Source organism: Coenobita brevimanus, chromosome 110, assembly GCF_032717465.1.
Source record: "Coenobita brevimanus isolate Jiangsu-jjx chromosome 110, ASM3271746v2, whole genome shotgun sequence".
In the NCBI taxonomy this organism is placed as follows: domain Eukaryota; kingdom Metazoa; phylum Arthropoda; class Malacostraca; order Decapoda; family Coenobitidae; genus Coenobita; species Coenobita brevimanus.
The window spans coordinates 3,459,296-3,531,384 of record NC_137063.1 but is presented as its reverse complement, the minus strand read 5'-3'; the positions used below and the strand labels follow the sequence as shown (position 1 = coordinate 3,531,384).

Here is a 72,089-nt window from a genome sequence, read left to right as displayed (position 1 = left end):
TTTTATATGAAATATGCTGACTGGAGCTTAAATACTGTTTGTGGAGATCAATGTACTGGACTGCTGACACAAATTTTTTTGACTAGCATCAAGGCACAGAGTTTGCTACCACCCCATAGTGATGCTTGCATCAGCAGTAACAATGTCATATCCTCTCCTTACTTATGGTCTGGGCCTAAGCGTCACAAATCATTCACATGTGAAACACTTCCCTGATATATCAACCTGATGCCAGATTTATTACTTCAAATATTCCATGCCACTCAGTAGACATCATTAGACGTTTGAAAATATTTGTGCACTGTTTTATATCTCAACCATTTTGCACCAATGTTTTCCACATGGACTACACACAGATGGCCAGTTACTGGTGGAGGCAGTTACTTTTAGATATGTGGGAAACATTTACATGGAAGATAAAATTGAGTGCAAAGTGTAAATGTGGTCACTTCTGGGTAGGATATTTTTATAAGTTAGTACTGTACAATAGTACAGTATTGTGAAGGAGAGGATGAACAATCTGGAGATGAAAATACTACATGAATGTACTCCTCTGACAATCATATAAGAGTGCAGCCTGTATTGTGAATGACAGAAAACTTTGTAGGCTTCAGCCTTTTGAAATGCTTCCTCAGTACAGTAGCAGACATAAGTTGGCTGCATCATGAGAATTAATAAAAAAATTTACAAGGACTTTGGAATTGGATAAAATGTGGCATTGTTGAATGGATAACAATAAATACATTGAAATGGTATGGAAAAGAATAGACACTGACACTAACAGAGTCTATGGAAATAAAAATAAAGGTTATGTTGGAAGAAGATAAAATTTGGTATGGAGAAATGGGTGGAAAAGCATTAGTAGTGAGATAGAGAAGGAAGACAAAGACGGATAACTATGAAACTAAGTGAAGAAGATAATAAAATTTGGTGTGGAGAAATGAGTGGAAAAGCATTAGTAGTGAGATAAAGAAGGAAGACGAAGATGGATAACTATGAAAGTAAGTGAAACATATTTAAGTTTCTGTCACTGACACTGTCAGGGGATACTAAAAAGGAAGAATGGCATCAAAAATGCTGCTGCTGCTAAAACATTTTTATCTATATAAACAGTGTCTGACACTAAACTGTAATGATGCTGTGATTAGGGAACTACCCCTATTATAAAGTTTTGTTGGAGCATGTAGCACGTTTTGCATGGTGTCAGCCAATAACACACTGGTGGGATTCATACTAAACCCCCCATCCCAGTGTGTGCACTTTAACCAGCTAAACTATGGCAGCCACCTTATTTCAAATATTTTTAATCAATGGGGTGGTTTTGGGAGGCAAAGATTTGTGGATGAAATACCTAGCAGTTCAGATACATACGAACTGAGGAAGTGAACATAGTACTTAAGGTACTGCTGTACAGTACTTGGAAACATATGACAAAGTGAAGAGGGAAATGATAAAAAAGGATTTATGTATGTTGTATATGGTGCTATATGGGTGTGAGACTTCGATACAGCAAGACAATAAAAACAGTAAAAGCAGGATATATGAGATTACTGAGAAATGTAAGTTGAATGTGCTGAGTAAACAGACTAAGAAATACACGTTATACAATTAGTGAAAGTAGTTAGATGATGATGTTACTGAGGAGCCTGAGTAAGTGGTATGATCATATGAAGAGAACAGATGTACATAAGGTGATGTAAACTGTGAAATGGGTAGATGTGGGTGAGTTTGAAAGTGGGAGGAGGAATGGTAAGGCAAGATGTATGAACAGGGTAATGACCATGTAAGAGACTCAAAGGGCAAGGTACGGTAGCTGATGAGGCTAGAGAACTGACAGGATTGAAATGGTTAGATGAATTTTGTTCACAGGATCATGTGACAAAGGTTCTGGAGGAGAGGTGGCTGATGCTATGAAGACCTTCAAACAAAATCTAGGACTGAGCATGGAGGCTGCAAGAGTATTGCATTCAGGTCTGTTGATGCCCATATTGGTAGGAAACTTCAGTTGCAACATCAGCATGAAAGTGTAAATAAATGAAAAAAATGGGTTTGTTAAGGAATGTCTGTGGGCTGAGTACGTGAAAAGCAACAGTATGATTCATGAAAGATGTCTATGGACAAAACAGTATATAAATGTGTGCCTATAAGGCATGGTCAAATAGAGAACTGATACAAATATGCTGGTGAAAGGGGTATATGTGATACAAGCATAATGGTGGGAGAAGGAATTACAGGCCAAAAAGGTGGATGGAGCCTGATGAAGCTGAGGAACTGCCAAGTGATGAATTATGTACATAAATTCAAAACAAGGATGTGGTACAGTACCTGCTTTTAACTTAGTGGTTGACAAAATGACTCAGCCCAACAATTACATGCAAAGTATATTTATGAAAAAATCAAATAATAGTACATAAAAGGTGCAAAGGGAAATTGTTTATGAGGTAAGGTCCTATACTTTGAAAGTTGGATGATGCATGAATGATTATGGACCTAATTCTCTGAGAATACTGTTGACAGTTCTTCCACTTTTATGCTTTTCACATTTCCCAGAGGGAAAATATTTTGCTTTGTTTTTCTTATTCTTGGTAAAGGTTGTTTTCACATTTATTACCAGTGATTGTGGTCAGTTCCTCACGCCTTTATTTCTGGGATGATTGGACTGAAAACTAACATGCAAGTACTTGATTCCTTTCCCAGATTTTTCATCAAGGCCTTTAAAATTATTTCAAAGCCCAAAGGAAGTAAAAAGAATAGCGAGGAACCACCAAAAGACGGGCAGCAAACCACCACCTAAATACAAACAACTGTTCTATTTGATTCTGAATGCTGTTACAGTCTTTAATTTGATTTGAATGGACCCACTAACTCATTTTTTATGATTTGTTTATATAATAGTTTCGAAAAATAAGCAAATTTAATTATGTATTTACATATCAGAACCAAACATGTCCTTGCTCAGAAATGATACCTCAAGTATTTTTTCTGGTTCCTACCTCACCCCATCTTTCAGATGGGAATTTCAGCTGGGATGATGATGATGATGATGACATAAAATAGTTTAATTTCAGCCATTTCAGATACAGTATTTAAGCCTGTGTGCAGGTGCATGCATACGTGCATGCATGTGTGCCATGCTTTACCAAACGAAAGAGGAATTATGAAGCCAAGATCAGGATTGGTGACTTTTTCACTGAAAAGAATAAAAAATTGCTTCTATTTAATAATTTATTTGATTTAATTTCCTTTTCCCATGTTCCAGCTTTGCTGGAAAATTTTCACAGTACCAGGTATGATAAACAGTATAATGGTCGCCTGGGGACACAATGTCACACAATCAGTGCATGAATTATATCTAGTTCTATTCTGACACTGTCTGCTGTTATTCATTATATAACATAGTGTTATAAATGGAGTTAAAGTTGGAAACAACCAGGTGGAACATACACTATATAATAAACTTTACAAAGTGAACAGCTGCTCGATGAAATATTTTTACTTTTTCTGCCTTAACAAGTTGAAACGAACAAAGGGTGAAATCTTTGAAAACATTCTTCAGTAAAATCTCATGCCTGTTATTTTCAGTAATACAGCTATGACACTGGAACTTTGAACAATATATGAAATACACTATCCATTCACAAATATTTGGATCTGGGAAAAAACACGAACAGCAACATTGCTCACTGTAAAATGATCAATCACCTGGGCGAAGATACTTTTCTGACCGAATGTACTGTGCGCCTGTATAACATCTTCACTCTGATATTTTATATTTTTTCTGCTGTTACTTGACAATTTTATTCATAATTTTATTCATATTAAGTATGGTCTCTAGCAGTGTTGGCATTAATGAGACTACAGCACGCCCTCATTAACAAATGGGATGAGTTTCCAAAAATTGATCATATAATGACTTTTAGCACTGCTGCGACTGTATTAGAGAAAACGTTTGTATAATAAGAAACTGGGCACTGCAGCGATCATATCAGCAAAAAAACAATCATAACACAAAAAAAGCGTCCTTAATTCTTACTGACTGTACAAGTGAATGATCAAATACCAAGTGATCATATAATAAAGGTATGCTTGTATATCTATTCCCTCTAAATTAAAAAGTCTATCCTTTGATACATAAAACTGTCTGGGGATAGCAATAAAAACAAATTTCACCATGTTGACTGAGTTACAGTTAACTCTCAATTATCCGTCACTGCAATATCTGGCCCAATACAATATCTGACGCTGCTGGCTCGGCTCTATTAAAGCAATATCCAGTGCCAAAACGGGACATAGCCAGTGGTTCAATGCAATATCTGGCATTGAGGTGTATCAACCAGCTCGTAAACGATAGTCAACTGGTACTGTATCGCCGTAATGTATCATTACTTTATTGTATTTTCTGCTAAATTTCATCGTTTACTCATGGGAAAGTTTTTAGGATAGAGGTTTGAGACGGACAGTAATACAGTATCTGGCTCGACACCAAATACTGAGCTGATGGGGGGTACTATGCAATATCCAGCATTTTACTTTAACCGGTGTAAGGGTTGGCTGAATTACACTGGATAATTGAGAATTTACTCTAATGCTGTACAAATAAACAAAATATTCTGTACCAATCACTCATAAACTCCAAATATCCACAGTTACATAACTAATCAGATCCATGTTCACACAGTATTTATGACTGGGAATGATCTAAGCACCATGATTCCTGATACACAGTACATATATTATTAATTCTAGTATAAGATGTGGAACAATACTTCACTTCCAGGAAATATGAGTTATAAAAGTGATATTCTTGGACTCAACTGCTGCATTTGGATTTCTTGTCCTTTACATGGCATGCAAGATTATTTCATGTGTTTCATTTATACAGGCTCTAATATCCATTGGCTTTGGTCAAGTTATGGCAGCTCTTCATACTGCTTGATCTCTAGCAGCTACTCTATTCAATCACTTATCTCTAAGGTCACAGACTATGACCTCATCTCAAGTATTTTTCAGTCTGCCTCTCGCATCTCTATCCTCAATGTTCAGACCTCTCACATCAGTTTTCTAATGCTATCAAATACAGTGAGACCTCACTGAAAGGACCCATTTATACTGAACTTCAAATATAACAGGCCACCTGACCCTACTGGACGATTTTTTTTTATATATCGAAGATGGCAAATAGGAACAATAATATCTGGTGGTGTCTGGCATGACTGGTCCCCCTAGATGTTTTTGTTCATTTTATGTTTCAATATACAGTATGTATAAATATTTCTCTTACAGAATTATTTTCTTATGTGGTGATTTGATATATCTTTATCTTGCATGCAAAGGTAATTTTTTTCCCCCATTTTTTTTTTGCACACCCATACAGCTTGTTTCATGCCTGGGCACATGTTTCATATTGATTTGAGTGATTTTTATAAGGTTATGAGGCAAAAAATGGGTATATGCCAAAATTTTCCTGTTTTAGTTTAGATGTGATGGGTAACTATTGTAATATTTGACGGTATTCTGCAGTAACCATTAGGCCTATGGGATTGAGACTGGCATTTTCTGGTGTGTAAATACAAGCTCTTCAAAACAGTAAGAGAAAATTCTACCATGGTGAAAGCTGAAAAATCGATACCTTTTGTGGCTGGGGTGACAATTGGATCTGGAGATTTGCAGACTCTAAGGGTTAAACCTCTCATCTTATTACGTTCCCGCCTTAATTGGCCTCATCCGCCTCTGCCAAGCCTCTTTCCAAGGATATTAGGAAAGGACTCAGTGATAATGCCATTGGGCATGATGTTGACACCAGTGTCTAGTTTACCTAGTAATAGCTAGTAATAGAGAAGTTACCACGTTGTGAGCAAGCCAAAATTGGGGACACGCACATATGCATGAATGCATCTGGCTTCCCGGGCCAAAAATTACTCCTCTTCATCACATCCTTTCTCATCAACACAATGACCTACAGACATGGGGATACAGGCATACCCCAGTTTAACGATCCAATTGGTTATGTAAAAACCCATCACTAGGCGGGGTATCATATCTCGGGGTAGATTTAACATGTAAGCTATATGGATGCAGTTTTGAGCCTTAGATTCCCCCCTCCCCAAACCAAGTCCTAAACCCATTCAAATGAGCCCCCCAAAAAGTTTAAAGCCAATCTAAATGGTCTAACAGCTGTAAAAGAAGCTAACATATGCCTAAAATCACTGCCTGTCTTGCTTGTACCCAGTCAAAGTCACTGAAGAATGCGATCTCCGACTCGTACCTAAACTCAGTAGAGAAGAAGCAGCAGCACTGTATACTATCCCACTATCAGACGGTACCGGGACAATTAAATAAACATCTGTTATGCATAATAATAAAGTATGAATGACGCAGAATTGTCCAAGGTGGGAATTGTTGTGACGGAGAATTGCTGATGTTCTGATGGGGAATTCTCTTGATGGGGAATGAAATCAATGATGAAATCAGGAAAGCCTTTTCAACGGCCCCTCTTTATGTCGTTTTTGCGGCTGTTCTGTTTGCTGAGCTCCTTTATTTTCTTCTCTCTTATTTTCCAACATTTATTTAGAATTTCCTTTTTTATTTTCAAAGTGTTTTCCCTTGAACAACCTAAATGTAAACAAATGGTTTACCAATCAATGATGCGATCAGGATAGCCTGTTCAAAGGCCCCTTTTTATGACATTTTATTTACTGTTCTGGTTGCTAAGCTCCTTTATTTTCTTCTCTCTTATTTTCAAACATTCATTTAGAAATTCCTTTGTATTTTCAAAGTATTTTCCTTGTACAACCAGAACGTAAACACTTGATTTATTGATCGATGATGCGATAGTGATAGCCTTTTCAACAGACCCTCTTTATGTCATTTTAGCTATTGTTCTGGTTGTTGAGCTCCTTTATTTTTTCTCTCCTATTTTCCAACATTTATTTAGAAATTCCTTTGTATTTTCAAAGCCTTTTTCCTTGAGCAGCCCGAATGTAAACACACGATTTATCGATGTCACAGTTTTCATTAATGTATGAAATATTTACTCTGAGGTTTTCATAATTATTAATATTTAAAATTATTATCATGTATTCCATGATGGGTTAGATGACAATTCAATGGTCAAACATGAAATATTCTTTGTTGAGTCGCCTAGTTGTCCAGACTATTTTGTACCTTGTCTGGTGGGCGAGAATCCGTATCCTAAATGACTGTTCACTCCACTTACGACAAAAACACTTTAATCTAACAGATTAATCTAAGTCTAAAAACAGTTTATAAATCAACCTAAACACAAAATTTAAGTGTACTGTAAAATATAATCAAAATTGGAAAAAAAAAATAAAAAAAAAAATAAATAAAAACCTATTGCAAAACCGAGGGTAGGCCTACCATAGGTGGGGTAGGGTGGAATTTCCACCACCATCACTATTCTGGGGCATCGCATCTAGGGGTATTGCATATCAGGGTTTGCCTGTGCTTTCTTTCGCAAGTAGAAGAACTGCTGAGCAATATGGTCTTGTTTCCCTTACTGCTATAGTTTCTGAGATATTAAGGTTTGAAAAAAAGACTATTTTCAGAAAAATACCTGTAGTGAAAGAATGACCGTGCTATACACAGCCCAACGTGAAGGAGTTAATAAGATGAGACAAAAGATCATAGTTTACATAATACAGTGGGGGCTCCCAATATGCGAGAATATGGGAGATAAAATGCGCTGCATATTTAAAATTTTGCATGTCAGAAACCAATGGCAATACTGTAAATGTACTATATATGGTTGAGACATCACCCTATCTTTGTCATCCGCAGTACTTCCCCATTACTAACATATTAAGAAAGACTTTGGCTCAAAGAAAGACAACAGAACTATGAATGTAGTGTGGTAGGTTGTAATCCATTTGTATTATTCTGGGATTACCAACCTTCCTGCGCTCACTGCTGGCTTCCGTAAGTCTCAACAGTTAGGAAAATATGTTCCTTGTTCTTGAGAATGTTCCTCACTGTCAATTCACCTAAGCTAAGTTCACACCCAATGTCTGAGTTCCTTGTACCTTGCTTATTCAACTCCATAACTTTCATTTTTAGCTCCAAAATGATCTTCTTGTTCTTGGACTGACGCAGTGGGGCCATGATGTAACAGATGAGCAAGAGCGGGTCTTGTACAATGCTAAAAACATCACAATATGAGAGAACAGCACAACCAGACACAGACTGAGTCTAGAGACTTGACTTAAGAGATGCCGTGAGGGAGGGAAAGGGCAGGAAACTGATCAGCCATCTGGTGGTGGCTTCAGATACTACCATTCTGTGCGGGAATAGTTTCTTCCCTTGGTTTCAGACAATGGTTTTGTATTTTTGAATCACACTTCACGAGTCGAAATCACACATTAGGTGTTTTGCATATTAAGATCCGCATATTGGGAGACCCCACTGTATGCCAGTTTTCAGATCAACTACATTATAGTCAGAGAAAGTGCTCTGAATGTCAAATTTTTTGGGAGACAGCATAAAAATATATAACACGAGTAGGTGGAAAGCAATGAGCACAAAGAGTGACCAAAAAAAGCACAATGCCATCACATGCTTTTACCCGAGGTCATGAGCCACCTATCTGCATCACAGCAAAGCACAGAAACTTACATTTTAAACATACTTTAGTAATGCATATCACAGTCTTCCACTAAGCCTCAAAAGATGTAAGTTGCAATTCTCAGATTACAAGGATTTTCACAATGAATTTTAATTTGAATGAATAAAATGCGTAGGAGGAATTAGTTTTCTGAATGATCTACCATCATACTTCCAATCATATTTCCAATATTCATATAAGGCTGGGATCTCTAAAGCATGAGTGACGGGAAAAATCAAAGTGAAAGAGCACCCCAGTCATAGTCACGGTGCACGACTCTGAGGTTGTCATTACTGCATCCTGGCAACCTACCATTCAAAAAAGTGTCTGATTTCCTATCATATTATACACAAATCATATTGTTATGCAAGAATATATTATACACGAATACTACTATACACGAACATATTATACGTGAATCACATACGTCTCATACACGAAATCAGACACACTTTTGAATGGTAGGTTGCCAGGGAACGATAATAACAACCTCAGAGTTGCATGCCGTGGCTATAGGAGTACATTACCAATCTGACTGCTGGTACATTCATGATAAAATACTGTAAATTCAATTCTTAGGATATCTGGGTTTTACAGAACCTCCATTAAGGGGGCCAATTGAAAGATATTTTATGAATACATCAGAAAAATATCAAAATATTAGAAAAAATCATATATATTTATTAGTTATATTGTCATCATACCCTGAAGTGCTTTTGTGATTATACGCATATTTATAAAATGGCGATGCTTTATATGCCCTGTGTGTCCATGTGACGCAGCCCAGTCAGCTGAGATGGGTGACACGTCAGAGTACACCACGAAAAATAAATATTTTTGAGAAATATTGAACAAAAATGTTGTACAGTGATATCTGGTACGTTCTCTCAGGTGTGTGTGGATGGGCGCACACAGCAGCCACCTGAGCCAGTGGGACTCAATTTTCAGCAAGAACTTTTTAACCCCTTCAATCTCCTTTATTTTAATGGCATCTCTTACAGGTTTACTCTTGTTACTTCCAGATGATGTCATTCGGCTTGGGGTATATTTGTTGTGAAATTATATACTGTATAAAGAATATACCGTACCAAACCTCTCCAGCATGAAGTCCCCATTAAACTGAATAAAATCCACTGGAGTTAGAAATAAAACAAATATCATGAGAGTGAAGTGGTTCATAACAATGCATTTCTATGAGCAGCCTTCACCTTTATATCAAAGGCCCAATATGTTACTGCTCGATACAAAAAGTCTGAATTTATCTTGGTATTATAGAAAACTATACCTCTAGGATGCAAATTCACTGTAAAAAACTAACTAAACTCCATGCTAGTATAATTTGTGCTAATACTGTATATGCATATCACATGCCAAAGTGAATTATGCCGCACATCACGAAACATCCTTACATTCACACTGTGAAACTCTACTGAAGGCTGACCTCACTTATGCAGAGGCAGTCCATTAATTTTCAGACACTACAGTCTACTAATCTATTAATTATAAATACTGTACAATCCACTCTGTACTGGTGAATGAACTGCAACAGTTGGAGGCGGGAGGGGGGGTTACCAGGATCCTCAGTTCTGAATACCTTTTACTTCACGTAATGGTAAAAACACATCTGCACCTGATAATATATATAATATACAATCTGCAATCACTTTCATCTGAAAGTACTTTGTCAGAGTGAATTCAAAATTCAAAACACACCATATACCCAATTCATTAATATATGTTGAAACAATGTTTGGATATCCAATTCCATAATCTGTATTACAATCAATGTTTGGTTGTAATACTCCCTCAACATCTTAACCCTTAAATGGAAGTAAATACTGTATTACTGCCATACTGTTGACGATTCTCAATAACAAAGTGACACACTTGCATACTTTCCTACTTATGAACATTCAAGCAACAACTTCTGAATACAGTAAAACCTCAATATAACGGACTTCAACTGACCGGAATTAGCTTTCATCAGAACAGAGGAGTTACCAGACTAAATTCCCATACATCGGAAAAAGTCCGATAATGCCATAAGCAGTCAGGACTGCCTGACCACTTCAGCTATGTTCACCATAATAAGGTAAATAAAACATATGGTTATCAGTGTACAGTACAGTATTATTATAGATATTATACATTTGATTCTTCTACAGTCGTTCTATTTTATGAAGGCAGTTTGGGTGGGGCGCTCTGGGACCTCACTCTGTTAGCTCTGTTGCCACATCGTCGCCACACACGTGCTCTCTCTCTCTCTCTCATATTTATATTAACTACTACTAATTGTATTTTCTTTATTTTATCTCTTTTCGACTTTTTTTTCCACACCACCCCTGAGGTAAAAGTCTATAGGTGCTTTTTTTTTTTTTTTTTTTTTTTTTAATAGCTTCCATGGCGGGAGACTGACCGAGTATGACTCGCTCACGCAGGGCTGTCCCTCGTGTCACCACCTGACAACGTCACAAAAGCAACGCTGACAAGTTTTATGAGATTTATACTATACTATAGCTCTTTATTGAATTACATCTATACAGAGTGTTTAAAATTCATTTATAAGTAGTTACTAGCTTAAAATAGGAGAGTGAGAGACAGAGGTGAGCACAAATAATTACACGTGTGTCGGCAGCGATGTGACAACAGAGCTAACAGTGTGAGGTCCCAGATCGCCCCACCCAAACTGCCTTCATAAAATAGAATGACTGTAGTGAATGTATAATACAGTACAGTACCGCAATGGTAGTGAATACAGTTTAAAAACCGTTGGTGCGATCCTGACTAATGTCTGCTATACAGTATCGGAAAAAGCCTAGATTAGCAGGGGGAAGTCCAGATATCGCTTTTATTGGAATGGCTTGGGCCCCAATTAGTCTGTTACAGTGAGGTCTTACTGTACAAACTTTCTAAAGAAGGATGTAATCTGATTTTTCAATAACATCCACAAAATACTGTAAACAGAAATTATGAACACTTAATGGCAACCCTACAAATAATCAAATTTACATCCACAACTGATAATACACGGTAATTCAGCTTCTGTTTCTGACTACGATGGTGAACATCGATCTGTACACGTTTATGGTCAGGTACGAGTATTTGTGAATTTAGAATTTTCAGCTTTTCGAGTTTCAAACTAACTCTCCGTCTCAATTAAGTTTAGAGGGAGGGAATCAACTGAACAACAACTGCAATGAAAGACAACGATTAATACTGAAAGCCCTAAAAGTTTCCAATAGGTAAGATTCCTCTTTATGATGGGCAGGTGGAATGGCCTATGTGGCTAATACTGTATTAATTCAAATAGATGAGGTGCTCCTCATTTGGATCATCATTACACATTTTGTTGCTATACAATATGAGTACATTCCCTTTAGGACTATTATATTCCAGCTTGAACATGTACATGTACAGCAGAAGCTGCCCACCCATGTCCAGTGCGGGCAAGCTGGTCCTGACAATGCAATGCATTCATACAAGTGTAAATATCAAAGATCACATGATCACAGTATATCCCATACTAAGTTCTACATGCCTTCAGCAAACATACTCATCAGTGTTACATCATCCAACACTATCAATCAAAAAGCAGTGGTGTGGTGAACAGTTGTTCTTCAGGGCACAGGATGGCTTGTTGTAGACATTTTAATTCATCTTGCATGTTCTGATGTGGTGACTCTTGAAATCATTAAGTTGACTTGAAAACAACCTTGGAACACATTAAGCTCTTCCATATAGCTCCTCTGCAGCTTTATTAATTCTCACACACAGCACTAACATAACACATACAGCACATACCCACTGGCCACTTGGATTTATCAAAACACCAGTGATTTTTCAAATGTTACATTAGTACACACTTTAGAAGCCACTTATTAATTTTTCTATAAATAGCTGAAACATTGCAATCCTTGGTGTTCCACTCTAGTTGAAAAATGGCACTAGCAAGTTCAAAATAAACATCTGCATAAATAACTGTATGTTGATAAACTTTGCACTTTAAATACCGAAGTATTCTGACACATAAAACTGTAAAGAATCTCCCTTTTATCAATAAGGCAACTTTGTGCTTGTAAAAGTTTTCAATTCCTGCTTAAAAAGGAAACTTAAAAAGCCTGAAATTGAAAGGCTTAGGCATTTGCATATTAAAATATGAATGTAAACAGAAATTATGTACAAGAAACGGAGCACACTAACAGTGAAGCATAGAAAAACTTATCTACAGCTACGTCTTTGGTCATGCATCCCTTCCCTTTCCCTGAATAAATCTTTGGTAATATTATTAAAGCTACTGAATATCACAGTAAGGTCATTTAAATTACTTAATATCACAGATTATTATCACAGAACTGAAACGTATCTATCACAGACTTTTTTAACCCCTTAACCGCGGGGCAACATTGGGTCTGGTTAGTACTTGGATGGGTGACCGCCTGGGAACACCAGATGCTGTTGGCATCCCTACGTGTCAAGTGGGGTTGGTGGAGGATTAGTGCCCCTCCCTGTAAAAACAATTAACTCTAAGCCCTTGGCCACCCCGTTTGGGATACATGGCGTCTGGCAATGGATGAATGAATGAAACCGCGGGGCATCACTTTCGTGACGCTTGGGAGCAAGGGATCATACCGTGGGGCGTCACTTTTGTGATTCTGTGTTATTTTGAATTCGCCCAGGCTTTCAAGTGGTGGCTTGTATCATCTATCAGTACTGCCAATGTCCAACACTAGTCAGCACTCCTAATCTCATCTGTACTCCCATCTATTGTTGATAATTTAGCCATTTCTCCCCGTTCTTGACTCCCCTCCCTACCTCCCCTCCATTACCCTCTCCTCTCGCCTGCCCGGCCATGCTGAGCTAAGTAAATCTTCCCTGGAATTTTCCACTGATTTCATCCATTGAAATAAGCCCTATGCCCTATTCTTATACCAAATAATATATACAAAAAAGAAATAAGGTAAGTGATAGTGCCATACACCTGGAATTGGCTTAATTATCACCTGACAACACCTCACGTGCACTCATTCGCTAATTTTCGCTGTTTATTTCCCCTTGAAATATGCCGTATAATCTATTCTTGTAATAAAAATATATATAAGGAGGGAAGGGAGAAGCGAAAGTGATATTTACATTCAAATGGAACTAATTTATTATGTATAGTCTAGATTTCCTGCCAATCATTTCATAGCGTATATATTAGCAGCTGTCACCAGGCTGAGATTAGCAGCACTGCACTTCCCCTAGGCAGGCCACCACACATTGTATTCAGTTTACTGTCGTCTTTCAAGGTGAAAGCACGTCGGATTCGCGCCTGTCAAATTCCGCCCCTTTTTAGCCCGATGCAAAGGGCTCTGTGACCTCTACCCCCTACTAAACCTCGTGTGGAAAAAGGTAAAGGGATAAGTGAGTGGTGTGGAACGTGAACTGGCTAATTTGTCAATGAAAATGATAGAGAGTGACAACGATCTTTCTGGTGAGTAAAACAGTGCAAGTGGAAATGTAAATAATGTGTAAACAGCAAGTGAAAGCAATGAATGTAAATATAACTGAACAGTGGAAAATAGTTTTATAAGTTACTGCAAGTGACAGTGCATAAAAGTGTAAGTAAAATAGAAATGTAATAATGTAAATAAAATAAAGAATGTGAATAGAAATGTAAATAAGTAGTAATATAAGAATACGAGTATATATACTAGGAGTAATGAAAGTGAAAGTGAAAGTAATGAAAATGAAAGTGACAGCTTCGCTCTCTATGCTAGTATACACGAGAAAGTGAATGCCTGGAGTGAAAATAAACTACTAGTACTGAAAGAAACTTATAGATAAATATTATAAAGTAGTAATATAAGAATACGAGTATATATACTAGGAGTAATGAAAGTGAAAGTGAATGTGAAAGTAATGAAAATGAAAGTGACAGCTTCGCTCTCTACGCTAGTATACACGAGAAAGTGAATGCCTAGAGTGAAAATAAACTACTAGTACTGAAAGAAACTTATAGATAAATATTGTATATATAAATAAGTGTAATAAAGTACTGTACTACAAATATAAAGTGTGAGTGTGTTTATAAATAATAAATGACAGCTCCGCCTCAGAATACCATCAGGGAACCAGCACAGGAGGAAAGCTCGTATGTGCTCGTAATTTACATTGCTTTCACAGTGGGTTTTTTTTTGGAGTATGGATTCCAAACAACTTGAAATTCATAGAATAGTGTTTGTAGTTATATCAGGCAGTGGTAACAATATTACGGAGTGTCGGGACGTGTAAAGTGGAGACTTCGTTACCCAACTTCAGAAGTCTCCACAAGTCCTACAGTAGTCGACGAAGGCTCAACAAACATCCCAGGGAAAAGATGAAGGTATGTGCCATACGCATATGTAATTATAATATTCTAGGACTAATAATTGATTTTTGGCAAATATTTTTAAAAAGTCAGTCGGAACGTGAATATCCCCGCATGAGGTGCACGGACCGCCTCCGACATGCCCGCGCTTAAGGGGTTAAAGACAATCTACTTGATCTAAATTTGAAATACTGTACTGTTTAAGGTTTAGAACTAGCCAAGAAATCAGACAGCTACTGGCAAGTTATTATTTGTCCCTACTTGTGGTAACCTACTCTACATACATATTTTTTCAACCTATATCATCTTCACCTTTGAGTGCTCTCCTTCCCATGGAATTTCTTTCATCTACCATCTTTCCCTGAGTGTGTGTGTGTGTGTGTGTATGTGTGTGTTCACACAAGAGTTACAGCTGAGCTGACCTAAGCATTGGTAGTGGGAACCCTGGACAAGAGGTACCGCTGCAAGAATTTTTCCGAGACGTTACCTGTCCTCATCGCCTCATCTTCGCCCTCCCGCTGCCTCCCCCGCTGCCTCCACCACCCCTGCCACTGTGTCGGCCTTTGGACTTATCACGTTGCTTCCGCCTCCCTCCACTGCTGCCACCACCACTTCTGTGAGATCTGCCTGACTTTCCACCTTCCCACGAAGTTTTAGCAGGACCCAGGCGAAGATAGACAGACAGACGTTGTGAATTATTTCCATCATCATCTGTCCAGGATTGATATGGAGAATGTTGAGATAGCTTCACGGAGGAAAAAGGATAGTCTTATGGTGCTGTCACAGATGCTCTCTCTCTCACTCTCTCTCTCGACAAATATTTCCCACTGAGATGCAGCAATGCACTGTCGATTGTCAACACTCACAGCAGGCAGAACCTGCATGAAAACCACTGCTCAATATGGTATTACTGTACATGAAAGTCACATCACTGTCCATCCAATAAAAAATGATCTAGTCTATCACACAATGTACCATTTGTGTATTTCTTTGTTACATAGCATGAGGCCCTGTCATGTCCATGGATTTGACTCCAAGAGGTGAGTACAGGTTTTTCTATCATGTAAAGCCATCATGAGGAACAAGCTCGTCATCCCCTTAAGATGCACCAGATTTGAAGGTAACTCACCCACCTAGTTACTACACATCAAAGGGATAATACAATATGAAGGAGGCTGGGTTTTCTTTTTTTCTATTTCATTCATCATCCAATCCCCTCTGTCCAAACCTTCATTCATCATCTTTCTGAACCTCGATCTTTCTTTTCCTATAATATCTACACAGGGTAAAATCTACATACACTCTTTAACAGCCCCATTTCCACTGTTGACACTCTTAAGACTTTTCAGACTCATGCCAAAGTCTGTCATCCATACATATATGCAGGCACTAACACAACTTCACACAATTGTCTTGCAGCCACTGTAACTTAAAGTAACTTCGTGACTATTAAAAAATCTGTTGCTACCAAACCAACTATCTATCACTCAATCCATTTTTGTTCCATTAGAAGCAGCGAGGTCTGAAGTTGAACTTAACAGTCCTGACATTTAAGGCAAGGGTGCCCAGCCACTCAATGTAATAAACTAACCCATCATCTGGATGTAATCCCCTAATGGGCCACATCCAGCTGGAGTTCCTCAACCTACTAGATCACAAGGCATCCTTTTACTCAGTCTTCCCCCCCCCCCCCAACCTGCATATATCCACCTTGAATGGATTTGACATGTGCAGCAACCAAAACTGTGATCCCAATCCATCTTGCATTAATACTGTCCCAATTTGTGCAGGCTAAGCATGGCTGAAAACTCTGGAGATCTCCAAAACCTTCGATGCAAGACTAATTATTGCCCTTTTCTCTAACATCTATAACAAATTACTACCTATATTTAAGAAATAACACTAAGCCAATGACCGTAAAACATTTACAGATAATGATGATAAAATGAGAGAGAGAGACAGAGAGAGAGAGAGAGAGAGAGAGACTCCCTAGCCAATATACATGGTGTCCAGATTTTGAGAAAGGCCATAACTTTGTGAAAGGATGGACGAGGGTCCAAATCTCACCTGTTATGGAGGTATAATTACTAATGGACATTAAAGGTCAAAATGATCTCCCTCTTAATTCTTCCATAAGGTTATCTAAAACTGTACCTCCATAATGGCTGAGATTACTCTTATGTTGATATAACATTTTTTTTACCAAGAATTCACTCTTCTGTTATTTCCCATAGTTATGACCTTTCCTCCCAGGATATCCCTGAATCAGAAATAGGATACAGAGAGCATGTAATTGGGAAAATTATCAAACATCCAAGTTCATCATTCAAGCCTTCAAATTCTTCATTCCATGACCCACAGAAAAACTGTTTGATTAAAAATTTATCTAATACATTAAGAATACCTGTTCTTACTGACCCACAAAGTAGCGTATATCTTTGCTGCTAATTCAGGTAATGTGTAAGAAGTTAGGCAAGGACTGTTGTAATCAGTTATGGATCGTAATTTATGAAAAAAAGCGTGTTACTTTAAAAGTGTCAACTTCTGAAGTGTGGTGAGTTGCATACCAATGGGCAGAGGTAAGTGTAGTGTGCTGCATAACAATGGGCAGAGGTAAGTGTGGTGTGTTGCATACCAATGGGCAGAGGTAAGTGTGGTGAGTTGCATACCAATGGGCAGAGGTAAGTGTGGTGTGTCGCATACCAATGGACAGAGGTAAGTGTGGTGTGTTGCATATCAATGGGCAGAGCTAAGTGTGGTGAGTTGCATACCAATGGGCAGAGGTAAGTATGGTGTGCTGCATACCAATGGGCAAAGATAAGTGTGGTGTGTTGCATACCAATGGGCAGAGGAAAGTATGGTGTGCTGCATACCAATGGGCAGAGGTAAGTATGGTGTGCTGCATACCAATGGGCAAAGATAAGTGTGGTGTGTTGCATACCAATGGGCAGAGGAAAGTATGGTGTGCTGCATACCAATGGGCTGAGGTAAGTTTGGTGTGCTGCATACCAATGGGTAAAGGTGAATACTGACCATGAGAGTCCAGGGTATTGCCTGAGGTCACTTGCCGGTCCTCTCCTGTCCCTACAGTCACCAGCAGTGGGTTTCCGTCTGGTAATGAACACCACTGTTAGCTGCTCTGTTCTATGCTCTGAACACCATGTACAGTATTACACCAAACCTACCATCCCTCTTTTCTCCATAAGTAAACAGTTCTCACACTTCTTTTTTACATGACTGGATGGTTCACAGAGTATGTTCTGTAAACTGCACATTGGTTTAGTGTTACATAAAATATAACCATACTGTTTACAAATATAACGTTTATTGCAAGGATAAAAAAATTCGGCTTAATTTGGACCTGAAGAGGGTCCATGTCTATTTGAAACTGTAGTATCCTCACAATCAGCTCAACTTCTGTATGTATGTATAATTCATGTAATCACCATCATCATCATCATCCCAAATCTCTTTTACACAAGCAAGGATAGGGTGTGGTAGAATTCAGTGAGCAAGAATAAAAGATGGAGAACTAATCAACAACATACCCAATTAAATGTGAGAGACTCATTCACATACAGTTCAAACACTCCAAAATCCTGACTTTATCTTAAAGGTGATTAATCAACAAGAGTCAACCTAACAAATTTTCTGCCACCAAGTAGAAACAGGGGAGTTAAATATCTGTCACACACTGCTCCATACTAAATTATTCCAACCAACTTGATCCACAATCAGTTCCCTAGCCTCAACTACCTCCATACCTCCCATCCCTACACACTCATTTACCATATCTATCCACATTCTTCTTGGCCTACAATACCTCCTTCCACAGTCAAACCCAGATACACCCTTTTTACCATCCTATTTACACCCATTACCTCCAATTGACCATAAAATCTTATTACACTATTGTCAACTTTCATGTCCACAGGCCTACTTACTTCACATCTTTAATGTATCAAATTATTCCTTATCATATCCACTCTCTGCACTCCAAACACATTCTTGAATAACCCACTTCCACGGCTCTCACACGACTTCCATTTTCAAGCCACACCAAACTTTCGTATTATATGTTAGTAAGGACACTAAAATTCCTTCATGCAAGCCTCTCCCTGCTGTCACATTCATACCATTGTTCCATGTCAAGGCCATCAAGGCACCACCCACTTCCTTCCCTCCTGTGCTACTCTACTTGAACTTCCTTTGTACGCTTATCTCTCTTCTCCATCACTGCAACAACAGTATTAAATTCAAGGTTAAATATTTTCTTTTCAACATAATCGCTCCACCAAAAAGAATCCTCTGTTAATCATATCTGTTTATCTATCTTGCCAAATGCCTAAATCTTGTAAGGGGTGACCACCAATAAAATGTTTCCACACTGCCCTGTCCTCTGTCATCTGACTGCCCTCCCTTCAATTCACACCCCTCTCTCTCATGTATCTCCCCACTCCATCCTATCATATGTCTCTCCACTGCATCCCTCCATCTCATCCTTGGTCTCTCTCTCCTCCTCTCCCCCTCTACCTCACTCATATACACTCTTCCAGTCATTTTCTCATTCTCCATCCTCTCCACATGGTCAAACCATCTCAAAGTATTTTTCTTAACATTTTTTATTGTATCCACATCAACACCACAACACTCTTTCCATCCTCTTTGTTTGTCTCTCTATGGAACTCCACGTTCATCTCAAAGAACTCAGTTCCTCTGTACTTACTATTCAATACGGTGTAATTTCAATAGTTTGAACCTCAAAATTTGAGAAACATCTAAAGTTCAAATAACATAATTTATGAAATCACTATCATTTTCATTTCCCAAAAGTAGCACTCAAATTAAAATTACCACATAAACAAACTTCGTTGGTATGCTCCACAGGAACGGATTTTTCATGTTACCTATCAGTCTTTCGCAGGTTACTTGTCATGCCTCAGAGATTGCCATAGATACAGGGCATTTTTTAAATTTTACCTGTAAAATACATAATGACTTACTTATATCACATATACCATCCCCCAACAAAGTTACCACTAAGAGCAAAACTACATACTATATCATACATACCTTCTTAATGATAAAGTTAACACCAAGAGCAAAACTTTTTGCCAAACTCTCCAAATACATGTCTTACTTCTGATATAGTTTTACATACTTTACTGACAGGTTAGGTCTTGATAATTTCAACTGATTAAATTAAGGGGAAGAGCTATGATAGGACAGGTTAGAAATGGTTAAATCATGATAGACTGGGTTTAGTAAGTTAGGACTTACACTGGGATTTGACTTGATAGGCGGTTGGGGCTCTCTAGGTTAAGTGGCAATCATAGGTGGTTATAATCAGGGTGGTCTGCAGGGCTTTAACTTCCAGTTAGGATAGGTCAGGTTAGGCTAGGTCACTAGGTTTCCTATAATCTAAATGTTTGATGAACTATGCGTCCTGTCAGCAAGATCATCGATAATCAAAGTGTCTAATTGGTTCCAGGCTGCAATCAGCGAAGTGACAGCTTCCTTAAATACCCAAAAATACATACAGGTATATTTCATTGTTCCTCTACAATTTTTGTAGTCTAAAATAATCAGTATCTGTTGAATACTGTACTAAAGTTATCCTGGAACTTTCCTGAAGATCATAACATTGTAAGGCGACAGATGCAATTGCCATGCCTGTGTGACAAAGTTTTTCCCAAACTTCTAAAACTGACTGGTGCTGACTGACCTTACTAACATATGTCTGGTCACCCACAATAAACATTTCTTTTTCTCCTTGTGGTCAAGAAACTCTTAATTCTGTGATTTACATAACTTATTTCACTTCAATTACAATTAAGATTTTGAAAGTGTTCTAGTTATCCTAATTACTACCATGCTGTGAAGAAAGTATGGTACATAACATAACAATCCTGCAAGCAGGCAGTGTGTACACTTGTCCTGTAACAGTTACAGAGTTAGAAACACAATCATATACAGCATAAAAATGTCATACTATTCTGAAGTAATATATGTATGGAAACTAACTGTGTTTGCTCGTTCTCAGAGATGGTAATGGTGTTGGAAACACGACCATACATGATAGATTTTGAAGTTCCGTGAAGAAAGTACTACCGTAATACTGCAACTGTCCCTTATACGCCACTATTGTCAGATGTCATTAGTTTACTACTTTTTACTCGTATTTAACAACATAACTGATGGTAGGAAGCAGCCTATTTTTCTTTTTTCTTTCAGACAATTTGTGCCAATGCTGAAGCACTGCATAACTGATATATGAGTAAATTATAATGTAGCTTCACAGTAAATATGAAACTCTAACATCTTTTTACACACACACACACACACACACACTACTTGCTGGCTCAGTGGTAACGCTCTCGGCTAGCATCTACTAAGACAAGGGTTCACGCCTTGCTTGGGATGCGAAAAGTTTCACTGACGAAGCGGGTGCGTACTGTCCCCCTAGAGAAAGGGAATGGGTGTGTGTGTGTGTGTGTGTGTGTGTGTGTGTGTGTGTGTGTGTGTGTGTGTGTGTGTGTGAAGGTCAAGGCTTTGCCTTTATATCGGACCATATGAGCTCTCAGCTCTCTTCTGGGAGTACATTTCAAAGAAGAAGCACTTAAAAAAAAAAAAAAAAAAAAAAAAAAAAAAAAAAAAAATGTCTGGAGATAATGACGATGAAATTATGATCAAAACTGAAAGGAAAGAGCCACAGAAAAAAAGGCCAGGGAATTGAAACAGGAAATAAATACTGATTATAATGGTTAAGAAAAAAATCAAGAGAGTATGGAGATTAGGACACTATCAAAAGGGTGAGAAGAAGCCATTTAAGATATAATTCAATTTGACCACAGCTGCTGAAGAAGTAATAAGATCCACATGGAGATTGAAGGATACCGCAAGATTCAGAGGGATAGTTGTAAGAAAGGACCTAAACCAGCAATAAAGAGAGAACCAGCAATAATGAGAGAAAATAGGAAACTTCATAGCACAAACAAAGAAGAAAAATGATGAAAGAATAGACAATGAATTATAAGTTATTTCTGGAGAGTGATAAGATATAAATGTAAAGTGATATATTGGTGAGGACAGAAAAAATAAAATAAAATAAAAAAGGATATATTAGAGGTGTGGGAAGCAAAGTAAAAGTAGGGGAGAGCAGTACCATCCATCCATCCATCATCCAATCCTATGTTGCCCCATGAGGAGTGGTGGAGCTCAGGGTTAGGCAAATAGGTCCTGACATTTAAGATGAGAGAGTGACCAGCCTTTCATCCCTGAGTCGTATTATTTGAGCAATAAACCCCAACCATCCACTGGATATAAACCTACACAGGCTCAATCCGATTGGGGCGCCTCAATTACCCACTAAACCACTAGGCATCATAATCTGGTTATATGGTAAATGTCCAGTGCTGTAATTTGGTTTGTCACTCAGTGTAGAGTCACCCATAAGCAGAAGGAAGAGGAAAGAATGAAGGAAAGAAAGACAGAAGAGGGAATGTAAAGTCACCCGTAGGCAGAAGGAAGAGGAAAGAATGAAAGAAAGAAAGACAGATGAGGGAGGAAGGAAGAGAGGAAACGGCAGACACCCGAGAGCAGCACTACATCGAGTGAGGCAGTACAGTACCATATTCGCTATTTATAGTAATGTAGACAGATTAATCTCCAGGAAATCAGAGTTAAAAGAGTATATTGTATAACCATGGAAAAACCAGCAGTCGTATGTTTAAGTGAACACATCTATTTAAAGACATAAAACTAGAGGTGTTGGACTGGATATGGAGAAAACACTGAAAAGGCAGATCTGGTCAAGGAGTTTTAATACTGTAATAAGATAGCAATTTAAAGGCAAGTGAGGTGGAAAGGAGCAACAACAAGGCAGAAGCCTTAATAATAGAAATACAAAATGATTAGAGAAGAAAGATGGATATAGGAGTGGCTTATATGCCACCTCAAACAAGAATATGGAATGATGTGTATATGAGGATATGGAATACTTGCACAAAGGTGAAACTGACTAGACCTAATGCAGACTTTAATTGCAAAGAGGTAATTGGAGGAAGGTGCAGGTAATGATACAAGCACATAAGGTCAGAAAGTACATGAACTGGTAACAGATGATTTGCTGGTTCAGAACATCAAGGAGAACACGAATGAAAGGTGGTGATGAACCATCTGGGTTAGATCTTGTGTTTACCAAAGATTAAAATGAAGTCCAAAATACAATGTACTATTGTCCCTTTGGAGGGAGTGATCATTTAATAAAAAAACTTGAAGTCATGAGCTAGGAGAAGAAAGAGAGGAAAAAACACGTGGAAGATAAGTATAATTACAGCAATGCTGATTTCGTGGCACTGAGCAATTATTTCAAGGAAAATAATTGGAGAGAATTTCAAGAAGCTACAGATGTGCAAAATAAACACTCATTTTAAGCATATATATAATGTAGGTATCAGAGAGAGACAGGATTCCAGGGACTTGAATGATGAGTGAATGGAAGCACGGCCCACTGGATTGGGCAAACATGGGCTGTCTGGATGCTGCTACTCCTCACCCTGCCCTAGGGTGGGAAAGGAGGTCCAGATGATGATGATGATATAATGTAGATGTTATTATAATAAATTCATCTGCAAACATGGAATAAAACATAAAATGATAAAGAAATGGTTCAATGACAAATGTAGAATAGCAATGGAGAAAAGAAGTAAAGCACAGAACACAGCAAGAAAAGATATAAGCACATTTGCATGGGAGAGATACTAGAGATAAAGAAATTATTATGTGGAAGGTATTAAGAATATATGGAGTGGAGGGGAAATTGTTGAGTGCTGTGAAGAGTATGTACGAAGGAGCTAGGGCTATGGTGCGAGTGGATGGTGAGCTGAGTGAGTTCTTTGATCTCAATGTGGGACTGAAACAGGGTTGTGTGATGTCCCCATGGCTGTTTAATATATACATGGATGGGGTTGTAAAGGAGAAGCAAGGTAGGGCAGTGGATATGGGGGTGGCTCTGATGAATGAGGGTGAGATTTGGAAGATTCCAGTGTTGCTGTTTGCTGATGATACAGTATTGCTGAGTGAAGATGAATGGGAGTTGCAAGGTTTGGTGAATGAATTTGGGACAGTGTGTAGGAGGAGGAATCTGAAAGTTAATGTAAACAAGAGTAAAGTTATGGTGTTTGAGAGGAATGAAGTCACAGAATGTACAGTAAGGTTGGATGGTGAGGATATGGAGAATGTGAGTGCATTCAAGTACTTGGGTAGTGTGATGAGTAAGGATGGAACTTTAGGGGATGAAGTGCATGAAAGGGTACAGCAGGGAAGGAAGGTTGTTGGTTCACTGAAAGCAGTGATTAGGAATAGGGAGGTGAGTATGGAAGTTAAGAAGTCACTGCATGATAGTATTGTGATCCCTACCCTGACGTATGGAAGCGAGGCATGGACCCTGCAAGAGGGGAACAAGTCAAGAGTGAGAGCAGTAGAAATGAGTTACTTGAGAGGAGCATGTGGAGTGACACTGAGGGACAGGTTGACGAATGAAGAAGTGAAGGAACGTTGTGGGGTGGATGTGGATGTGGTTGAGAAGATTAATAGAAATACACTGAAGTGGTTCGGACATATGGAGAGAATGGAGAATGAAAGACTGACTAAGAGGGTATATGTAGGTGAGGTGGAGGGAGGGAGAGGGAGGGGTAGACCGAGGATGAGGTGGAGGGATGGAGTTGAGAGGTATATGAGGGAGGGGGGGGGTGAGTTGGGGGGAGGGTAGTCAAATGGTGGGTGACAGAGCGACTTGGAGGCGTTTTGTCTGCGGCCACCCTTTGCGGGATTAGGGCGTCGGGCTATAGATAGATAAATAGATTATGTGAATATTAGAAGACAAGAAGCAACCAATTACTGCATGAGAAAAACATAGGGGATACAAGTGCCCACGGGCCCTTCGGACCCCTCGCACTTGCTCCTGCAGAGGTCCCTCACGCTGCTATATTTTAGTTATACAGTAGAAGTCCGATTTTTCGGCATCTATGGGACCAGGCAAGTGCCGAAATATCAAAATTGCCGAATTATCGAAAACCCTACCCACTCAGTACCTTATATGTTTCAGTGAACACTATCATCATTACTCATATCATTACAAATGTGTTTGGAGAGAGTACTGTATACTGTCTGATACTGTACAATACTGTAATGAATACAGCACTATACATGAATATGAAAAATAAAGAAATTAGTGAACATACTGTACAGGTAACTCGCACGGAACACGATCTCACGGAACGCGCTCGCAATTATACACGGTAAGGGCTGGGATACATATAAGACAACGTAAGATTAAAAAACCATTATGAAAACTACAAATTAACGCAGGAGAGGCCTTTGAAAGATCAAATCCTCGAACGTCACCGCAGCGCGCGGTTTGTTTTGATTACGTGATGATCTAGGCGGGAAATTATTCAGTGAGTGAGACATTCCCGAGTACAGTAGAACAGTATTTGTAAGTTAAATATTTACAGTACTGTACTGTTCTGGTAAGTTTATGTGGAACTTAAAGTACTATTAAATAACGTTAAAGCAAGAAATAAAGTCTTATAACCAGTTTACCTGATAGGCGTCAGAATATTGCCTTTTTTATTTGTTCGTTTTTTCCACAGTACTGTACAGTATGTGTAAGTTAAATATTTACTGTTCTCGTATGTACTGTACTTGTAGGCACTTAAATAAAGTTAAATCATTAAATAAAGCCTTGTAACCAGTTAACCCGAATTATATGATTGCCCATGATCGGCGTCGGAATATTGCCTTGTTGTTTGTTCGTTAAACTCTTACTGTACTGTTTTTCTACAGTGCAAACTGTATTTGTAAGTTAAATATTTACTGTTCTGGTATGTACTTGTAAGCAATTAAAGCATTAAATAAAGCCTTGTAACCAGTTAACCTGATTTATATGATTACCCATGATCGGCGTCGGAATATTGCCTTTTTTGTTTGTTTGTTAAAGACTTATAATAAGAGAAAAATACATTTTTGTCTTGGTATCTTTACCTATTTGCTCAGGTTTGCTGTAATGGTTTGGATCATTCGATGCAATGCAACTTGTAGAAAACTGTGAAAACTTTCGGGAAGGGAACGAAAATCTGGGACATGAGACTGACCTTGACTTCACTCTCTCATGTATCATCTGTCAGTTCACCACCTGCTATCGTGATGAGTGGATGTACGATTTTTTCGCTCGTGGCCATGCCTAACCACACATTGTTACACCCATTATCTCGACCCAGACAGAAAATACAATCTTTTTCCTCCCTTGCAAAACACAAACAACCACCCTGTTTACGAGACAGCAATATATATTGCGAAAATAACAAGGTAAAATGATAAAGATGAACGTAAAATGATAAAGATGAACATGTTATGACGGAAGGAGTACGTTTTCCCCGTCTGTAAACGTATTTATTTCTGCTCTGTATCTGTATTCGTAATAATTAGACTTATTGTTGGTTCTGAAACTGCATTACGATTCTATTTTTAGCCATTCTCGTGGTGTGGGAGCTGGAAGTTGTGACACAACTTCCTTATTGCTAATCGGACTGACCCTCCACTTTATTCTCCCGTGGCAGAGTCTAGCCTTGGAGGACGTGCAGTTTTCTCATTTAGGACTGAAAATTCAACTCTTTCGCTTCCTTTTCCAAGCATGGGTACAACGATAACGTAAAAAATAACTCGAAACTACCATAAACATATATCAAAAAGGTGAAAATGTATTCATAACATTTTTTTTTTCCAGCCATTCCTAACAGTACTAAAATCATTCAATATCACAGTACTGCATTTCTAAGTTAAATATGTACTGTTCTGGTATGTACTTGTAAGTTAAAGCACTGGTACCAGTTAACCTGATTTATATGATTACCTATGATCGGCGTCGGAATGTTTCCTTGTGTTTACGTACAGTATTTGTGTGTTGAAGTTTTGCTGTGGAGTACTGTATTTGTGAGTTATAACATTAAATAAACCTTCTAACCACTTAAAGTGCTTTCTAGTGATTACCAGTGACAGATAACAGCAAAACAACACATTTGGGGGGTCTAGGGAGCAAAATACGGAGTAGTTTAAATATACACGATTTCGCACCTAACGCTGCACCGTAGGAACGAAACCCACGTGTTCCGTGCGAGTTACCTGTATATAAATGTAATGGTACAGTAGGCCTACAAGTTCACATGCACTTACCTAAACTTATAGTAGGTTCCTTATTTGCATATGTACAATAGAAGGGGTTGATTAGAGTCTGCTACTGCTGGAAGAAGTCCCCAGCACACTCGAATAGTAATTTCAGAGGTATTTCGGTACGAAGTTCACAAAGCACACAGAAGAATCAAGAGAAGTCGGCAGCAGCACGGCAACAACTCGGAAGAATGGCGGAAGAATGGCGAAACAGATTCTCTTTCCCATGCTAGACTCACTACATGTTTGTCCTCTCTTTATGCTATAGGAGAAAGAGCTAGCCTCTGAGCTTCATGGCAGTGGTAGACTCGTTCCATCACTTTCACTATCTCACTCACTAAGGCGGGTAAAGGCGGGTAGCTAGCTGGCGAGCCTCATGGAGAATTTCAAGACTGACGAAAAAAATCGGAGAATCCGCCGAACGATCGGAGATTTTCGTAAATGGGACTATTTCTCAAAACTGCCGAAATGTCAGATTTGCTGGGGAATTGGATGCCGAAATATTGGACTTTTACTGTACCTGTGAGCAAAAAATTCTACGGAGATCCTGTGCCAAGCGCCTGGAGCAGTGTTTCTGGGTCAAAATGTGATCACTCATTAAATATAGTAAAGTTTTTCAATCATGATGGGATCAAGCTTTTTCACATCAGCGAATTTTTTGCGATTTTTGTGCCAATTTTGGTGCAATTTGAATGTATGGTTTCGGCTGCCCAAAACACACACACACACGGCTAGTGTTATAGTATATTAGAAGTGTGGAAGTGATCCAAAATTATTTTACTGACATATAAATAGTAAAATGAAAAGAAAAACACAGATTGAATGACAAAAGTTGGAAAATCATGAACACAAGGAGGACATGTCTGAGACTATGAATGAAAAATTCCAGTTACTGTAAAGGAAAAGAATTTTCTGAGACCTGAAATAAATCAGAACATGACAATATGATAATTCTGACAGAACTTGAAGCTAAGGAGCTGCTGGAGCTAATGAAAAATGTGAATGCAAGAAAAGCCATGAGGCCAGATAATATATCTGGTCGGCTAAGAAGGGAATTTGCAAACCAGTAAGTTAACTCAATACTGAGATAATAAGATTTTCTTTAAAAGAGGGAGATCTGATGAAAGACTGGAAGACAGCAAAATATAGTAGCAATATATAAGAATGGAAACAGACAAGATCCATTAAACAACAGACTAGTGATGGTCTGAAAATTTGTCTTTGCATTTGCAAACATTTGCATATTTTTTCGATATTCACATTCACATTTGCATTACATGTGAGTAGTTTGCAAACATTAAAAATGTAATAAAGAGTGAAAAGCATGAGTTGAAAAAGTGTTCTAGGCTAGTGTTGCCAACCAGCACCTGTGCTTAGCTAGCTTGGGCTGCCTGCTGCATCATGCAGTGTTGCCATTTTCCCAGAACAGTCTGGATTTCTCCAGATTTTTTGGTTAATGACAGATTTTCAGAATTTCTCATTAAAAAGTGGATAATCTCCAGATTTTTTGCTTGTAACTAGAAAAAGTACTCTAAATCTCAGGAACTTCTGAGAGAGAGAGAGAGAGAGAGAGAGAGAGAGAGAGCAATGCCTGTCTGACATTATCTGTTTTGGGTCCATTCAAAGTTCATCCAGGATGCATCTGATATCCTGGGGAGATGCATGTAAGAGTTGGGTCCTCATCCTGCATCCTGGTAACATAGAAAATTGATAGAAATTTGTTCACCCAATTTTTGTGGCTGAAACTGTTGCAGTGAAATTAATTCATACAAAAAAATATGAATAACTCATGTTTCTATGTCAACAAACAGAATATTCTCATTTGCATTTGTATTTGCAAATATTAAAAATTCCTATTCCTATTCGCTAATGTTGAAAAACATACATTCAGACCATCACTACTATAGACCAATGCCACTCACTAGCATCACTTGTAAATTGTATGAAAAAATCATCAGGAAAAGATGGGTTGCATACTTAGAGGACAATTAGGTAACTGCCTCAAGAAACTTTGGTTTTAGAGAAGGCACTTCAAGTGGCACAAATTTATTGAGTTTTTATGACAGAGTTGTCAATGTGCTGTAGGAGAGAGATGGGTGGGTAAGTTGCATCTATTTGGATTTCAGGGGGGGATTTAACCAGCCGCGTGCCGGCTATTTTTAGCCCTATGAGTCACCCCAGTGCCAGTCATTTTTCTACCCTTTTTTTTGGGCTAAAATGATAGATTTTGATGTGGAAACAACGAATTTCGCCATTAAAATGCTCACCGAGGCTTGGAAATGGGTTTAATTGAGTCCTGCATTCTCGTGTACAGGTATAGCCACTCTCTCACGCTCACCACGTCCATGAGAGCAAGCTGCTTTCTATGTAAGGTATACTCAGGTATTTATGCTGGGAAGGTATAGCAATGTTCAGTACACTTTTCTGATTACTTATTACTTCAGCATCTATCACAATTTGTGTGTCTTTCTCGCTGTGAATGCATTATCTTACACTTACTTGAAGATAGGTACAGCCTGACTTCATTACGTACAGTCCTGGCACTTACAAGAAGGTATTTACAACTTGATTTCACTATACAGTCCTAACAGTTACAAGAAAATATTTACAACTTACACTTACATGAAAATATTTACAAAATGCCTTCACTATGTACAGTACTGGGTGAGGGACACAGGCAGAGTGAGGCAGAGCGAGTGTGAGGGGGGAAGTGAGTGAGTGTATGGCCTTGACAGCCTGGGGGACGGTAGAGGAACAGTTACCATACATGCCTGCCGATTTTTATCCTTGAATCTTGAAAAATGCGGTCACAGTGAATATTTTTATTTTAAACCATTTTAAAATGGCACTGGCACTGGCCGCGGAATTATGTCAGACCGTTTTAAAACGGCACTGGCATGCGGCGGGTTAACTGAGTACCACGTAAGAGGTTGATCTGGAAATTTAGAGATACTGGTGGTAGAGAGGGTGATTTATTGAGATGGATCAGAAGTTACTTACTAGCAAACAAATGAGAACTATGATTAGAGATAAGTTTTCATCATGGAATGGAGTAATAAGTGGTGTGCCCTAGGGAGCAGTTTTGGCATCCATAATGTTCCTAATATGGGTAAATGATATGCCAAATGAAGTTTAATCATATATGAATATTTTTGCTAATGATACAAAAATTATTAAAGAAACTGTAGATGAAACAAGCAGTGGGGAGCTGCAAGATGACCTGGATCAACTATACAGATGAAGCAAGGAATGGAAGACTGAATTTAATGTAGCAAGTGTCATGTGACTAAGATAGATGTAAGCATGAGCAGACCATCTGGAACTATAAAATGGGGATGAAACATGTTACCATGATAACACATGAAGGATTTGGGTCTAATAACTGAATAGAGATTACCACCAAAAAAGGCATGAAAATAAGATAACCAGCAAAGAAATTTAATAATATGAGTGAAGATATGTTAAGTAAACTGATAATGACAATGGTAATATCTACAGTAGATTACAATAAGCTGCAGTTGTGTGATCTCTCCAATTTAAAAAATAAAACAATATAAAAAAATATATAAAATAATTAGAGAAAGCACACAGACAGGCTACCAACATCAGGCCGATAGCTAGACTTATCGAATGGGGTGGGGGGTGGGGGGGGTCTGCTCAATCTGGACTTGTACAGCTGCCGGCTGGTCAGAGGTCTGCTGAATACTTGATATGGGTGTCTGGGTGTATGAACAGGCGACGCTGAGAAGCAGCACAAAACTTATGAACAAATGAGAGACTCTTTTTGCACTGATATAAAGAAACAGACCACGAGAAAGTGAACCGTTAGGCAGGTGGAGGAGGGGGGTCATCCGACCCTCTCGACCCCCTTGGCTTCGGGTCTGAAGACGATACCAAACTTGAGAGAACTACAGTATGGAGAGAGGTTACAAAGGTTGAAATTACCTATGTTGCATGAGAAAAGAGGAGACAGTAATGATGTGTAAGTGTACACATGGTACTGAAAACTTTTTATAGAGATGAATATATCAAACGGAATGATGGAAGAACAAGAGGACATACAGCAGACCCTCGCTCTAATGAATTAATTGGGGGGAAGCTAGGTTCGTTAAAGCCGATAGTTTGTTCTATCCGAGAGTTCCCCCCACTCCTTCAGGTGGGAATTCAAGCAGGTTTGAAAATAAATGAGTATAGTATCATATTCTAAAAAAGTATAATATCATATTTAAACTAACCTGGCCCAAAATTTCACCATTCTGCAGCTTATTTCACATCCTTGTCTTTGCACTTCTCCATGCTAATACAGCATTACAATAATCTATTATTACAACTCAGCAATCACCACAGGAAGAGGGAAATTTCAGGCCAGGTTGCAGTAAAAAGGGTAGGAATCATGTATTGCACCCCATTTAACAACAATTGTTTGTTATTGTCGAAGAATGTTCAGTGAAGTTTGAGGCGCTCATTATATACTAAAGCTGCCGGGTGCTTGGGTGATGCAAGGAAATGGTTTTCCACACATAAGTACAGCTACATGGAACTAATTACATGAAATGGTGTTAAGTGTTAAGAACATCCATAACTTCAAGGAAAACTTGGATAGTTGTAATGCTGGAGACAGGACAATATGAGTACAGAAATCAAATCCTGTAAAATACAAACAGGTGAATACAAATAGGTGCATGCACATGCACATGTGCAAGTGTGTGCGTGTGTGCACAGGTGCACACACACACACAAACTTGTAATGTATCATTATGTGGGACTTCAATATTTCTACTAGATTAACAATGCCAACTTGTATAAGTGTGTTATTATAAAACAGATTACAGCCAGAGGTAATTATTCACTTTGTTGCTTGGGTATGCAAGTCATACATAAAATGAGGTGGCAGTAGTGTGTGAGAAACAGCACCCTTTGTTGACACTAAGAACATCATTGGGTGGTAAACAAAGGTCAGCTGATCGCCTGCTAGCTGACACAAGGCACGGCAGTAAGAGATATTCATACAGTATATAAATTTTTACTTTAAACTGATAACTGATTGCAAAATTATTTTCCTTTACAACTTACTGGTGGAACTAAATATGAATACAACCGACATTTAGGAACCAAAGTGGGCATACAGAAGGTAAGATAAGTGATGGCGAAAAATACTTCATGGTTAACAGCAGGTGTTATACAGGTGCTGTACTGACAATTATCATTAGCTTGAGCTTATTGCAGAATAATGATAATGGCCATGTTATAAAAACACTGGATAATAGGATCACTGCAGATGGTTGATTCGCCCGTACTACACAGCTTTTATCAAAGATACAGTACTGTATATCTAAACTACGAGAATAAAATTAGGAAAGCCAAGTAACAAACTATCTAAAGTTTGAATTTCTGAAAAGTTCAAACAGTGTGTGGACACAAGCACTTCAAATTTTGGAGCCTAAACTGTACACTTATTTTTTGATTACCTGACAGGCAAAACTCCCAAAGTATGAATCTTCCATCACCAATCACATATGAATCTGTATTGAAAACACATACTGACAATCGGAAGAAAAGGGACTAACCGTGCTTCTTCCTACTGGCGTCTTGTTCTCGGGTATTTCCACTGGCTGCCGCGGGTCTGTACGTCTCCATGTCCTCCCGTCGCCTTCGTTTCTCCTCCCTGCCTCCACTTGGCTCCACTCTGCCTGTATCTCCACGCCCCGTTTCTGTCCTGCCTCCACCTCCTCGGCCACTGTCGGATCTGTTTCCCTCTCCTCGTCCACTGTCAGTTCTATTTCCCTCTCTTCGGCCGCTGTCTGCTCTGCTTCCCTCTCCTCGGCCACCATCTGATCTACCTCCCTCTCCTCGACCACTATCTGTTCTGCTTCCCTCTCCTCGGCCACTGACTGATCTGCTTCCCTCTCCTCGACTACTCTCTGATCTGCTTCCCTCTCCTCGGCCGCTGTCTGCTCTGCTTCCCTCTCTTCGGCCACTCTCTGTTCTGTCTCCTCGGCTAACATTTGATCTGCTTCCCTCTCCTCTACCTGACTGTCTTTCGCCTTCTCGTCTGTCTCTGTCTGATTCTGATCTGCTCATTCCACCCCTGCTCACATCTGCCTTACTGCGATCACGTCTGTCATGCGAGGAGTCACTGGTTTTACGTTTCAACATGTGGCGCAGGTCTGTTGAATCCATGTCACCCCGCCTCCCTCCTGAGAACACAATATAGTAAAATATTATACTGGAAGGGTAAAATACAATTCTCCACAATGCTGAAATATGTGCAAAACAGCAAGTCTGAGATTATTAATACTGAGATGATATATTCAATAAGCAAACACTTTTCAGTACCTTGTAAGGTTGAAAACTTCCATATACTGTAATTATCAATCAATAAAAGTTATTCTAAATTAAAAAGAATAAATTTATATGTAATATACAGCTTGTCTGAAACATATAAGACTACAACCAAGACTTTGGTAATGATACTCCTTTATGTACTACATAGTACAAATTTTCCTGAATCAATCGTTGTCTGTTATATTAATGCTGTTAATGTCAAGCATTAAGAACATTAACAATATCTTAAAATCATTTAAACATGTTTTTCAGATGAATTACCCATTACATCTACCCTCATCATAAACCTCCACATGACATTTCTCATAAACCTATTCATCTGTTTACCTATCCTTCAGTGTTACTTTCTGAGCAGACTATTGTGCCATGATTTTAATAACATAAGTTTTCACCATTGCCTTACCTCCTGACTTGTGTTCCTCAAGCAACATCCAAGTTAATTCCTGCATTGTACATCGCACTCTCTTGTAATGCTTTAATGCTTCTTCTCTTTCTTTGTATTTTCCTGTTACTAATTTCAGTGTCCAATATACCTTCTCTGCTCCCTGCTACTTTCAATTAACTCTCAAGGCTGTCATCATGTTCACTACAATGCCTAGGTTCGGTTCAAGTACCCTCACTTTCCCTACTCCCATACCCTATAAGAGACTAGTTCACACATTAAACTTCCCTCTACAAGACCTACAACAGAGGGCAGAGCAGAGCACAATGCATGATAAACTGAGGCTCATGGGATGCAAGTATTGTGTATTACATACGGTAGTCTTCGTATCATCAGTAGGCATTTCATTTTGAAGAAGAAGATAGGGAACAGTAATTTTACAATATTTTTGCTGCTTTTAAGCTACTGTACTTATCATAAGGCATCTGATCAACTGACTACAGTCAAGATACAATTAAGAACTGGTAAAAGAGCAAATGAAATTACTATGCTTGCAATGCCTTGGATGACTGCAGTAAAATTACATGAAATGAAGTTCTTGGGTAGTTAGGCATTCCATTTTCCTTCATCATCATCATCTGGACCTCCATTCCCACCTTCAGGCAGAGTGAGGAGTAGCTATGTCCAGACAGCCCAAATCAGCCCAATCCAATAAGCCACACTTCCATTCATTCACCATTCAAGCCTCCGGAATCCTGGCTCTATCTGATACACCTAAAACATTCAACACGTACTGTAGCTTCACATAAACATATCCAATAGCGTCAATCCAGATGCTGTCACATTAAAAAGGGGTGCCAAATCCCCGATCATGCACTTCACCTCACAATATTCATCCAGCCAGTTCGATCTCCTGTCAGTCCCCTAGCCCCACCGACTTCCAAACCTCTCTTCCTCATGCAATCATCCACCATATCTCTCCACCTTCTCCTTGGCCTACCTAGCCTCCTCCCACCTTCAAATTCACTCAGATATACCTTTTTCACTATTCTATTGTTATCCATTCTCTCCACATGACCATACCACCTCAGCACACTCTCCAATTCTGATGTCCAAAGACTTCCTCACTCCACATCTTTCATGAATCACATTACTGTGTTTCATATCGGATCCACTCCCTGCACTCCACATACATTCCTCTGCAGTCCCATCTCCACTGCTCTCACTCTTGACTTTCCATTTTCATCCCACACCATAGTCTCACATCCATATGTTAAAGTTGGCACTAACACTCCTTCATGCAAGCCTTGCACAGCTGCAACACTCAAGCCTCTGTTTCTTATCAAGGCCTTCATTGCACCGGCTACCTTCCTTCCTTGTGTCACTCCACCTTCCACTTCTTCTGCACATTTTCCTCTCTTTTCTATCACTGTACCAAGGTATTTGAACTCTCTCACCAATACCAGTCTCTCCATTCACTATAACATTACACTGGGAGTCACCTTCTCTCTTAATAACCATCACTTTACTCTTTTCTACATTTACTCTCAAGGCATGACGCTCACAGACATCAGCAAAACTCTGCACTTGTCTACCAAGTTCTTGTCCGGTACTTGCAAGTAGTACTGCATCATCAGCATACAACAAATTTGGGATATTCCATCCAACACCATTCATTACCAACGCCATCCCCCTCTCCATTACTCGTGTTTTTACTTTTCTCATCACCCTATCCATATATATATATTGAACAACCATGGGGACATTGCACAACCTTGTCGCACGCCCACAATGATCGTGAACCATTCACTTGGATGCCCATTAACTCTTACACATGCTTCACTACCATCATAAAAACTCTTGACGGCACCTAGCAGCTTACATCTACACTGTACATGCGCAAAACCTTACACAATCCTTCTCTGTCAACTTTGTTGTATGCTTTTTCCAGGTCCATGAAAGCCATAAACACCTTATGGTCCTTCTCACTCCTACAGCCACCCTGTTCATCACTCACTAGGACTTCTGATATGTCTCATACTTTCTCTATAATAATTCTTCCATATACGTTCCCTACCACACTCAATAAACTACTGCCACGATAATTCTTGCACTCACTTTGCTCACCTTTATTTTTGTACAGGGGTACAATCACAGCCTTTTTCCACTCTCCTGGCACAGTTTCACTCATCCTTGCCTTCTTTCATATCTCCAACAAGCACCTCATTCAGCTCTCTCCAGTACACTTTATCATCTCTGCATACATCTCATCAACCCCAGCTGCTTTCATATTTTCAGAAGCTTCACAGCACTCTTCACCTGTGCAAGGGTCAAGTTTCCTGGCACTGCATTCCTTCTCTGCACACCCCCAAAACCAATCATGTTTACAATGACTCTGCTCTCTCTATTCCCATTCATCAGGGTTTCAAAATATTCTTTCCATCTGGTCCTTACTTCAACTCCATGGGTTAATAATCTACCACCTGCATCCTTCACACTTTCATATTTCTTTCCGCTTTCACTTCTACATTTCCGCATGTCTTTCCAGAATAAATTCCTATTTTCATAGCAGTTTGCATTCATTTTCTTCCTAGATCATCATTTACCTCCTCCTTTTTCCTCTTCACTAGTCTCTTTACATGCGTCTCGCATTCACTGAAACCCTGTCCTATAACCACTCTAGTCACTTCTTCCTCTTTTCCTCCACTGCTATCTTACCCTCTTCATCCTGCTATGCTGTACCTTTCTTCTTTGTTGTTACTCTTGCCACACCACATACCGCTTTAACATTCCTAACTAAGCAATCCCTATGTGCATTCCACAGGCTGTCCAGATCCATTTCATTCCAATTCACTTATTCTAAATCCTCCCCTATTTTGGTCCTGTATTCATCTGCCATTTCTTTGATCCTCAGCTTCTCAACTACCACTCCAGCATTGACCTCTCTACGAGCACATAATCAGGCTCCTTTCAACATGATTCCCATTCCCTCTATACCATGTATATTCATGTGCATCTTTGTGTTTGAAATACGAGGAACAAATGCACAACCTCCTTTCCTGACACATATCCTTCAGTCACTTCCCATTATCATTTACTCCAGGTACTCCATTACAACCCATTATTTTATCCTCAGGACCAGTGCCTACTCTTCCATTCATATCACCCATTACGATCACTTTATAGCTCCTGGGCATTTCTCCCACTGCTTCATCCAGCTCATCCCAAACCCTGCCTTTCTCTCTCTCACTCTTGTCCTCACACGGTGCATATGCTACAATCACCGCCACCTTCACCTTCTAAAACTTGAACTTGACATGTATGCACCTCAAGCAGACACATTTGTAATCTCTCATTCCACTCTGTCACACCTCATCCATCAACAAAGCAACTCCTTCCTTGCCCATTCATGCCCAATCTTACCCATTTCACACCCTCCCACTCCTCCACTTCACACCCTTTCATCTTAGTTTCACACAATGTCATCACGACATATCTCGCACTCTTGAACACATTCACTACTTCCACCCTCTTGCTCTCCTCAATCACATCTCTTACATTCCACAAGGCCATGTGAATCAGCCTTGGCTGGGACCCTGAGCAAGTATTGGGTCCTTCAAAGCTCTCTGAAACAATTGCCATGATTAAGTGATTTTAGATGGGGTAATCTGGGGGACACTTAACCCAGTCAAAACCCCTGGTTATATGGTTACCACCCAGTGTAGTAAATGGTTTCCTGGGTACACAAAACCATTGGCTTGTCACTCAGTGCAGAGACCATAAGGCATCCCTGCACTGAGTGAGTGGATGATGGGTGCCCCATTCACTAAAAGATGAAATAACTATAAGAATGTGTTACGATATACAAAAAATGCAACTTGGGTTCATTCACAATCTAAGATGCACATAATGCACCCTTGCTGTTACCCGCTCCAGCTGTATGGCCCGCCAAAACAAGAGAAAATTAACCTCATTTACCCGCATTGTCTCTCTGCTGTCACAAAGTAATCATAAATCAACCACAATCAGGCCCCTCTGATTTACAGTTCACCCTTGACACTTCACTTCCTATCTGTCATAGAACACTGACAGCAAGTCAATCCTCCTTAAATAATTTACTTGCTGTTCTATACACACACACTTCTTGCCCTCCTGAATGTTTAGACCTCTGTGATTTAGAACATCACTCATTGTATTTTCAACCCTGTGGTTTACATGACAACCTCAACCTATTCCATAAATGAGCCATATATCCTGGCTTTGAATGAACTGGCTGTCTGGACGTTGCTACTCCTCACCCAGCCCCAGGGTGGGAAAGGAGGTCCGAATGATGATGATGATGAATGAACTGGCTACTTCCAAGAATATGCATCTGTTTCTGCCCATATGTTTGATAAGCTAAATGAAATACGGCCTGCTTACCTTTGAAATACGTTTCATAACACGCACAGTACATCTGCGTCTCGTGTGATTATCATCACTTTCCTCTAGCAGTGTTAACTTTTAAATTTTTGACAAGTATTTCCCTACTACTCTCTGCACTTTAATTCCTCATCAAATGACAGCTGCCATATCCACAAACAGTTACACATACACCTTCCATATAACACATCCTTTCTCCTAAATCACTATCACCTTCATTCTCCTCTCTGGCACCCCAATCACATATTGTACGCAATAAACAGTCAAAGCAAAATTATACTGTACAACTGCTTCTAGCTAGTATTTGATGTGGATTTCTCATTACCCCTTCCATCTGGTGGTCTTTTTTTCATTACTCTTACTACCTTCAGATGATATTCAACTGAAGACAGCTCTTCAAACTTAAAGGGTTACAGCAGATGCTGCCTTCATTAACCTCTTCACTACTAGAAGTCCTTCCAAAGATCAACAAAATCATCTGGTAGATGCAAGCATACAGTATTGTATTACCACCAACACCATCTCGCCCATTCACATGTGGGGTGGGGTCAGGTTCAGAAAACAAAGAGAAAGAAGGAACACAATAGTTAACATAATGCGCGCTGAACTGGGCCACACACTCATTCTCTCATCATTGAAATCCCTGGATCCTGACTCAACCTTGCAGGTACACTTCCACACAAATGTATTTCAGAAACAGTCAAACCAACTATTTTACTATCAACTTAAGGGGATTACCAACTCTCCTCATTCACTCCTCAGTACCAAATTCATACAACCAGTTCAATCCACTGTCAATTCCCCACCCTCATCAACCTCCATATCTTGCTTTCTCCCACACTACCAACTCTCCTCATTCACTCCTCAGTCCCAAATTCATTCAACCAGTTCAATCCACTGTCAGTTCCCTACCCTCATCAATCTTCATATCTTGCTGTCTCCTACACTATCTTATCACACTTTATCTGTCCCCCCCTCTTATTGGCTTACCAAGTCTCCTCCATCCTTCTAATTCACTCACATATACGCTTTTCCCTTTTTCACAACCATCACTACATGCGTCCATTTTCTCCATACGACCTTACAACCTAACCTCAGCCACAGAGATGGGCTGAACAATAACAAAAACAACAATATGTCAATGTGGGCATTAAAACCCCTTCAAGCAATTTTTTTGCAGCTGCCATACTCCAACCTGTTTTGTATCAATGTCTTTATAGTAATAGCCACTTTCACTCTCTGTCACTGCTTTAAATTTTCTTTGCATATTTATGTCTCCTGACGAAGGGGTTGAGGCCATTCATGCTAATGGCACTCTGCTGTCCATATTAATCCCTCTACTAAGGTTTCCAGTCCATTTCATCAACCTTCTTCATTTACTTCACCAATACTTCATTCTTACTTGCCTCCTGAACTCTGCATTTATTTTACCTGGATTGCCCTCTGTTCTTCATGAACATTTCACCTGTTGCTCCTCCTCATTACTATTATTCCCAACTATTAACATTCCAATGATTATTACTACATTCTGGCTAATGTGAGAGAAAGAACTGCTTACCATCTTTATTTGACTTGGAGGTACTTGGTTGCTTCTCTTCTTCCTCACTGTCTGTATCTGCCCTTTTGCGTTTTTTCTTTTTCTTTTTACTGTCTTTCTTTTTCTTCTTTTCCTTTTTCTTCTTTTTGCTAGATTTACTTTTGACTGACTCTTCTTCCTCCTCATCCTCATCCTTTGCTTTCTTCTTCTTCTTCTTTTTCTTTTTATCATCTTGTTCCTCCTTTGGCACTTCTTCTTTCCTGTTCTTTTCACTTCTGTCCAACTCCCCTGCCTTGTGGATGGTCTTACTTGGTTCTTGTGGTGACACTGACCAGTTGCTCTCTACCTTCCTTTTCCGAGTTTCCAGTCTGTCTTCATCCTCTGCCTGTTTCTTCCCATCCAGTTTGGCTTGGGATGATTGGGCATCCTTAGTCAAGGGCTCATCTCGAGGTCTCTTTTCCAAATGAGGCTCTCCACGAGCCACTGTCTCCTCTACATCAATTTTTTGCTTCTCTTGCATCTCATTGTCTTGATTGGTGCTTGAGGAGGTTGGGAAACGGTCGGCAGGGGTTGAATCTTGTTTTTCTGGAGTGACAGGTTCAAGCCAAGGACTTCCATTTCGGCCTTGCCTCTCTGATGAATGATCCCCTGTCACTCTTGTGTCTGCTCTCCTTTCCTGTCTGTCTAAACTAGTGGTATCCTTAGTTTCCCTCCTCTCTGGATTAGAAGTGGCAGCAGAGTTCTTCTCTAGCCTGGGGCTCTTGGGACGCTGGTGCCTCGAAGACTGTTCAGATTTGGGAGCTGCCTGCTGCTTCCGACTCCTAGCTTGGGGACTCTGATGCCTTCCTGTCCTGTTTGACGTTCTGTTATCGCTGTTGCCCCTTTGTCTCAGTGTCTGTCCTGGGGACCTACCCTGTGCTGGAGACTTCTGACTATTATCCATTCTGCGTGGTGAACCCACTCTCTTGTCTCTTTTTTCCTGAGTACCTTGTTTATTTGTTTCTTCATGTGTCTTAACTCTCATTTCCTCTACATGCCTATCATCCTTTCTACGGTTATTCTGGGAGGGAGAATGGTTGTGTACTGTTTTACCCCTCTGTTTTTGCAGTGCTACATCCTGGGCAGGCACTTGAGCCTGCACCTGCACTTGTTCATGCATCCTAACAGCAGTAGAACCAGGGCAGTCCCCTAAGAGGGGAGGACGCCTCTGAGGAGGTTGATGTCCACCCCGCTGCAGCTGCTGTTGTGGCAGGTTTAGCAATGGTTGAGAGGTTTGCTGCTGTATCGGCATGGGTGGCCTATTTTCTTGGTATGACGGATGTGGACCTTTTGGTGACCTGAGTCCTTCTTTGGGTCCAAGCCGAGGTGAAGGCTTCCTATTGGTAGGCATAGGAGGAGTTCTTGGGCCTCGTCTTCCTGGTGGCATATTGGTCATTCGTCCTCGAGGTGACATCTGTCCTCTTCCACCTGGAGGGAATAACGGCTGTCTACCTGAGAATGGAGAACTGGATCGAGGTCTCTCCATGTTCTGGGCCACTTGTCTGCCTGGGGACAAAGGTCGCCTTCTATCAGGTGGTCCTTGTGATGGCAAGTCTCTGATGAATCTTCCATTAGGATCCATTCTTAAGGGGGACCTTCCACGTCGAACCATTGGAGGTGGAGACCCATGTCTAGGACCATGTACAGCCCGCCCACGCCCTCCAGGACCAAGTCGCCCCAGTGCATTAAAAGGCTGGCCACGTCCCATATCAAAGTGATGTTCAGGTCTGTCTCTTGGATGGAAATGACCTGGCCATGGACCCTCACCATGCTGTGGTGGTGAGAATTGCTCTCTCCCATCTCGTCTACCTGGCTGGTGCCAAACTGGGCCAGCAGGAGGTCCAGCATCATTGAATCTAAAGTGCTGGTGACCATTCACAGGCATCGGGGGAGGTCTGTTAGGAGGATACCGATCAAAATCTGGCCGATACTCGTGAGGCCTGCCTACATGTATAGCTGAGTTTCCTGGGGGAGAAAATCTGTCAGGATGCATTCCACTGTCACCAGGTCTCCCAAAGGCAGGTCTGTGAAACCCGCCTCTCCCAGGGTGTTCCAAAATCGGACGTTCCATCAGGGCTGGCACTCTACCCTCCAGTCTTCCATGAGGTGATAAGCTTCTGGCAGGTCGTCCATACGGGCTGGAAGATCTTCTGAAGGCACCAGGAGGAGTCCTGGAGCGGCCTCGTGGTGGCCACTCTCTCCTCATTCCCGGTCCAGGATGTCTGGGACTTTGTGGTCTGCCAGGTGGTGGTTCTCGCATGGATTCAGCACTAGGTTCACCCTTCAGTGGCGATCCACGAGGGGGAAGTTCTCTCTCCAAGCCAGGACTTCTAGAATATCTCTGGAGTCTGTGCTTGGGGCTGTGAGATCTATGTGACACTGGGGAGGCCCTGTGACCTCTAACAGGGGACTGACTAAGAGGTCTTCTCTGAGGGGACACATTCCTTCCCCTCCCAGGACTTTTAGAGAAACGCCTTGGGCCTGGGCTCTTGGGTATACGTCCAGGACTCTTCGACACAGGCCTATGAAGAGGACTCCTAGAAAAGTGTCGTGGAGGTGGACTTCTTGATCTGCGCAATGGTGAGCTTCGGACGTGTCTGTGGGGACTTAGGCTCCTAGATAATCGACGGGGTGGGGGAGTCCTAGAAAATCGGCGAGGAGGAGGACTCCTGGAGTACTGTCTTGGGGGAGGACTTCTTGTTCCTCTGTGACGAACTGGACTGTGTGAGAGACGGCGGGAGTGTGGACTCCTGGAGTATGCACGGCGACCTGGACTTCTTGAAAGATGATGTGGTGGGGGACTACGGGATGATCTACGAGGTAGGGAACCTCGAGACAATCTGCGCGGCACTGGACTCCTGGAGTGATTGTGTGGTGGGGATCTTGAATGTCTGTGAAATGGAGGACTCCTTGAATGTCGTCTAGGTGGTGGTGTCCGAGAAGATTTACGAGGTAAAGGACTTCGGGATCCACGGCGCAAAAGAGGACTTCGAGAGCCTCTGCGTGGAGGGAGGGGACTTCTAGAGGACCTCCTGAGTAGGGGACTCCTTCGATGTCCTGGAGTCCTCGACCGAGACCCAGGGCTTCTACTACTGGGTCCTCTGATGGGACTCTTCAACCTACTTCGGCCAGGGCTTCTTGATAATCGGTGGGAGGATCCTCGACCAGGCCCTCGCTCTTGAGGACTTCGGGAGCCAGGGCGAGGAAATGGACTTCTAGAGGCTCTCCTCCCTAAAGGACTCCTAGAACCCTTTCGAGGGAGGGGACTACGAGAAATCCTTTTGGGAAGAGGACTCCTGGAACGTCTTGGAAGAGGACTCCTGGTACCACGCCTTATGGGACTTCTAGAACTGCGTCTTGGAAGAGGGCTTCGTGAACCACGTCTAGGAAGAGGACTCCTGGAACTCCGTCGAAGTGAACTTCTGGAGCTGCGTCGAGGAGGAGTTCTAGAGCCATGTCTTAGGTGAGGACTTCTGGAACTATGCCTAAGGGGAGAACTTCTGGAGCTGCGCCTAGGTGGAGTTCTAGAGCCACGATGGATAGGACTTCTTGAGCCATGTCTCATGGGTGGACTCCTGGAAATGCGTCTGAGAGGACTCCGTGACCCCCGACGCAAAAGTGGACTTCGAGAACTTCTCCTTGGGAATGGGCTCCTTGATCTTCTGTGTATTGGACTCCTGGACCCTCTTCTAGGACGAGGACTCCTACTTCCCAATCTGGAATATGGACTTCGAGAACTCCGCCGTGGAAGAGGACTCCTTGAACTCCTCCTAAGTAAAGGGCTTCTCGACCCTCTTCTTGACGGAGGACTTCTGCTTCCTCTTCTTGGAGGGGGACTTCTTGATCGCAATCTCGATGCAGGACTTCGAGATCCTCTTAGTGGACTCCTGGACTTGGGCCAGGGGAGTGGACTTCTAGAACGTCTCCTGACAGGTGTTCTTGATCGGGAGCGTGGGGGGCCACGGGGACCACCAGGTGACCCAGGACTTTTTAGACCAGGCCGAGGTGGTGGACTCCTGGACCTGTAGGGGCTACGAGTTCGGGCCCCTGGTGAAGCCCAACCACGATTACTGGGTGGGCTATTTGATCCACGTCTCTTAACTGGACCTCCACTACTATACTTCTTTGCTGGTGGACTGGGAGATTTTCGTCTTAATGGTGGAGGACCTTTATGTGGCGAAGGAGGAAGGCGGGTAGCTGAATCTTGATTGGGGGGAGGGGACTTGGACACCACACCTTTACTAGATCCTTGCCTCTGTCGAACAGGAGGCAGTCCACTTTTCCTTTCCATACCTCCTCCCTCTCTTTTCACATCTTTAGTAGACTTTCGTTTATCCATAGAGCTACTGTCTGAGTCAGAGTCTGAGCCACTAGAGCTACCACTGCTGCTGCCACTGCTGCTACCACTACTCCCACTACTACTATCGCTGCTGTCAGACTCACTGTCCTCACTGTCACTCTCACTGTCAGAGCCCTGCATGCGTCGCCACCGGGCACTCATTTTCTCCTTTGTTTTGTTATGTTCAGGAGAGGGCTTCTTGATATATTTATCTTGTGGAAGAACCAGCTGGGTCCCAGAAGACTTTTCAAGAGGTGGTGGAGGCCCAGAATGAAATCCACCTCTTCCTCGGTTCCCCCTGCCTCGTGTCCGATTCCAATAATGACCTCCTCTACCCCCTCCCCCATGGTTTTCAGGATAAAAATTCCTTCCGTCATAGAGATTGGAGTTCTGCTGGTTTTGGTAGTTTGGATGGAAGTTCATGTTGTAGTTTGGGGCACCAACAACAGGGATGGTAGTGATGTTGTTGCCCACTTGCTGGTTCATCGCCATACCCTGCACAAAAACAGACATGTTCATTACCTTACAAATTCTTCACAACACAAAATAAGATGGAGTTATGAAGGTCTATCTATCTATCTATAGCCCGACGCCCTAATCCCGCAAAGGGTGGCCGCAGACAAAACGCCTCCAAGTCGCTCTGTCACCCACCATTTGACTACCCTCCCCACAACTCACTCCCCCCTCCCTCATATACCTCTCAACTCCATCCCTCCACCTCATCCTTGGTCTACCCCTCCCTCTCCCTCCCTCCACCTCACCTACATACACCCTTTTAGTCAGTCTTTCATTCTCCATTCTCTTCACATGTCCAAACCACCTCACTGTATTTCTCCTAATCTTCTCAACCACATCCACATCCACCCCACAACGTTCCTTCACTTCTTCATTCGTCAACCTGTCCCTCCACGTCACTCCACATACTCCTCTCAAGTAACTCATTTCCACTGCTCTCACTCTTGACTTGTTCCCCTCTTGCAAGGTCCACACCTCGCTTCCATACGTCAGGGTAGGGATCACAATACTATCATGCAGTGACTTCTTAACTTCCATACTCACCTCCTTATTTCTCACCACTGCTTTCAGTGTACCTACAACCATCCTACCCTGCTGTACCCTTTCAAGCACTTCATCCCCCAAAGCTCCATCCTTACTCATCACACTACCCAAGTACTTGAATGCACTCACATTCTCCATATCCTCACCATCCAACCTCACTGCACACTCTGTGACTGCATTCCTCTCAAACACCATAACTTTACTTTTGTTTACTTTAACTTTCAGATTCCTCCTCCTACACACTGTCCCAAATTCATTCACCAAACCTTGCAACTCCCATTCATCTTCACTCAACAATACTGTATCATCAGCAAACAGCAACACCGAAATCTTCCAAATCTCACCCTCATTCATTAGAGACATTCCCACATCCACTGCCCTACCTTGCACCTCCTTTACAACCCCATCCATGTATATATTAAACAGCCATGGAGACATCACACAACCCTGTTTCAGTCCCACATTGAGATCAAAGAACTCACTCAGCTCACCATCCACTCGCACTGTAGCCCTAGCTCCCTCGTACATACTCTTCACAGCACTCAACAATTTCCCCTCCACTCCATATATTCTTAATACCTTCCACATACCTTGCCTATCTATTCTGTCATAAGCTTTCTCCAAGTCCATGAAGGCAGCATACACTTTCCTTCCTTTCTCTAGATACTTCTCCACTAAACATCTTAGAACAAATATCTAATCTACACAGTCTTTCATTCTCCATTCTCTTCACATGTCCAAACCACCTCACTGTATTTCTCCTAATCTTCTCAACCACATCCACATCCACCCCACAACGTTCCTTCACTTCTTCATTCGTCAACCTGTCCCTCCACGTCACTCCACATACTCCTCTCAAGTAACTCATTTCCACTGCTCTCACTCTTGACTTGTTCCCCTCTTGCAAGGTCCACACCTCGCTTCCATACGTCAGGGTAGGGATCACAATACTATCATGCAGTGACTTCTTAACTTCCATACTCACCTCCTTATTTCTCACCACTGCTTTCAGTGTACCTACAACCATCCTACCCTGCTGTACCCTTTCAAGCACTTCATCCCCCAAAGCTCCATCCTTACTCATCACACTACCCAAGTACTTGAATGCACTCACATTCTCCATATCCTCACCATCCAACCTCACTGCACACTCTGTGACTGCATTCCTCTCAAACACCATAACTTTACTTTTGTTTACTTTAACTTTCAGATTCCTCCTCCTACACACTGTCCCAAATTCATTCACCAAACCTTGCAACTCCCATTCATCTTCACTCAACAATACTGTATCATCAGCAAACAGCAACACCGAAATCTTCCAAATCTCACCCTCATTCATTAGAGACATTCCCACATCCACTGCCCTACCTTGCACCTCCTTTACAACCCCATCCATGTATATATTAAACAGCCATGGAGACATCACACAACCCTGTTTCAGTCCCACATTGAGATCAAAGAACTCACTCAGCTCACCATCCACTCGCACTGTAGCCCTAGCTCCCTCGTACATACTCTTCACAGCACTCAACAATTTCCCCTCCACTCCATATATTCTTAATACCTTCCACATACCTTGCCTATCTATTCTGTCATAAGCTTTCTCCAAGTCCATGAAGGCAGCATACACTTTCCTTCCTTTCTCTAGATACTTCTCCACTAAACATCTTAGAACAAATATCTAATCTACACACCCTTTTCCCTTCCTAAATCCCCCTTGTTCTTCTCCAACTAGTTATGAAGGTGCTGAGGGAAAACTACAATGCTTTTGGCATAAATTAGCAAAATTTCTCAAACATTATCCTAACAAGAAACAAGAAAGCACTACCCTACATAGATACAAGGAAGAAAGCATATCATCTAATAATTACCTTCATGACTTAGAAAGTCATTACTATAAAAGAAGTGGCACACTGGATTTTGTGTGTATGTGTGTGTGTGTGTGTGTGTGTGTGTGTGTGTGTGTGTGTGTGTGTGTGTGTAAAGACATGGATACACCACCATCTAGTACTTGCATTACAGCACTCTTATATCAAGGGCCATTTTAACAACTGACTAGGATGTATTGTAATGCATCAGTCTCAGTAATTTACTTTGCATATCATATCTCAGTAATCCCCTCATATATTACTAACACAAACTATACCTATTTTCAACTGATATACAAAATAAAGCAGGGTGTAAGATGAAAAATATAACACAAAGGAAGAGACACTGCAAAGTCTCCTATGCCAATGAACATACGGGCACTAATACAATGTGGCAATGAAGGTGCAGGTGACCATCTCTGAGTTTTTTTTTTTTTTTTTTTTTTCTCAATACCCTTAAAAAACCAAAGAATCTTGCTATGAATTTTCCAAATGCACATAAAGACAACCCTCTGAGTTAGGATAATTACTTTAAATGTTAAAAACAATTTACAGTACTTGGTAATTTACACTGCTTTGTGCAGTGGCAGTATCATAACCATTGAAGTCTTTCCTAAGTGACGTACAGGCCGTCCTAGTTATAACGATGGGATGCATTTGGGAAAATCCATCGTTAAGCCGGGTATCGTTAATCAGAGACATTATAACATAGAAAGTATAGGGAAGCGATGGAGAGCCTTGGGATCCCTGCACCACCCAACCAAGTCCAAAACTCACCCAAATGAGTCCAAAAACAAGTTTCTAATTCACCTAAATCCCCAAATGGCTTTAAAACAAGCCAAACTAGGCCTAAAAGCAGTTTATAGACCATCTTAACCCAAAAATAACACAGGCATACCCCAGTTCAACAATGCAATTGGTTAAGTAAAAACCCATCGTTAGGTGGTGTATCATATCTCGGGGTAGATTTAACATGTTAAGTACAGTATAGGAATGTGTTTTTGAGCCTTGGGTTCCCCCCCCCCCAACTAAGTCCTAAACCCACCCATATGAGTCCAAAAAAAGTTTAAAGCCAATTTAAATGGCCTAACAGCTGTAAAAGAAACTAACCTACACCTAAAACCAGTACCTGTCTCACTTGTACTCAGTCAAGGTCACTGGAGAATGCAATTTCCGACTCGTATTCAAACTCGGTAGAGAAGCTGCAGCAGCATTGTATACAATCCCACCAACAGACGGTCCCGGGAAAATTAAATAAACATTTGTTATGCATATTAATGTACGAATGACACAGAATCGTCCAAGGTGTGAATTGCTGTGACGGAGTTGACATTTTGACGAGGAATGCAATCAATGATGTGATCAGGACAGCCTTTTCAACAGCCCATCTTTATGTTGTTTTTGTTATTTTGGTTGCTGAGCTCCTTTATTTTCTTCTTGTTTATTTTCCCACATTTATTTAGAAATTCCTCTGTTGTCCCTCATTTATCCAGATGCACAGTATCTGGACATGTTCATTATCCGGATGCTGGACTTGGTTCTATTTAACCATTATCCAAATTTACCAGCTATTATCCAGACGTCAAAGTCCCCGAGAACCTCAGCCTGCCAGCTGACATGTTCAAACATTCGGTATCGTGGCTGCTGAGCTCGAGCCATGAGCGGGAAGTACAGTAGTTAGTACCCACAACCAAAGCTAAAATGTCCGTCTGCCCCTGTACTGAATGGTCAAAGCTGCGCATTTGTTCGATCACTCCCAACGAACCTCCAGAACCTGAGTACTATGACTTTAGCCCGCAGGCAGTTTCAAAACATCCATACACATCCCCACTGAATGTCCAATATCGCACGGCTACTGGACTAAGTCTTTCCCAACCGCCACCTTCATCAAGCACAGACAACAAGCCACAAGTACATGTTCAATGATAGTGGCCGTCAGCCTCTCTACCAAATGTCGAATATCCCCCGGTCACTGTGAGTTGCATTTCTACATGGCCCTTGGCGTCTAACAGACCACAAGCCACAAGTAAATGTACCTGTATGGTAAACGTGCCTGTCCACCTGTTGACAGAAGGAGGAGAATCCTCCCCACAGCCTTGCTTCTCCCCCCCCATCCCTCTTCCATACCCTCAGAGCTCCCCCTTCACTCTCTCGGTCCCTACCCTCCTCCGTGGTGATAACACTGACTTGTGAGTGTTCAAAGTTTTTCTGCAATTTATTCAGCTACTACTGGTTGTATTGAAATTCCGCAAAATCCACAAGAAAGCTCATGAAATTCTGCATCTAGACATATGCTTATCCCTTGGAAGGTGCTGGCAAAATTATGTACTAGGATGGTGGGTAATTACATGAAGGTAAGTTTTATTCCTGAACAATTAGTTCTCACTACATTTCTGTAATTTTATTTACTAGATTTGTGTTTTTATTAGCTTATTTTATAGTATAAAAACCACTGAAGGTGATGGTATACCATTTATACCAATATACAATATCCAATTTCTGTTGACAAGTTTGGATGTGGATTTTTTTTTTGAGCCCCGAGAGCAATCACTCGTCACAGATAACGGATTTTCAAACCGTCTTCAGGTTTTTTGTGGATTTTTGTTAGTTATGCATTGTTTTCTTCATGTTTAGCATTAATATGGATAATCCTATGTATGTTTTCATCTCAGTATGGCACAACGACCCAGAAACCGTGCCAAAATTAGGAGAGGTACTGTACATACCACATATAGGTCGGGTGTTTTTTGGTTTTCATTTCCTTTTTTAATGGTTTTCTTGGGTTTAGCATTACTTTGGATATTCCTATACGATTTTTGATGTCTAAATGTCAGACTGACCTGTTAACAGTGCCCGAATTCGGAGAGCTACTATATATACAGAAGTGTATAGGTAGGGTGTTTTTTGTTTTCAATGTTTTTTTTTTTTTTTTCATGGTTTCCTTGGTGTTTAGCATTACTTTGGATATTCCTATGTGTCTTCTGATGTCTAAATATGGCAGATTGACCTGAAAACAGTGCCAAAATTAGGAGGGGGACTGTGCATACAGTGGTGTATAGGTAAGGTGTTTTTTGGTTTTCATTTTTTTTTTTTTTTTCATGGTTTTCTTCGTGCTGAAAATTATTTTGGATAATTCAATGTATGTTTTGGTGTCAAAATATGGCAGAATGACCAGAAAACACTGACAAAATGAGGATGTGTAATTTACATACAGTAATGTTTAGGTAGGGTGTTTTTTGGTTTGCAGTGGTTTTTCTGCATGGTTTTCTTGGTGTTTAGCATTACTTTGGATACTGTATTCCTTTGTGCATTTTGATGTCTAAATATGCCAGAATGACCAAAAAACACTGCCAAAGTATGCATAGGTACTGTACAGTACAAATAGGTTAGGTACAGTCTATTCTTGTCTAACATGGTTTTCGCTAACATGAAAATGGTCTAACACTGTACAGTTTTCCAGAAGCACTACTGCTTCGAACACAGCCACTGATGAAGCTAACACGGCTATTTGAACCAGGCGGGCGGCAATGAGATGAATCATAGGAGCGTTGCCTTGCCAACGGGCATCGTCTACCGCCCAGCCAGTCACGCTTCTGCATTCTCACTTTTGAACTACCGAGCCAATAAGGACACTCCCTGCTCCCTTTTAACTGTAATAATACTTTTATAATTTTCTGAACCATATTCATGCTTTCTAGGTTAAAATTGGGGTGTATGAAAAAATTTTGCACCACAAGAGGGAAAAAGGTGGACTTCAGGCAGGGGTGCAGAAGGAAATAGGGGGTTTCAAGAGTCCCTGTAACACGAAATTTCTCTAACGCGGTAGAGGTGTGGAAGCAATTAACCGTGTTAGGTGAGGACAGACTGTATAGGTTGGAGGTTCGGTATAGATAGGGTCTGGGTACAGTAGAGGAAATCTTCATTATCTGGATGTTGCTACTACCTGGACATGCCTTTGGCTCTATTATGTCTGGACAAATGAGGGATTACTGTATTTTCAAAGCATTTTCCTTTGAACAGCCCAAATGCAAACACAAGATTTATTGATTGATGATGCGATAGGGACAGCCTGTTCAAAGGCCCCTCTTTATATCGTTTTCGTTACTGTTCTGGTTGCTAAGCACCTTTATTTCTTCTCTCTTATTTTCCAACATTTATTTAGAAATTCCTTTGTATTTTCAAAGTGTTTTCCCTTGAACAACCTGAATGTAAACACATGATTTGTCGACTGATGATGCGATCGGGATAGTCTTTTCAATGGCCCCTCTTTATGTCGTTTTAGCTACTGTTCTGGTTGCTGAGCTCCTTTATTTTATTTTCTCTTATTTTTCAACACTTATTTAGAAATACCTTTGTATTTCCAAAGTATTTCCCCCTGAACAGCCCAAATGTAAACATATGATCTATGGGTCACAGTTTTCATCAACGCATGAAATATTTCCTCTCTAAGGTTTTCAGGTTTTTTAATATTTATTTACAATTATTATTATATATCCCATGATTGGTTAGATGACAGTTCAATGGTCATACACGAAATATTAAGAATCCGTACCCCAAATGACAGTGTTCACTCCACCTATGGCTAAAACACATTAATCTAAGTCTAAAAACAGTTTATAAATCAACCTAAACACAAAACCTAAGTCTAAACTATCATCAAAATTGGTAAAAACTATTGAAACCCATCGGAAAACCAGGGGTACGCCTACAGTAGGCGAGGTAGGATGGTATTTCTATCCCCGTCACTATTCCAGGGTATTGCACCTAGGGGTATCGTAAATCGGGGTAAGCCTGTATCAGAAAATCATCAAAAAGAAGTCTGGAAAAAATCAAACTTAGTAAAGTGTACCCGGAAATGACAGTGTTCACCCCATTGATGACTGAAAGACATTAATCTACGTCTAAAAACAGTATAAATCAACCTAAACAAAACATTTAAGTTTAAAATATCATAAAAAACGGTTAAAAAAGAAACCAATCACAAAAAAAATATCAGATAACCGGGGACTGGCCATCGATAGGACGGGAAGGGTGATAATTTTTTACATCGTCATGGTGGGGTATCGTACAGCAGCTGATTGTATTGCGGGGTACGCCTGCATAATGCTACACGCAACAAAAACAAAGCATAAACAACAAAAATTCACAAAGAAGTAAATGAAGAAGATGAAGGTTGCAAAATTAATGTTAATAAAGTACAGTCCAGGGCCACCCCGGTTTTACGATGGGATGCGGGTAAAAAAAAAAAAAAAAAAAAAAAAAAAAAAAAAAACACTAGTGTAATGTATTACTATTTAGTCTGTGCTGTGCAGTTGCACATGGTGATGCTCTGTTGTTGTCAGGTTTAAGATGGCTGTCTTTTGACAAAGACACAGATCCTGTAGCTGCGGTTTCTTAACCTCCAATATAATTGTTCCTGCCTCTACTCATAACAACTAGGTAGGGTATCATATACAGGGGTAGATTTAATATGTACAGTATAGTAGTCCCTCATTTATCCTGACACTCAATATCCTAACATGTTCATTATCCGGATGCTGGACCTTGGCTCTATTAAACCTTTATCTGAATTTACTTGCTATTACCCGGACATAAAAGTCCCCGTGAACTTCGGCCAGCCAGCCGACATGTCCAAAGATTCAGTATTGTGGCCGCTGGGCTCGAGCCATGAGTGGGAGGTAGTCCATAACCTACTTTCAAAGTTAAAATGTCCGTCCGCCCCGTACTGAATGATCAAAGCTGTGCGTTCGTCCTATCACTCCCAATGAACCTCCAGCACCCGAGTAACACAATTGTAACCCTCAAGTGGTGTCAAAATGTCCATACACATTCCCCACTGAATGTCCAATATCGCCAGGCCACGGGGGTTCTTTCCCAACCGCCACCCCCAATGAATACAGACCACAAGCCACTGGTACATGTTCAATGACAGCAGCCGTCAGCCTCTCTACCGAACGTCGAAAGTCCCCTGGGCACAGTGAGTTGTGTTTCCGCATGGCCACTTGGCATCTAACTGACCGCAAGCCAAGAATAAATGTACAGTAAAAGCACCCGTCCACCTGTTGACCGAAGGGGGAGAATCCTGCTCACAGCCTTGTATCTCCCCCCCTCCCATCCCTCCTCCATACCCTCCTGGCTCCCCCCTCTCTCCCTTAGTCCCTACCCTCCTCTTTGGTGGTAACACTGACTTTTGAGTTTTCAAATTTTTTTGCGATTTATTTGACTACTATCGGTTGTATCAAAAGTTCACAAAATTCACGAGAAAGCTCATGAAATTCTGCAGCTAGAGATATCCTTAACTCTTGGAAGGTGCTGGCACAATTTGCACTAAGATGGTGGGAAGTTATATCAAGGTAAGTTATACTCCTGAAGACTTTATTCTTGCTATATTTTTGTACTTTCGCTTGTCAGTTTTATGTGTTTTTATCAGCTTATCTTATAGTATAATCACCAGTGAAGATGACAGTATACCAATTACACTCAACCCTCGGCTATCACTCCCAATTGGTCCCGCTATGGCTGCGCTATAGCCGAAACTGTGATAGCCGAATTGAAGAACTTATGGTAATAATTCTAATTGGTGCCATGACCTCAATATTTACCCCTAAGATACCTTCTTTGTACCACATATTAATATATAATAGTCTAAAAATGAGCATGTTTTATGATGTGATCACGATTCTTATAAATACCCCTCACAGTTGATTCACTGATGTTATGTTTCTTCCCCACACTTCGCTTGGTCTCACCATTCTCTATAAGTTTCACATTTCCAGTTTATCTGCATAACATAGGTTCTTCCTCTTCTTAATTCCCTGCCAGGTGCCGCAGCATTATGTTGGGTGATGGTAGTGGGACGGGGAGGGGGTACGTTGGCCATGGTCATATCATAAAAAAGGTTATTGTTCATGCTATCACTGTTCACGGTCTGAGGGTGCGCACTTGAATGGTTTGGCGGGCAGGAGACTCAGTCAGGCGGCCAATCAGTGCTCGGCTGGCGCTGATGTCACACGACCAATCATGGAGTGAAGCTTTTGTTGCCTGGGTGGAGCACTGGAGCCTGGCCTTTTTGAAATTTTCAAACATTTGCGGTGCATGATAGCAGGCATTTAGTGCGTGATAAAGGTATTTGGGTAGTTTTTTATATAGGCGTGATAGCGAGATACGCTATAGCGGAACCCGCGATAGCCGAGGGTTGAGTGTATACCAATATACCCAATTTCCGGGGGCATATTCGTCCATGGAATTTTTTTTGAGCCCCAGGAGCAATCACTCGTCACAGACAACAAATTTTCAAACTGTCATCAGTTTTCTTGTGTTTATGCAAGCATTCTCGCTGTTTAGCATTAATATGAATAATTCTATATGTGTTTTGATGTCTAAATATGGCAGATTGACCTGGAAACAGTGCCAAAATTAGGAGGGGTACTGTACATACAGTAAGGTATAAATAGGGTGTTTTGTTTTCATGGTTTTCTTGGTGTTTACCATTACTTTGGATATTCCTGTGTGTTTTGATGTCTAAATATGGCAGACTGACCTGAGAACAATGCCAAAATTTGGATGGGTACTGTACACAGTGGTGTATAGGTAGGGTGTTTTTTGGTTTTCAGTGGGTTTCTTGCATGGTTTTCTTGGTGTTGAAAATTATTTTAGATAAATCTATGTATGACCAGAAAACACTGCCAAAATAAGGAGGGGTACTGTATATACAGTAATATTTAGGTAGGGTGTTTTTTGGTTTTCAGTGGTTTTCCCTCATGGTTTTCTTAGTGTTTGGCATTACTTTGGATATTTCTGTGTGTTTTGATGCCTAAATATGCCTCAATGACAGGAAAACACTGCCAATTTAAGCACAGGTATTGTACAAATAGGTTAGGTATAAGATGCAGGAGGTTATAGGTAGGGTCTGGGTATGTTAGGGAAATAGTGTTCGTTATCCGGATGTTGCCACTACCCGGACATGCCTTTGGTTCTATTATGTCCGAAGAAGGAGGAATATTGTATTTTCAAACGTGCTCAAAATCCTACCTCAAGGGGAGACCATCGACGGATCAGGCTTCTACCCAATTAGTCCATCATAGCGAGGATCTACTGTATCACTGTACTGTCAGGGCTGTTAGGTGGAGCTGACAATTCTAAGGGTTAGAATGATAAGTGAATGGATATGTAGCCCATTTCACCAAAGACTCTACATATAGTTCTCCTATACTGGTGTTTTCCTGTTCCTATTTCAGGATTTCCTCCATTCCATTGGATGAGGATGATAATGAATTTACTTTAAAAAAAAAAAAAAAAAAAAAAAAAAAAAAAGTGTATTTCACCACAATTATGTTCAGTCCACAATAATAAAATACAATAAGAAAATATTATCAAACTGATGGTAATGTAAGGAACAATAAGAGCGCAGCAAAGTTATCAACAGTGAAACAATAAATTTATCACTGCTATAAGTTACCACTGAAATGAGCATTAACCCCTACTGGGCTGATTCTTTGTTGGGTAGTTTACCTCCCCTGAAGCACTGTCTTTATAACCAATGCAAATTACACTCGACCCTCGATTTCCCGGACTAAAAGGGGGGAGACCAGTCCGGGAATCCCAAAAGTCTGGAAATCGCAAAAGTCTGGCCCCACATACCATTCCCCGAAGTATTACCATACTTTGTCTGAATTCTCCAGTATTGTCCAGCAATTCTTCCGATATTCTAGGGCATCATGGAATGTAAGCTACCTATACCAACATAACTAACATACACAGTACATAAAATAATAACACTGACACAATAACAATAATAATAACTGACACAATAGCGGTACTTTGCTAGCTACAACCCTAACAATGGTTGTTTAGACAGTTGTTGATGAGAATGTGACTAAACATATGGCTAAACTGCTCAATCAGTTAGAAATGTGTTGGGAAGAGCGATACCGAACGAAGAATGTGAAATGGAACGCTAACTCAGGAGAACACATGGATGAAAGAGTACCTTTTTTCTGGTTTGCAAACATTTTCGCTCCATTTTGTTCCCTAAAACAGCCAGACCCGTAAATTTTAGTCTAACTATACAGCCTAACGTCTCTCCCGAAGGCCAAATGATACAAGAAGACGAAACTTTGACAACAACATTGGGGTTGGGGGGCGGGAGTAAAATACCGTGGAGCTACGTATCAAGAAAATGGTACTCAGTGGAGGTGGTGTTGACCCACTCCGACTTCTGTTTTTGTTAATGCCATTTTTAATACCACTGATGTTTTTTATTACAACAGTTATATCTCTTTCAGTGTTTTACCTGATGGTGCGTAGAGTTGGAGGTAAAGTACGTGGGGTAAGGTGGTAAAAGTGAGAGTTTGCTTTCTCTGACACTCCACATAACGCCCTATAAGCTTCTCAGTCAGTTTCAGGACAACATATAAACCTTCACAGCTGCCAGGATTGCATCACTTCCTACGCACAATCTTTATCTTCTCCCGGTCCTTCCAAATGGATATGATGGTGCTTTCTTTTATTTTTATTTTTTTTTTAATTTTTTTTTTTTTGTGGTAAATGTACGCTTTACTTAAAGCAGTGGAAGAACCTTACCAATTCAGTTCTTATTCCTCAAGTTTGTTTTCTGTATTTTTCCGACTATTTTCAGGGTGGTAAATTACCTTTTCCTGCTGAAAAATTTCCCACTTTTTATCATCACGTTCCTTAAGCCATAACATGATTGTCTTGATGTACTCAAAGGTGATTTTCGTCTCCCACATTCCAAACTGGATGCTAGGTTAGGTTAGGTTAAATTATAAGGTATAGTTAAGCTAGGTTAGGTCAAGTTTAAACACTTAGGTTAGGACAGGCCCTAATTTCGCCGTAACCCTGACGTGTCAAACAAGATGACAGCGGAACACAGCTTAAAACAACGGGGGAAGCAGATTTAGCATGAAACGTTTATTTACCTCCCAGAAGTAATCCGACAAACATAAGACTATCAGGAAGAAGAAGAACGAAGAATGTGTAACTGAATGCTCACTTACACAAGCACGTGGATGGAAGTATTTGTGTGTGTGTGTGTGTGTGTGTGTGTGTGTGTGTGTGTGTGTGATTAGCAAACATTTTCGTTCAGTTTCGTCTCCTAAAACTCGAAACCCATATGACTGAGGTAGAGTCTATGAGACGCGAGAAAGGACTTGATAGCCGTATGCTCAGTCGGTCATAAATGTGTTGGGAAGCACGAAACCAAACGAAAAATGTGGAACTGAACACTAACAAGAACACATAGACGAAAGTATTTTTTTCTAATTAGCAAACATTTTCATTCCATTTCGTCCCCTAAAACTGCGAAACCCATTATAAGTGTGGGGTAGAACTAGGTGAGGGACGAGAAAGGATTGATAACAGTATGCTCAGTTAGTTGGAAATGTGTTGGGAAGCACAAAATCGAATGAAGAATGTGGAACTGAACGCTAACTTACGAGAACACATGGACGAAAGAGTAACTTTTCCTCTAATTAGCAAACATTTTCATTCCTTAAAACTGCAAAATCCATGATAATTGTGGGTAACAACTAGATGAGGCATGAGAAAGGACTGATAACCATATGCCCAGTTGGTCCAAAATGTGTTGGGAAGCATGAAATCAAACGAAGAATGTGGAACTGAACTCTAACTTACGAGAATGCAAGGATTTTTTTTTTTTTCTGATTAGCATACATTGTCGTTCCATTTTGTCCCCTGAAATTGCCGAAACCCATAAATTTCGTCAAACCGTTCGGCCTTGAGTTTCCCCAGGAAAACATATTTCCATTCTGTATGCATATTTATAAAAACCACCAGGAACCCTCAGCCAGGAACAACGCTTGCCCAGTCGTTTCAAAACTAACCATAGGTTTTTCACGAAAATATGCCCACTGTGCTTCCCAGGCAAAATTTCAGCAACCTAACCTACCCTAACCTATCCCATCTCACTAAGGCTGTTTGGCTGAGGTGGCTGGCTGTGGTACTGAGATAAATACCCATACAGAATGGAAATATGCGCCCAGGAAATGTACCCAAATATTTAGAGGGCGACGTCATAGTGCGTGACTTTCAAATTTCGTCCCCAGGCCAGCTGACTTCCCACGTGAGCTCGAGTTTTTCCGCGTGTTGACATGACTTGTCTCATTATGCTGACCACGTTAGAACAAAAACATTTTACTCAACCACGTGTTACTTAAGGATTGAGTGTACTTCCCACGCCCTTCTAATAAATCACCCATAGACACTCCCCCTCTTCACTAACAGTACTGCCACCAGCATTAGATATCATCACTTTTGTTTTATCTGCATTCACTCTTAAGTCCTAGTGACCCATCCCATCTCTTCACTTCCTAAACCTTTCCTCCGCCTCCCTTTCATTCTCTGCAATCAATACCAAACCATCAGCATACAACATCTCCCACGGGAGTCCATTTCTGAAGTCATGTGGGAGGGCTTCAAGTACCATGATAAACAACATGGGGCTTAAGACTGACCCCTGATGCACACCAACATTCACGGAAAACTCATCACTCATATCTGTTCTCCACTCACCTTTACCTGGGTGCTACCACCAACATACATGGCCATAACAACCTTAACCAGCCACTCCTCCATCCGAATCTTTCTCATTACCCATTTCACTACCCTTCTAGGGACTCTGTCAAAGGCCTTCTCCAAATCAACAAAAACAACGTACAGTTCTCCTTTCTTTCCTATACACTCAACCCTCTGCTATCGCGTCTAAATGGTCACAGCAAATGCGCGTGATAGCTGAATACGTGATAGCTGAACTGAACAATCAATGGGAAAATTTCTAATTGGTTTTTCGGTGGCCCATTTTTCTAACTTTTAACCACTTTATGCCTGCGATTTCCTGCCAATCTCTCCTCCAACGTGAAATAAAGCATTATTTTATTAATAATAACAGTATAATGAATAAATGAACAACATAAAAGGCCATCAAACTTTCATAAAGATTAAGGCTTGGGTGGTTTGATAGGTTCCGAGGCTTGGGAGTGGCTTAATTGCCGCCAGATCTCTTTAGCTGTCTCCATGATTTCTTAGTGTCCACAGCTAAAGGGGATATCACACAGTACATCGTATCAGGAATGGCCGAGGAAGAGTTAAGTGGAACAAAACTTGCACGCTATCACACACATTCCTCCTCATACTGTTGCCAGAGCCCCGTCTCAGTTGTAAACGTGATTACTTTATTGACATCACAGTTTTCTCGGCATAGGAAATATTAACTCTTTATAAGGGTTTCAAAACGATTGATATTTATGCTAAAAAACAGTATTAATAAGTATTCAGTGTTACGCTAAATTTCAATGCTGTAGTACGATATATTCTTTCGAGTCGAATGGGTTTTGTTCACACTGTTTTGCCTGTCGTATCCTCGGCAGGAATCCATTCAGATGCATTTCAAATGCTCGTGGTATCGTCGGCAATTTTACCACGTTACCATTCCGATTAACCATCGTATCCTCGGCAAACCTCGTATGAAGTGCCGTGTGAATATGAAGTATCGTGTGAATATGAAGTACCGCTTAGCCTGTCTTCAAACTCGACGCGTGATAGCGGTCTTGGGGTGCGTGACAGCATGTATGGTTGTGCATTTGATGTGTGTGTGATAGCAGATAAACGTGACAGCTGAACGCGCGATAGCAGGGGCTTGAGTGTACATCTCCAAATCAACAAAAACAACGGACAGTTCTCCTTGCTTTCCTATATATCTTTCCTGAAGCTGTCGAACAATGAATATGACATCTGCGGTCCCTTTACCTGCCATAAACCCAAATTGCATCACATCAATATTCACTCTCTCTAATCATACCTTCTAGAACTCTCTCCATTACCTTCACCTTATCTGGTTTAAAAGCTTTATGCCTCTACAATTTCCTCTTTCCAGGGTATCACCCTTCCCCTTGTATATATTTACAATTACAATCTTCAGCCAATCATCTGGGACAACACACTCACATATAATAGTATTCATCAGGTCAGTGACTAACCTCACTCCTTTATGTCCAGAGGATTTCAATTATTTCAGCGGTCAACCCATACACACGTGCTGCCTTCCCCATCTGCATTCTGCCTATTGCCCCACTCACTGTAGCAGCATCAGTCAAGGCCAAGGGCCAAACACTGGATCTGCTGGTTCCAAAGCTTCCCTGTCCCAGTCAAACTCTTCATTCAACAACCGGCTGTAATGCATTTTCTATGCGTCTTTAATATCCCCACTGTTCACCACTCTCCTTTCTTCATCATTCTAAACACGTGGTTAGAAAAATAATAATAGTCATAATAATACCTAGTAACTGTTGCAGCCGGTTACAGACAGATAGGCAGAATTAGTTACAGGTGGAGAGAAGGAAATCTTATACAGCTAAAGACTAGGGAAGACTGAGGGGCATATGTCCCCCATTTTGGGCAAACCAGTGAATATAATTAAAGAACAATGTTCTTCGCCAAAATATACACATATGCAACGAATCTCACATAAATGTTTTCATAATATTCAATGAAGAGTGGAATCTGGTATTAAATTTTGATGAATCTGGTAGTATCTGGTATTAAATTTTGATTAATCTGGTAATGAGTCAGCATGAATCCAATCCATCCATCCACCAGCCAATCCAACATTATCCCATGAGATGCATAGGACCCCAGGGCCAGACAAGTTGGTGCAGACACTTAAGATGAGAGTGACCAGCCTCACTCATCCCTGGGTGCCATTACGTGAGCAATAAACCTCAGCCACCCCTTGGATATCAACCTACACAGGCCCAATCCAACTGGAGTGCCTTAACTCCAAGGTCCAAAACAGTCCTGTGGGGGTTTGCATTACTCTGACACCCTGGCCTACAAAGCCCGGTAGAACAATTGCAATAAAAAAAGGCATTCAAATTTTCCTGCTTCTTACTTGATGCAATCTACTCCAAGACTATCCCGGCTACAAGTTGAGAGGGAGGGAGGAGGACTCCAGCACACCAACCGAGTAGGAGGTGAGTCCCCCCCTGCCCTATCTCTCCCTCTGCCTACCCCCTCAGTCGATGCCTTGTGTGACGTATCCAACCCTTTCTACCCTTCCGACTGCCACTAGAGAAGAGGTGAGGTTTGGCTGTAGCAGTGACTCCTCTCCTGCCCCCCACCCCCTCCACTCACCATACCCCCCTGGCATGGCTGCCAAGAGACGTATCCCTCACCACTTCTCCATCCTACCCGAATGTGCAAATAAAGAAGATATTTCCACATTCTAAACTCCCTCCCTCTGGAAATTCCCCACCCTCCCTCCACCTTCCTCTTTTCCTCTACTGTATTACTCTCTTACACCCTCATGTGACACACTGAACGAATATTCATTTCCCGACTTTATTGCATTTTATAAACCTAAAATAAGACTGCTTTTATTGTACCAATACCTGGTGAATGTATAGTAATATGTGTGTATGTTATTACCCCAATGTAATGTATAGTATATTACTGGAACTTTACCATGCATTATCGTATTTTTGTAAGGGTTATGTCTCTATGCCACTGCTTTTTACACCTTTAGTGCTGTAATTATTTGTTTTCCTATAGTAAGTGAAAATTTTTTGCATATATAAAGCAGTGTTATACCTTTATGTTACAGATATATCATGATATTTTATCATATTATCATATTTGTAGTACTGAGTTCATTGATGAATGTATCATTTCTATTTTTTGCATGAAAATATAACTTTTTTTTCACGTTACGACATTTTTTGTTCAGGTTTCGTTAGGCAACGTTCATTCATATCTATGAACATTAGTCACCTTGAATATCGTGAGTTTTGACACGTGAGTCACCATAATGAGGCCATTTTCTGCGACGTACCGCCTCTCGCCAGGCTGGGAAGGGTAACTATTATTTTCTTTGCCGTGCTGCTGTGCGAGAACTACGTGGTCAAACTTGACGAGACTTACATCTTCGGGTGTGTAAATTCTTGCTCTTGAAATATATGCCATAAATTTTGATATTTACAATACTTGAAAAAACACCCCTTTTTTTTGTGGTTGGGGGGAGGGGTGGTTGAGTGAATTGCAGACTTCAGGGGTTAATTACCCACTAAACCACCAGGCGCCATAATTTGGTTATACGGTTACCACCCAGCAGAGTAAATGGTCTCCTGGTGTACAGGAAGCAATTTGGCTTGTCACTCAGTGTAGAGTCACCCATTGGCAGAAGGAACGGGAAAGAATGTGGGAGAGAAAGACGGATGAGGGAGTGTAAAGTCATCCGTAGGCAGCAGGAAGAGGACAGAAAGAAGGAAAGACAGACGGGGAAGTAAGAGGAGAGGAAAGGGTAGTCACCCAAGACAACTCCACATCAAGTGAGTGGATGGTTAGCGATGAATTCAACCATGTAGTAATTCCACCAAGAATCATGACCCCCAACCCTTTTCTAAAGAACTGGATCCAGCCCTTTTTATATACATTATATATAGTACTGTATTACATTTTTACTGACTGATTGGCTAAAGCTTGCCACCAACCTGATGATGTGAGTAAGAGTGGGTACGATCTGGGAGGAGTGGCTTAATGGCACTGCGGTGTTTGTTGTCACTGACTGGATCTCGAGCAGGCGAGACCTCAGCCTCGTTGACACGCTTAGAGAGGAGAGCCTGAAAGCGAAGCTCAGCTATCTCATCATCGCTGTTGCCCCCCTGACTGTCATCATCACGTTCCTCCTATGTGCAGTGAAAGAAGGGAAGAACTATAGTATACCTGACCATCTGGGTGTGTGCATACACAGCAACTTCCACACAAACCATATCATGCTTGATCACTTTCTGCAGATACTACATCACATCCACATACTATGTCCCTGAAAACCACACACTGTACCTGTAACTGGTATGGTACCATAATTTTTCCCTTAAACATCAAAAAAATTCTAATAATGATCCTAACTTCCCTCCATCAAACCCTAATATAAGTCTTTACCCCTCCCCACATGAATAAAACATGGTGTATAGAAACCTTCCAAAACAATATGCATTCCCTGCATATATGGCAATCAAATTATATAAGCTACTGTAAGTCATCTGGTCTATGACTACTGCATCGTCTCACATATTCATATACACTATGCACTCCAGCACTCCATTAACAACTAATATATCACAAGAAATTAGTCTGCAAATGGAATTTTGCAAATTGCTCCTTACGAACCACCAAGATTAGAATATGCAGCAGTGGTATGGTCATCACATTGAAAGAAATGTTAATTAACTGATAAAAGTAGAGAGAACTACCACAAGGATAATATCAAGCTTGAGGGAGCCACTTTACTTTAAGTGAGGTTGAAAAACCAAACTTAACTGGGAGGAATGAGAGAGGAGATATGATTATGATGTTTAAAGGAGTCAGTGAGATGGAAAGTGTCAAGTCAAAATCTTTTTGTGAAAGATGATGAAAGGACATGACTATAACCTGAGGGGGGGGGAAAAAAAAAAAAAAAAAAAAAAAAAATCCCAAACAGATGAACAGATCTTTGGAACAGGTTAGAGGGGTAGGTGATGCAAGCAAAGCACATCCAAGACTGTACAAATGTTGACATTGTGACAAGACAAGACAAGCCTTCCTCAAAACCTGTACCAATATAGCATGGTGCACACACACACACACACACACACACACACACACACACACACAGACACACACACACAGACACAGACACACACACACAGACACACACACACACACACACACACACACACACACACACACACACACACACACACACACAGTCTTTTCCAAATAAATTTCTTTTCTTCTACCACTTTTTCTAATAATTTTACCTTAGATAAATGTAAGAATGACGACACAACAGTTCTGGGTCGCTTGGGCCAACATACAAAGCAAATTAAGAGCCACAGTGGTCGGAAATAATTACTCAGTTTCACACACTACTATCTCAAGTGTGTCATACTATAGTCTTATTACAGTACTACCATTTTTCCCTCATAATTCTACCTTAAATAAGATGCTGTCAACAAAACATTTATGGGCCATATCAACATAATCTTCAGGGTACGGGGATAACTCCATCTCCCATCCCTTTCTCTTGGGGGAAGCAGCCTAGGTATATAGATAGACAGATCAACATAATACAAAACAAAATAGATGGTGGAAGATGTATCAGAGTTTAGTCATGATTACTGCCACTATGTAAAGTGTGATTGTGCAAACCTAGACTGCACAGAGTAAGGCAGCACTATATATCAAAATTTACATTATCGTTTAACTCTACTGCTGCATAAATGTGTAGTAATATGCACAGAGTTGTGTGCAATAATGCATTTATTTTTGCCTTATATTATCAACACTCTCAATGCAATTCCCCTCCTCCCTTTTACATTAGCAACTGCGACACTATCCTAGTCAGGTTACGAGAAAGCCCACTAACTGAAATAGCTGGACATAATTTCCATTAGCCCAACTGGTCAAAAGACTTCAATTTTATTCTGTCTACTGTATTACCAAACACTTATGTAATGCAGTCTTGTAATTAGCATTTATTTCATAGTATGCGATTTCTGTCACTTGACACTGCACCATGTCCAACTGTACACCCCCTGTAGATTTGCTTATAACCATGATGTTATCCAAGGCCCAATTAAGTACCTCAGTCCTAAGTGTCATAGGCTCATACGAAGAAGAGCTCTGAAGAAGACAAAAAATGTGGGGTTGACACACCTTAGGTAAAATACAATATGTCACACTTGTAAAGATACTGGTACCTGTACTGTATCTATTATTTATCCTGGATGCAGATCTGTTTCTAAAATAAGCATGCACAGCTGAGAGTGGTGCGATGCAGAATGATAAAAATTGCTCAGAATTAAAGCTACATATAAACTGAATTGGCCAGGATATGCACTTGACTTAGTCTACAATTTGAACCACATACTACAGACCCTCCATTTACATGCCATCCGATTGCACAAAATCTGATTCCATTTAACTGAAAAACTGCAAATCAACATTCCATTTACTGTATGCATAATGACATTCAAAATACAGTAAAATCCTCCAATCCCATCACCAATAACCCGAATATCCCAGTACTCCAAATTTTTCATGGCAAAATATTTCTAAATTTTCTAGGCTTTTTTTCGAAGCTTTCCCTTTTTTCTTTTTTCTTTTGTTTTCTTTCTGGGCTTTATCTAAGGATTTATGTGGCTTGGACTTGCTCTAAGTCTTGGATGTACCTGCCTGCAACTATTCAGCCACACATCTATGCATTTCCGGTGTCTAAAACAATAACCCACATCATTTTGTGTTTATTTAATGATCATGTAAATATTTCTCTTGTTTTCAAAGGTCCCTCCCAATAGTCCGAAAAACCAATAGTGTAGTCCTAATGACCATCGGTCCCCTGCCATTCAAATTAGAGGACTTTTATTGTACTCACCAGACAAGCATCTGACAAATCTAGGGAAAGAAAATCCAGCCTCTATCAAGATGAGTTAAAATTCCACTTACCCATGACTTATTATCATTATATTCTTGTTTATGAACTATTTCTTAAGCTTAATGATGATCAGTGTGTTTCTATGTATGCTTCCGGTGGGAGTGTACAGAGACTTTGGAAAAATTCTGAGATGTCATCCCGCACTACTAGCCAGATAACAATGGTTCTTACAGCACAATTTACATAATTCTCTTTACAAAGCAGTTTTACCCCTGCACCATTAGCCATGTGAATGGAGGGTCTACTGTTCATTAACATACCTTATTCCACCAAACTTAGCAGAACTGGTAATAAACATCAGTACAGCACTATAAGTATGCCAGTTTTGAAGACTTCAGATTCTCACATGAAAAATATAATGTCATTCTCCTGTGTTGTATTTTTAGTAACCTCTTCAACTCGAGGTTGTCTAACCCCTTCAATTAATTTTTTCTGTCAAATAAAATTGCCTGATGCAACAACAATATACTACAACTGAGCATAACTGTATTGAAAATATGTTAAAAAGTATTAATGTATCAGTGTCAGGACTTCAGTAGCATACGATACTGTACTACTGTACTGTGGTGGTAGATGGTGGTGACCATCATCCACTCACTTGATGATGTGCTGCCTACTTGTTCCTTCATCTCTATCTTTTTGTTTCAGTGTTTGCCCTCCTTTCTGCCTACTTCTCCCTTTCCTTCCTGTCACATTTTACTATACTATCCTTCTTTCCACTTCAATGGCTCTACAGTGAGTCACAAGCCTAAAGTTTTCCTGCAATCCACAAAACCATTACAACACTGGGTGGCAACCATATACAGTAACAAGATACTGTACTGGGTTAATGTGGAGCCTGCTCTGGTGCCTCTGCTCACTGAGCAGAGAGACACAAATGTTACATCCACCCAGGAACCAAACCTCCACACTTTTCCCCATGCATCGCTTTGCAGGGCACTGTCAACTGCAAGGGAATATTGGTTCACTGCACAGGAAGACCCCGTAGGGGCAGCTGTTTGCCTATGGTTGATGGGTCTGCTCAGCCAGACAGACTGGAGTTGATCTACAACAACTAGTGTACTTCCCTCACAGTTTCATTTCACAACAAATATGAGTCCAGAACTTCCTAATTACCTGTCCCCTTTTTGTCATTCCTTTTTGCTATTACGTCCACAGTATTTTACAGAGAAACTGCCTAATAAAGTTGCAATGCTATCAATACTGTACCTATAAAACTCACTTGCCAGTTTCCTCCAATTTACAATAACAGTACAAGTTGTACAAAAAAGTTGTGATATTTTGGAACACACAGGTGCCATAGCCCTCAAGAGTGCATCCACATCTAGTAGTGTAATAGCAAGTTTCATAAGCACCCTTTCCTCAAAGTTCATCAGTTCCTAATTATATGGCAATTATTCTTATATGTACAGAGACAGCATGACAAGGAGCTTTTAAACTGACTTCTATTTTACTTGCTAACTGTTTTCTATATTCCATCCTTTTTTTAAAATAACTTTCCTATTATGTATAAAATTCTGGTGATTTTTCAGTTTCTTTTCACTCCTTCCCAATAATTAATGACATAATTATTCTACTGTAATCCACCCGAGTCTACATGACTAATCAAGGGATGCTTTAACTTTACCTGAGCATTGTTCAACCTAGATCAGGTTAAGTCACTTTTGCTTCATTCTGAATGGTTCTGTAAATGCTACCACACACCGGCCTAGTTCACCTGATGGTAGCTCCCCATGCTTAATTATCTTTGGCAGTATTTTTATTCCACCCCCTAATACTGAGGCCTCTTTGTTGAACCTCATCCCAAAAACTCTTATGGTGCAGACTCCTAGATCTTTCACCTAAGTTTCATCCTCCACTCTCTCCATATGTTTAAGCACACTTAACTCTCTCCTTATGATTGGTATCACATCATTACTTCATTCTTTCAGCCCATCTCTCACTGCAAAGTTTCAGGTCTTTCATTCATGGGAACACTACAAATCTATCAAGCATTGTTATCTCTGCATGCCATTCTAATTTACTGTATAACCTACTGTACTTTCATTACAATGAGCACCATACTGCTCATACATGCAGCATGCATTTTTTCCATTAATGTGACGGGAGAATTTCCTCAATATCTGTACTGGCAAAAATTCCCTAAACTTCTTTCATCTATTCCTAACCATTGCAATGGAGCCAACTTCATCTGCCCCACAGCACAAATCACATCAACCAGTTAACAAAATTTCTCTATACACTCCAAAAATACATCTGCCAAGACTGTCCTACTGCATCTTGCCCTCTCTCCTTGTTCACCTATACACACACACAATACTCAATTTGATCAATTCCTAGCACTGTTTTGAGACTGCCACAGAGTCTCAAAAGTTTGAGAAACAAAAGACCACATTAGTATTAGTATTATTAATGTTATTATTACCACAGTGCCACCATCCACTTAACTGTTCATCACTTTTATTTTATCAACAACCACTCTCAGTCTATTTGAATCTACTCCATCTCCCTATGGCCTCTCTGCAATCAACACTCATCAGCACACAACACCCTAGGCATGCCAGTCTACAGTCCCCTGGCTATACTTCAAGCACCATTATAAATGGCAAAGGCTCAGAACAAATCCTTAGTGCACTTCAGCATTCAAAGAGAATTCATCACTTTGGCAAATATTCCTTGTAACTTAGGTACTTGCAGCCTTATACAATGTCATAACTACTTTGACAATTCACTCCTTAACACTAATTCCACTTGTCTAATTACAGTATCCTACAAAATGCCTTTGCCAAGTCAACAAAAAATTGGTAAAGCTATACTGTATCTTCTTACTCAAGAACTTTTCTAAGAGTTGACTAAAAAATACTGCATCAGTGGTTTCTCTACTGGTCATGAAACCATATTGTACCGTTGCCATGAAACAATTGTGTACCGCTAATATTCACTCTCTCCCTACTGAAACACTCCCATCCTCTCTTCATAACTTCTGCCTGTTTTCACCTTACCAATTGCCTCTGCCACAGTTCTAATCAGTGGAGAGGGACCTAGCACTGGTTCAGCTATTCCAAGACAATCCCTGTTCCTCTTAAACTCCATTTTCCTCTGACAACTATAATATTCTCTCCGTGCATCCTTGACATCCTCACTGCTGACAACTACCCTGCCAACCACCATTCGTTCACTTGATGTAGTGTTGCCTACATCTTCCTTTCTTTTTAATTAATTTTCTATTTTCCCATTTTTCCTGTCCTTTTTATTACTCTTCTTTCCCCCTCAGGTGGCTTTCCGCTAAGTGATAGCCTAATTGTTTCCTGTAACCCAGGACACCAGTTATAAAGCAAGGTGGTAACCATATAACTAAATAACAGGGTGATGTGGAGCCTAATATGGTGCCCCTATTAACTGGGCAGAGAGACACAAATGCGGGCTCCATCCAGGAACCAAACTTCCGCACTCTTCCCTGCACCTTGCTCTGACAAAGTGCTGTCTGCCACAAGGGAATATTAAATCACTGCAACGGATGACCCTGCAGGGGCTGTTGCTTGCCTGCAGTTGATGGGTCTGCCCAACCAGACAGACTAGGATTAAGAACAACCCTACCTTCATAATTTTTTGCACACTGTTCTCTGATAATATTTATATTCTCTCCCATCATTTACTTTGTTACTCTAAACACTTCATTCCTAATATAATTTTCAGTTTTTTAAAACCCTTCACTCATAAGACATTATACTAGCTTATTCATGCCATCTCCAAAAATTTTACTCAGATTAGGACTGACTTTTTGGACTAGAGGGGCTAGAACTGCCTTATCACACCCACTGCAAGAAGCATTTTCTTAAGTTAAATACATTTGTCTGGTAGCAGGAAAGAACACACTTCAAAATAAGCTTTAGACAAGGTATCCTTTGCTCTAGAGTATTTGTATCTAGAAGTGGAAGACGGACCTGGATGTAAATCACCTTGATGGACTGTATTCTTGGGAAAAAATTACAGGCTCTTATCATGCACAAGCATGTGATACCCACTGTCTCACAAGCACCCAACCTCTTCTCTACACACCCTTTCCCAATCCAACCTAACCTGGGAAAGTTTTCTGAATATAACCTTCCAAAATGGACACATCTGGTCCTATAGGGTAATGCACAGTATCAACCTGGAGGAGTTAACATAGGTTCCTGAGATACAGCAGCCACTTAACCTTACACACCTCTTATCTAGCTTTGTTTGTTGCAAAGTACTCTTCTATATGACCACCCCCTTTCCATCTCATGTATTCTTTTCTTTCAAACACTGCATCAACCTTCTCATTTCTCCTCCTTGGCACTGTAAGCTTTGCTAGGCCCTATATCCACCCACAGGTTATGAGAGTGACTTTCAGATTCTTCTCTAAAGTACCACAATGCACAAGCACCACTAGTTTTGGAAACTCATCTTTCCATCTCTCTATACACCTATGCATAGTAAGTTTCCCCTCACTGCCTGGTACCTATCTTCCACAGTCTCCTCCTGTGTACATAATCAGCTTGCCTTCACCGCACATTTTCTCAACATATCAAACAGAAGTACAATACAGTTCAGTGCAGTGTAGTTGTCTGTGATGCTGAACACAATCTTCACCTGCAATAACTTTCATGTCCCTTCTCAGCTTCTAACTAAACTCCATAACCATAAGTCAATCAGGCTACAAATGCCCCCAAACTGTAGTAACTCATTTAAAGGCCGCCTTCGGCAGCCTCCGCTCGATATCGTCACTTCCTATCTTCAGAAATGAGTCATAGCTTGGGAACCCGTGGCCCAACTGGACTGGAAAATGTTTTATTCTTCAAGATACAGCATTGTAACTGTACCTTGCTCTAGCAAAAATCTGCACTACATGCACCATTTCTGCTGTGTTACAGTAAGAAACATACAGACACTGGATCATAATTATATTGACATACTATCAATCTATTCTTTCTCTTCTAAAGCCCTTCACTATGATGGCATAATTTTTATTTTACGTAATCTTACCAACTCTAGACAAACTTATTCAATGACGAAACTCATCTCATACTTAACTAAATAATGAAGGCTATATATGCCTTTACAACCAAATGGTGAATGTCTCTTCATAGCTGAATAAAATCTTCTTAAAGCTGCCAGAATTACCATACTTTGTGGCACTGAGTCAAGTATTCCCTCCCCTCAATATATCTACTCCTCCATTCAAACGTATACTTTTGTAACCTTCAGCCTATCCATACACAGTGATTCAGATCACCACCCAATACATCTAGAAAACACCTCTGCCCCAAACATCAAGCATCATCACCCTAAATGATAGCTATCTTTAATCTCATACAGTCCAACCTGTGAGGCCTATACTGATATAAATGATATTTCTACCAACCGTGTCAGAACTATTATCCTACCATTAACCCAAAGTCATCATCATCACACTTCAATCCACCTTTCACTCAATATAATTCATACTCCCAAAAACCCATTTTTTTTTTTTTTTTTTTAAGAAAAACCTGTAACTTTATCACAAATTATCCTTGCTGATCCTCCCCTCCAGTCCATCTCCTGAAAATATATAACCACATTCCTCCTAGTTCCTACACCTTATCTCTATTACTTCTGCCACTCTTCCCTTCATACTCTCCATGTTTAAAAGGGAAAGCTAAACACTATGGGGTGATTTAAGTCCTATGAGCTTATGTCCCTCTTCTGAATGATTTCATCATTTTTATTTGAGATGGATTTACTGTAATCTTCTGTCTGTGATGGATTTACTGTCACTTTCTATTTGTGATGAGGCAGTGACAGAGCAGGGAAACTAACCTTACTATCCAATGCTGTCAGAAAACAAATTCATGGAACCAATCAGCCCAGCCCAGTGGCATTACCTGTGTCCTCAGAGCATCCTATCAGAGGAGCCACAACACTCACCCAAGTACTTTTTGGCATGACAACTGCCCCAACATCTTTCACCTGCTGCCAGGGCAGCCTCCTGCAACACCATACCTGAGTTTGGACTCCCTCCTTATTGAATACTAAGCAGCACTTGGAGAACAATAATGTCCTGTACCCTCTGGTGTTGACAAAGCCCTAGCCCTGGCCTGACTCAAGAGTGGCACTGTAACTAGATACCACAAGCCTCACTCCAGTCTGTCTGTCATTTGGATGCAGAGAAAAAATTTTTATGGCCACATGTCCTCTTGGACACCAACCCACTATGGAGGTTCTGGTTCTATGGTTAACCACTCATCATAAAATAGTTTCCTGATATACAGGAAACCATAATATGTGAGTGGATGGGGAGTATCCCCACCTACCACACAACCCACCTCTGGTTAGGTTGATTGGTAGTAAGCTCCCAGGTGGGTTTCAGTAGAACTCCCTCGTCACTGCACA

At 40.6% G+C, this 72,089-nt stretch overlaps 1 protein-coding gene across 1 annotated transcript; it reads right to left on the bottom strand.

Moving 5' to 3' along the window:
- Nucleotides 1–15,211: 15,211 nt before the first annotated feature.
- LOC145417408 (uncharacterized) lies at nt 15,212–64,816 on the bottom strand. Its single transcript, XM_080286087.1, has 6 exons — nt 64,763–64,816; nt 62,710–62,904; nt 39,905–44,756; nt 32,765–33,394; nt 18,003–18,080; nt 15,212–15,680 (listed from the first exon to the last, which is right to left on the bottom strand). Exons 1-6 carry the CDS (start codon nt 64,814–64,816, stop codon nt 15,463–15,465), a joined length of 6,027 nt encoding a protein of 2,008 aa, XP_080142213.1. The 3' UTR covers nt 15,212–15,462.
- Between the last annotated feature and the right edge of the window lie 7,273 nt (nt 64,817–72,089).

Excerpts from the sequence above, each read along its gene's own strand:
- LOC145417408 (XM_080286087.1), bottom strand. The coding sequence starts at position 64,816 with ATGGTTATAAGCAAATCTACAGGGGGTGTACAGTTGGACATGGTGCAG. Across the intron at positions 62,905-64,762 it reads TGGACATGGTGCAGTGTCAA|GAGGAACGTGATGATGACAG; the intron begins GTGACAGAAATC and ends CACTGCACATAG. Across the intron at positions 33,395-39,904 it reads CTCCAAGTCAAATAAAGATG|GAGGGAGGCGGGGTGACATG; the intron begins GTAAGCAGTTCT and ends TTGTGTTCTCAG.